The 71,437-nt window shown below is 44.5% G+C and overlaps 4 protein-coding genes and 1 long non-coding RNA gene across 6 annotated transcripts; 2 read left to right on the top strand and 3 right to left on the bottom strand.

Annotated features, from left to right (window-relative positions):
• Positions 1–25,763: 25,763 nt before the first annotated feature.
• LOC311487695 (putative nuclease HARBI1) lies at positions 25,764–29,690 on the bottom strand. Its single transcript, XM_084544050.1, has 2 exons — positions 28,603–29,690; positions 25,764–28,480 (listed from the first exon to the last, which is right to left on the bottom strand). Exons 1-2 carry the CDS (start codon positions 29,462–29,464, stop codon positions 28,023–28,025), a joined length of 1,320 nt encoding a protein of 439 aa, XP_084400176.1. The 5' UTR covers positions 29,465–29,690; the 3' UTR covers positions 25,764–28,022.
• A 1,876-nt stretch (positions 29,691–31,566) lies between these two features.
• Positions 31,567–33,961, bottom strand: LOC311487718. Its single transcript, XR_014699048.1, has 2 exons — positions 33,841–33,961; positions 31,567–32,010 (listed from the first exon to the last, which is right to left on the bottom strand). It is a non-coding gene; the product is annotated as an uncharacterized lncRNA (long non-coding RNA).
• A 160-nt stretch (positions 33,962–34,121) lies between these two features.
• LOC311491943 (uncharacterized protein) lies at positions 34,122–35,859 on the top strand (the record flags this gene model as incomplete). The annotated part of the gene is made up of 2 exons (XM_084550025.1): positions 34,122–34,829; positions 34,999–35,859. The coding sequence occupies 2 exons, from the start codon at positions 34,122–34,124 to the stop codon at positions 35,119–35,121; spliced, it is 831 nt and encodes a 276-aa protein (XP_084406151.1). The 3' UTR covers positions 35,122–35,859.
• A 1,247-nt stretch (positions 35,860–37,106) lies between these two features.
• LOC311487686 (tripartite motif-containing protein 16-like) lies at positions 37,107–39,406 on the bottom strand. The gene has a single exon (XM_084544039.1). It carries the CDS (start codon positions 39,224–39,226, stop codon positions 37,556–37,558), a length of 1,671 nt encoding a protein of 556 aa, XP_084400165.1. The 5' UTR covers positions 39,227–39,406; the 3' UTR covers positions 37,107–37,555.
• Positions 39,407–50,761: 11,355 nt separating this feature from the next.
• LOC311489306 (uncharacterized protein) lies at positions 50,762–56,024 on the top strand. Of its 2 annotated transcripts, none has more exons than XM_084546330.1 (4): positions 50,762–50,827; positions 52,599–52,654; positions 52,780–53,142; positions 53,241–56,024. In XM_084546330.1, exons 2-4 carry the CDS (start codon positions 52,606–52,608, stop codon positions 53,393–53,395), a joined length of 567 nt encoding a protein of 188 aa, XP_084402456.1. In that variant the 5' UTR covers positions 50,762–50,827; positions 52,599–52,605; the 3' UTR covers positions 53,396–56,024. The 2 variants fall into 2 exon arrangements, with proteins under 2 accessions (XP_084402456.1, XP_084402455.1); XM_084546329.1 differs by having other exon boundaries at positions 53,238–56,024.
• Positions 56,025–71,437: the final 15,413 nt, after the last annotated feature.

Raw genomic sequence — 71,437 nt, 5'->3', positions numbered from 1 at the left:
AGTGAATCCTTTACTACAATTTGTACCAGTCATTCTCTGCCGTAAAACAACATCACAAACAACTTCTTAAGTGTGAATAAATATTTATTTAATAAAGTGACAACTATGAATAAATGAGGGACTAATAGAATATAGGAGTGTAATCAAATGAACGAATATAATAAGGTATGAAATAGTTAATTTCTGGAGCGATGGTAAGAGATGGAGGTGTTTAAGTCCTAAACTAAGGGGAATAGATTTGATACCTAATCTAATCAATCTTCTCTAAAAGATGTTAGTAGGGAGTTTCAAAGTAGTGACACCAACTCTTTGTCTTAAGCGGTAGGAACGATTCAGCCTACTTTTCCGTAGAGTCTTCTCGGCGTCGGTGATGGCGGAGCGTCGGTGTGACGAGGTGGTCAGTGACGAAACGGCACAGCTGATGCAGGTCTCTCTGGGACCGGTAGATAGGACTTGTTGCTTGGTCTGCAACTCCAACACCCAGCTTTGCTTGAGAGCGTTGTAGGTGTTCAGTCAAAGGCAGATGACACTTGGCAATGTCTTTGTGTTTGAAGAAAGAAGTCGGATCGTCACGTCTTCTTGATGTCGTTGCTATGGCAACAGCTTCTTGGTTTCTTGATCCGTCGAAGAGATTGGGTCTTTCTCTGATATCCCAGCTGACTACGCTGGCTAACTTATAAACGATGTTGGTTAGTACTTCGGTTCGTAGAGTATAAAATGAATAAAGCTAGAAAAATATTTAAGTCACTATAAAAATCGTACGTCGGGAAAAACATCCGACGAGAAACAAACAGAGCTTGAAAAGGACCGTATTGTCAATATTCAAGTTGTTCTTAAAGTTACTAAGTATAAACGTGTACGTAAAGTGGAAAGTGCAAAAGTCTGGAGAAAGAGCGGCGGAAAGAGCGAAAGTATAAAAGTCCTAAAGTGCAGAGAAATGGGAGCGTCTCTCTGGTTTTATGAGTTAATTATTCAGGGCGTGTTTTGGATCGGGTTTCCAGAATCTTCGCGCGGAAAGAGAAGAGAACGCCTTCTCCTTTGTCTTGAGGTGTCTTATTGCCTGATCTTCTTAACCTATTTTATATTACTAAATTGAATCATTCCATCACTCATCATGACTCGTTAGCAATGTTTTCCGTATGCGACAACACTCAACATTACAACATGACAAGATGAGGTATCAGAATGACTACATCAAAGTAACTCAAAAACATCAATAAATTAATAAACTCAAGTTCTCTTTACATTGACATTTTGCTAATAAAAAAAGGTCGGGGTTTCTAAAATAACAATTCCAACAGTTATGATTTCAACTAATAGCTACTATTAGTATAAGAACATATCTAAGGTTCAACATTATTTAACTTCAACAATTGATTAAAAGAGAGAAAATACTTTTAAAGATAGCCACTTGATGGCAATGTTGATCCATCCTTACTGTGACAAATTATGTGAATTTGGGCTAGCATTATCGTACAATGATCAAAATCGTCTCATTGTGATCGTAAGCACTTCCTGAACAATAATATATAACTTACCAGGTTATTACATTTTCAATAGTCATATTATAAAACTTAGGTGCTTTTCAGAGGAAAATGCATATCAGAGTCTGGTTCTGGGGAAAGAAAGTTATTTACGACCGGCTTATCAGTGTTTCGCTCTCTTGGTCATTCCAAGAGAGGGGGGCAAAACCTGTTAAAATGGTATGTTTGCATTCGTCTCTGAAAAAGAAAATTAGTACATCACAAGTTTAAAACATAATTGAACATCACATTAAGGCTTCTAGACTTTGTCCTTCGAATCCAAAAAGGTGAGTCTTTCATTAAGATCCCCCTTTAATTCCTGGGATCGTATTGATGTCTCCTCAAGTGAAAAGAGGAAGATTAGAAGAAGAAAGAGGGTGTGAAATTCCAGAGAACTGTAAATCTGTCCCCTTGTGGCTCAGATGACGTCCAGAGCATCAGGGAGGTCCGATAGCGCGGGCCTGTACCACGTTCGGACATGGCACCTTTATGGCTGAGGTGAAAAAGGTTGATCTGTTAGGAGAGTTCTTCTGCAAAACAACTCCGTAAATTTAAATTCCAGAGAGGGGAAGAATTGAGAGGACCACAGGTTCCTACAAGTGCAGACTCTACAAGGCGCGTCCAGCTTAAGGTTTGACGAAATAAGTTAATCATCTGCTCATCTGGACACAGAGAAGACTGATAATCAGCGAGAAGATACCTTATGTAACTCTCTCTTCCCTCTCTAGCCTTCACTCCTCCCTCTCTATCTCTCCTCCAACTCTAACTTCCTCTCCTCCCTCTCCCACATTCTCTCCGCTGCTGCACCCTTGGAGAGCGGAGAGTTTCCCTCTGTGGGGCAGTTTAAAACCTTGACATGTTTTAAACCCAAAGGCTAAAATGTCCAGACCCACATTAAAACAGTCCATTGGTAAAAGGAGCATAAAAGAGTCCATTATGGTAGCCAGACCAGGTACGAGGCAGCTCAGAGGGGGTGACAGAGGCCTGCTGCCGCGCCATGTGCTGCAGGTGCCGTTTGCAGTGGGCATCCCCGGGAGAAAATAAAAACACAAAGTCAGTACGGGTGTCCACACAACAGCGTGTTACCCTGCCGCCGCACAACCACACACCGACACAACAAACTAGACTCAGACACAATGAAGATGTCAATAATTTAATATGACACAGTGGATATTACACAGCTCCATGTGAGAGATGAATGAGTGGAACCATGTCCAGTGTCCAGTTAGATTTCAGCCAGTCAATGAAGTACAGATGATCAACGAAGGAGCTTCCACGTGAGCACCACTCGGATGATCCAGACAGTCTGTCACCATCAGTCCTGGTGTCACTGGAGCAGCAGTTCTTCTGAAACACAGACTCTCTGTTCTTCTCCAACTGTACACACCAACAAGTTTGGTCTGTAGCTGGATAGAGGCACAGAAGGTAAACACGTTCATTCTCTGTGACTGAGGCCTCTGGGCCACCAGCAATGGAGGAGTTCAAGTTCACCGGTGCAAACATGAAGAAGAGGAGGATGAAGACCGTTGTCTTTCGTCCCATTATCAGTCTTTTCCGTTTCCAGAGGAGCGGTTGATTAGTTTCTTCTGCAGAGCGGATGTTGACGGACTGAACATTGTGGAATCTGCACTCCTCATTTATAGACAGGACAGTGCGGAGTCTACAGATAACGCGGTATGATAGCGGTCGATTACAGGTGACAGGTGGGACTTTCTGCGCATGAGTGAGAACTGGGCGGAGGTCTGTCTTTAAGTCTTTAAGAAAGAACTAGAAATATAAAGACATTCTGTATATACAGTGTGGTGGTGGAATAAACTTTACATATAAATAGTTGCTTTTCTTTGAGAGTCCCACTGATCGACCTCGGTGCTCAGACTCCTCCCTTCTCCCTTCTCCCTTCTCCACTCCACGGACAGAGCGAGCTGAGGACGAGCTCCGGGACGTTGCTGTTAAACCAGCACAGGGAAGCGGAGCTTTTGGGAGGAGCGCTGGAGAGAGAGAGCGGAGCGTTTCTGTGCTGGAGTGTTGGGAATACGCTACTGTAGTTGTTCCTGTAGTCTCTGAGCTCTGACTGCATGTGAAGACTCATCCTGTCTTTACGCTCATTCTCTCAAACACTGTGAGGACCTGCGCTGGAAATGTGTCCCAGAGTTTTCTCACTGTGATTATTCCAGTAACTGGTTGTGAAATAAAGTGAATAAATAGCAAGTATATAAATAAAACTCAACAGTAAAAACTAAAAATCGATTCATGATCTGAACCACATTTGTTCAGCTTATGTGTTTGATTCCAGTTCTACGCAGATATGTATAATACAACAGTATAATTCATAAAATAAAGTGTGGTCGCTACTTCGCGGATTCTGTTTTCGGGGGAGAAGTCTGGAACTTAACTCCCGAGACAGACGAGGGAACACTGTATGAAGTAACCGTGGTGCTGCCTCTAGTCTCTGGGATGTGACTACATGGGAGGATTCAGTCCGTACGGCTGGAGCACGTAATTCGGACGTAGGTCCGACTCAGCGCTCTCTGCTAGACTCACACACAGTAAAGAAACCTGCGATGTAGTAACTGAAGGACGCAAATATTTGGCTGCAGAGGAGAGCAGAGGAGCTCGCTCAACGCGGAAATGGGCACCAGAGCACCTTTAGACGCTGGAGCAAATCCGTACGGAGTCGAGGTGCTGCCTGTCATCTCTGAGCTCTGACTGCATGGAAATGTTTTTACTGTGATTATTTTAGTCATTGGATGTGATCTGTTGTCATTTATCTGAAGCACGAATCTGAACCAAAGACGCCAAAGAAATAAGCTTGAAATTGTGCATGTTGGGGTGAAAGACCCTGGGGGATAGAGTCCTCCGAACTCACATTTTGGGGTGAAAGGCCCCGGGAGGTAAGAGTCCTCCGAAATCATATTTTGGGGTGATAGGTCCCGGTGGATAGAGTCTTACGAACTCAGATTTTCGGTTGAAAGGCCCCGGGGGGGGGGGGGGGGGGGGGGGGGGGTTTAGAGTCCCTCCAAACTCACATTTTAGGGTGATAGGCTCCGGGAGATAAGAATCCCTTCAAACTCACATTTTGGGGTGACAAGGCCTGGGAGATTAGAATCCCTTCAAACTCACATTTTGGGGTGTAAGATCTTGGGGGTTCAAGTCCCCCAAACTCACATTTTGGGGTGAGAGGCCCCTGGAGATAAGAATCTTTCCAAACTGACATTTTGGGGTGACAGGCCCCTGGAGATAAGAATCTCTCCAAACTCACATTTTGGGGTGCAAGGCCCCGGGGGGTTAGAGTCCCTGTCTTCATACAGAGGTAAACACCACCTCGAAACATACAAGCACATCAGAGCATGAAAGCAGTGTTTCAGAGTCCCACTGAACGGCCTCGGTGTTCAGACAGCTCCCTCCTCCCTCCGCACAGCGCGGACAGAGGGAGCCGAGGACGAGCTCCGCAACGTTGCTGTTCCGCCTGCGCAGGGAAGGGGAGGTTTTCGGAGGAGCGAAGGAGAGAGAGCCGAATGTTGTTTTCCGCGAGTGAAAACTGGGAGGAGCTCTGGTTTCAATATAAGGAGGGCGGACTCTACAAGGTTCACTCCAGCCTCTCAGCATCAGGTTAACTCTGACTACAGAAACTGATCAACCCCTCATCTGGACACAGAGAAGACTGATAATGGGATGGAAGATACTGGTCCTCACCATCCTCTTCTTCTTCTTGGTTGCACCGGTGAATTTGAACTCCTCCATTTCTGGTGACCCAGAGGAGCCATCAGTCACAGAGCATGAAACTATCTTCTATCCAGCTACAGACCAAACTTGTTGGTGTGCACAGTTGGAGAAGAACAGAGAGTCTGTGTTTCTGAAGAACTGCTGCTCCAGTGACACCAGGACTGATGGTGACAGACTGTCTGGATCATCGTGCTCACGTAGAAACTTCTCTCTGACTGTGGAGGAAGCTCAGCTGGAGGATGGAGGTGACTGCTTCTGCTACGTCTATTTCAAGAAGCTAACAAGTAGAAGTAGAAACAAGTCACAGTTGAACTAATGTGCTTTTTTATCTCGTGTCCTCAGCAGCTGACACCAAAATGTGAAGAGGAAATGCAGGAAACTGTTCTTAGAGTGTGCAGAAAATAAGCTCCGTCGTTGATCATCTGTACTTCAGTTGGCTGGCTGAAATCTAACTGGACACTGGACATGGTTCCACTCAATCATCTCTCACATGGACCTCTGTAATATTCACTGCGTGTCATATTAAATTACTGATATCTTCATTGTGTCTGAGTCTAGTTTTGTTTCTTTTCATCGTTGTGTCGTTAAACGTGTGGCTACTGGTTCCTACTGTACTGATGTTTCACTAACAAGACCACACCTCTTGATGTTCAAAGAAGTTTATTTGACAAGATTAAAGAGAAGGGAAAGATAGGAGATCGAACGGAAGGGTCGAGGGTTCGATGGTTCTTGGGATCGAGGGGTCGACGGTTCGAGGGATCGAGGGGTCGACGGTTCGAGGGGAAGGAAGAGAATTGAGTTGCGGCTGATGATGATCCTTGGACGACTGGACGTAGGATCCCAGGGAGAGAGATTCAGGGTGGGGGCATATCTCTGGAGGCGTCGGCTCCTTGACCCCCAAAAGAGTTTGCTGGGGCGAGTCGGAAATGGACTTTTCTGACATCGTTCAATTCAATTTTATTTATATAGCGTCAATAAGGATGCAAATCATCTCAGGACACTTTACAAAACCCGGCCTGAAACCCCCAGAGCAAGCCTGAAGGCGACAGTGGCAAGGAAAAACTCCCTTTAACAGGAAGAAACCTTGAGCAGAACCCGGCTCATATGGAGGGACCCATCTGCCTAAGGCCAGCCGGGTACAGACAGAAGAAAGTGGCTGTTACAGATGTAGCTCGATCGGCCATACCTTGGCAAGAAGCTGTGGATGCGGCTCGGATACGGAATGAGTGTCCGGAGTAGCGATCGTGTGGAATCCCTGATCTGGCCAAAACCTGCTGAAACAGGAATTATGTAGCTACTTACCTAATTCGGTGGTGAAAAATGGATCAAGAGGGCACGCATAGAGGGCTAGTCGGGCATTCACATATTTGCATGGGTCGAACGATCGTGCGAGGATGAGGAAGTTGTAATTTCAGAACATCGCAGGACGCCAAGGAAGCGAGGAGAAACATGGCTTCAAGAGTAGAATCAATAGGATGGCACAAGTAACCTGTTCTGCCTTGCGTAAGCCTTTGATTAACATGCTGGCGTGAGAATAGAAATGGTAGGGCAAGGAACTGGGGTGATCGGTTCGATGAAGAAACTGATGCCGATGATGTAGACTTGGATGGTAGTTTTGATTTCTTGAATAGAACGGGTGTACGTTAAAAGCTAGCAAATGAGGCAACGTCTAATGCTGGGAAAGGCGGATGAAGGGATGCATGAAAGCTTTAAAGCAGTTCTAACCGGTGTAGTATGAAGGAGGCGTAGCGGGTGAGAGGTTGTTTAAGATGGATTCTTGCAACGCTGACACGGGGTAGCGGAGCTGAGGTTTTAATCGAAGGTGGTGGCTGAAGACAGTGGGACTGAAGTTGGATAAAGACTCGAGTCTGGAGCTAAGGATCTGAATTTCTGGAAAGAAAACGAGACAGAATCGGCTATCATGTTCACGTGACCTGGAACATGGCTCGCACGTGTGATAAATTGGTGTTGGGCTCGAATTAGAGTCTGCGCATGGATTGTATTGTTTCGAGGGATTTGGAACGGCCTTCAATGGTGATGTTGGTGATGACTATGTTGTCAGAGTGGATGGGAATAACCTTTAACCACTCAAGCCCCCCAAAGAAGGGACGAGATGACGATGGGGTATAACTTGTACGGGGCAGAGGAATGGGACGGTGAGGACGTTTCTGGCGGCTACTGAGAAGCGGACCATAGACTCCTGTAGTATCCTCCAAATCTGACGGAGGGCACTGCATCTGTGTAAAGCTGGATGTCTACGGGCTGGGAGATGAAGTTGTAATCAAATAATCGAACCGTGGCGGCGTGAGCTGTAATTGAACGGTGGCGGCGTGAGCTGTAATCGAACGGTGGCGGCGTGAGCTGTAATCGAACGGTGGCGGCGTGAGCTGTAATCGAACGGTGGCGGCGTGAGCTGTAATTGAATCGAATCGTGAGGTGTCTTGGATAACAGGTTAAGGAGCGGCTGAGGACGGTGGCAGGAGGTGTGAAAAGGAATTTTGACACTGGGGAATGATGCGGATGTCGCGATCGAGATGGCTGAAAAGGGGGAGAAGCTGCCGATTAGAAAGGCTGGGATCTAGAGGAACGGAAAAGTTTTTCCGGCGGCAAAAATGCTTGGAATGAAATAGGGTTCGGAGTGATGGCAAAGAACTCTATAGAAATCCTGAACAGGGAAAAGATGCATTGATAATCGTGATGGTCGCAATGATCGTTGAGTAATGGAATCTTAGCACTGTGAGTTGGAATCGAATAGAATTGTGAGGTGCTGTAGATGGTACGCCTCCGAAGTGGGTGTGGTGAGACCGATGGGGGTGATTGCGGGTTGGGTCGAGGGTTAAGGAATCGAGGAGGGAAGGAGCGGCAGAGGCTGGTGGCGGGAGGTGCGAAAAGAAAGGTCGACATTGGGGAACGATGCGTTAATGGAAATTAACGAGGTAAAGATACTTGGAATGAAACAGGGTTCAGAGTAGGGATGTGCGATATTTCATCGTTTACAATATCGCGTCAAAAACATTCCCATGGCAAGAATGTGTCATCCTGCAATAAAACGATAAATTCCCATTAATGACATATATATGTTCACGACACACTCGCCCAATGCATGTGGATAATTGACGATGGCGGAAGGTGGGCAGCGAGGAGCTCGTTCCTAAACTAAGCTCCGCCTTCATTATCTGGAACTGGTTTGGTTTCAAAAGGTCTGATGCGGAGCAGCAATTTACGATATGCAAGTATATCCAAAGTTCAATAAGGCACTGGGCTTCAGTTCTAGGGGACTGGTGGGAATTCTGAGGTTTAAATAGGAACTCCTCCTGAAACTTGCTTGTATGTAAACAACCAGAAACTGGTGTGGCTACGTTACATTAACATTTGGGTACTTACCTGTAGTTTTGCTGCAAGGTTTTGCTAACAAATAGTGCCTACGAAGGACAGTAACATCACTAATTTGTTCCACCACCTCGAACACGAGCACAAACCAGAATGTGAAGAAAGCCGGAAAATGTGCAAGGATGCAGAAGCAGCGTTGACTTCATCCAAAGCCTCACACTCAGATGAAACTTGCCGATTCATTATAGTCAAAAGATTTGGCTGAATTGGTGTTTATCGTCGTTTTTTTTTTTTTTTTTTTTTTTTAATCGTTACTGTGATAAATACCAGAAATTATCGGGATACATTTTTAGTCCATATCGCCCATCTTTAGTTCAGAGTGGTGCCAAAGGACTCCATGAAAATCCTGAATGGGGAAAAGATGCATTGAAAATCGTGGTGATCGCGATAATTGTGATGATCACAATAATCGTTGGATAATCGAATCGTAACGCCGTGAATTTAATCAAATTGAATCGTGATGAGCCTTAGATGGCCAGTTGGGTCAAGGGTGAAGGAATCGAGGAAGGAAGGGCCGGCGGAGGTTGGTGAGAATCGCGAAAATCATAATGGTCGTTATATAATGGTAGTTATACAATTATAATAATAATTGAATCGTAGCACCGCGTGTCGTAATTGAACTGAATCGTGAGGCCGTGAGGCCGTGAAGGCGAGACTTCAAAGGCGTATTGGAAGAGAGGAAGGTGCTGCTGCTGAAGGAATGAGAGTACAAAGAAATGCAGGGTTGTTGGGGGAGGGAGGTCGGGTTTGGGATGGAAAAGGAGGATAAGAGGGATATGTTGGTAGGAAGGGTTTCGAGTGAAGAGAAGGGTCCCCGTGTCTTGCAGTTACCGAGGTGGAAGTATTTGAAAAGGACGAGAATGAGGGAGCTATTGAAACTGAAGGCGCCGTGTTGGAAACGGCTGGAGGAAGGGAAGAGGAAAGAATGGTGAGATGGTGGGGTGTATGGGTAAGTGATGAGATGAAGGAAGAGAACACGTTCGACAAGTGGGTGAATGTGGAACTGATACGACCTGTCTCTGGCTGGATATGGCTGGAGGAACTAGGACCCAACCTGGTGCTGCGGCCTGCGTGATGACGTCAGCGTGCACGGACGTGATGACGTGTCGGGGTCGAGCCGGAAGACCTGAGTCGAAGCGCGTTGTTCGTCTGGTGGGGGAGATGAAGTTTTGGAGCGGATCGAAGTTTTACCTTGTTATCGCTGCGGTGGAATGGAATGCCCTTCTTCTCGAGGCGTGCTGGAGGCGAGCGACTGTCCGGTCTGCGATTGTAGTCGGGCGTGGAGGAGTGCCGGCAGGAGGTGAACCGATGGAGGGCGGCCGATGCGGCGTGCCGTTGCCGGCTGGCTGCTGCGGTGTCTGGGTGGACTTAGCTCAGGTGAGCGGCGCCGAGTACCGTGGCCTCTGTCTGGACGAGGTAGAGGAGGTGTAGAATGGAGGTCGTAGTCGCTGGATGGAGGATAATGTACGAGGTTTTGAGGATCTTGGATGAAGGAGTGTAGTCGGGAGAGGTGGCTAGCTGGAGGCGAACGGATTGAAGTAGATGGAAGGAGAATCGAGGATGATCGACGGGATGTCGAACATTCGCTTTCGGATGAGGATCAACTCGCGGTTCATGGTGAAGGTAATCTGATTTTCTTAATTGTGTCTGTGCTCTCGAACGCTCGTTTGAGAACTGAGTCAAACGGGCGAGGCGAGGTTAGGTGCGCTTATATAGGCAGGTGCGGTTAATTGGGTGTTTGAGGCGTGGTCCTGTTCCTGAACCTCAGTTATTTAACTTCATTAATCGTTTAATGTAATGTGGTGTCATTTCTCTGGACCATGAGTGTGGAATAAAGACTGACCGAATCAATGACAAGAATATTAATAAACACAACTGTGAAAAAGTTCAGATCCATCCATAATGTGATGGAGCTTTTCTTCCTTGGATTAATGCTGCTCATAGTCTCTGAGCTCTGACTGACTGGGAAGATTCAGTCCGAACGGATCGTGGACGTGAATCGAGCTCACAGCCATCTCAGCGCTCTCTGCTCAGACAGCTCTGAGCTCTGATTCGGACGCTGCCTGTAATCTCTGAGCTCTGACTGCATGGAAATGTGAGAGAGTTTTCTCACTGTGATTATTTTAGTAACTGGTTGTGAAATGTTGTCATTTTTCAAGTTTAAGTGAGCAAATATATGAATAAAACCCAACAGTAAAAACTGAAAATCGATTCATAATCTGAACCACATTTGATCAATTTATGTGTTTGATTCCAAGTCTACGTAGATATGTATAATACGAAAGTATAATTCATAAAATAAAGTGTGGTCGCTACTTCGCGGATTCTGTTTTCGGGGGAGAAGTCTGGAACGTAACTCCCGCGACAGACGAGGGAACACTGTATGAAGTAACCGTGGTGCTGCCTCTAGTCTCTGGGATGTGACTACATGGGAGGATTCAGTCCGTACGGCTCGAGCACGTAATTCGGACGTACGTCCGACTCAGCGCTCTCTGCTCAGACAGTTCCCTCCTCACTCCTCAATCCTCCCTCCGCGGACAGAGGGCGTTCCGAGGATGAGCTCGGGGCTGTTGCTGTTTCGCCAGCACCAGGGACTCGGAGCTTTTGGGAGGAGCGCTGGCCACTGATCGGCCTCGGTGCTCAGACTCCTCCATACCCCTTCTCCCTTCTCCACTCCACGGACAGAGCGAGCTGAGGACGAGCTCCGGGACGTTGCTGTTAAACCAGCACAGGGAAGCGGAGCTTTTGGGAGGAGCGCTGGAGAGAGAGAGCGGAGCGTTTCTGTGCTGGAGTGTTGGGAATACGCTACTGTAGTTGTTCCTGTAGTCTCTGAGCTCTGACTGCATGTGAGAACTCATCCGGTCTTTACGCTCATTCTCTCAAACACGGTGAGGACCTGTGCTGGAAATGTGTCCCGGAGTTTTCTCACTGTGATTATTTTAGTAACTGGTTGTGAAATGTTGTCGTTTTTCAAGTAAGTGAGCAAATATATGAATAAAACTCAACAGTAAAAACTGAAAATCGATTCATGATCTGAACTACATTTGATCAGCTTATGTGTTTGATTCCAGTTCTACGCAGATATGCATAATACAACAGTATAATTCATAAAATAAAGTGTGGTCGCTACTTCGCGGATTCTATTTTCGGGGGAGAAGTCTGGAACGTAACTCCCGCGACAGACGAGGGAACACTGTATGAAGTCCATACGGCTGGAGCACGTAATTCGGACGCCGGCACATCTCAGCGCTCTCTGCTAGACTCACACACAGTAAAGAAACCCGCGATGTTGAAACTGGAGGACGCAAATATTTGGCTGCCGATCACCAGAGCAGAGGAGCTCGCTCAACGAGGAAATGGGCACCAGAGCACCTTTAGACGCTGGAGCAAATCCGTACGGAGTCGAGGTGCTGCCTGTAATCTCTGAGCTCTGACTGCATGGAAATGTGAGAGAGTTTCTACTGTGATTATTTTAGTCTTTGGATGTGATCTGTTGTCATTTATCTGAAGCACGAGTCTGAACCAAAGACGCCAAACAAATAAGCTTAAAATTGTGCATGTTGGGGTGAAAGGCCCCGGGGGGTTAGAGTCCCTCAGAACTCACATTTTGAGGTGAAAGACCCCGGTGGTTAGTCTCTTACGAACTCACATTTTCAGTTGAAAAAAGGCCCCGAGGGTGGGGTTAGAGTCCCTCCGAACTCACATTTTGAGGTGAAAGTTCTTGGGGGTTAGAGTCCCTCCAAACTCACATTTTGGGGTGAACGGCCTTGGGGGGTTCGAGTCCCCCAAACTCACATTTTGGGGTGAAAGGCCTCGGGGGGTTAGAGTCCCTCCAAACTCACATTTTGGGGTGAAAGATCCCTTTGGTTAGAATCTTCCGAACTCACATTTTGGAGTGAAAGGTCCCGGTGGTTAGAGTCTTTCGAACTCAGATTTTCGGTTGAAAGGCCCCAGGGGGTTTAGAGTCCCTCCAAACTCACATTTTGGGGTGACAGGCCCCGGGAGATAAGAATCCCTCCAAACTCACATTTTGGGGTGACAGGCCCCGGGAGATAAGAATCCCTCCAAACTCACATTTTGGGGTGCAAGGCCCCGGGGGTTAGAGTCCCTGTCTTCATACAGAGGTAAACACCACTTCGAAGCAGACAAGCACATCAGAGCATGAAAGCAGTGTTTCAGAGTCCCACTGAACGGCCTCTGTGTTCAGACAGCTCCCTCCTACCTCCGCACTGCGCAGACAGAGAGAGCCGAGGACAAGCTCCGCGACGTTGCTGTTCCACGAGCACAGGGAAGGGGAGCTTTTGAGAGGAGCGCCAGAGAGAGAGCCGCATATTTTTTCCGCGAGTGAAAACTGGGAGGAGCTCTGGTTTCAATATAAGGAGGGCGGACTCTACAAGGTGCACTCCAGCCTCTCAGCATCAGGTTAACTCTGACTACAGAAACTGATCAACCCCTCATCTGGACACAGAGAAGATTGACAATGGGACGAAAGATACTGGTCCTCACCATCCTCTTCTTCTTGGTTGCACCGGTGAATTTGAACTCCTCCATTTCTGGTGACCCAGAGGAGCCATCAGTCACAGAGCATGAAACTATCTTCTATCCAGCTACAGACCAAACTTGTTGGTGTGCACAGTTGGAGAAGAACAGAGAGTCTGTGTTTCTGAAGAACTGCTGCTCCAGTGACACCAGGACTGATGGTGACAGACTGTCTGGATCATCGTGCTCACGTAGAAACTTCTCTCTGACTGTGGAGGAAGCTCAGCTGGAGGATGGAGGTGACTGCTTCTGCTACGTCTATTTCAAGAAGCTAACAAGTAGAAGTAGAAACAAGTCACAGTTGAACTAATGTGCTTTTTTATCTCGTGTCCTCAGCAGCTGACACCAAAATGTGAAGAGGAAATGCAGGAAACTGTTCTTAGAGTGTGCAGAAAATAAGCTCCGTCGTTGATCATCTGTACTTCAGTTGGCTGGCTGAAATCTAACTGGACACTGGACATGGTTCCACTCAATCATCTCTCACATGGACCTCTGTAATATTCACTGCGTGTCATATTAAATTACTGATATCTTCATTGTGTCTGAGTCTAGTTTTGTTTCTTTTCATCGTTGTGTCGTTAAACGTGTGGCTACTGGTTCCTACTGTGCTGATGTTAATCGTTTGAATGATATAATGTGGTGTCATTTCTCTGGACCATGAGTGTGGAATAAAGACTGACCAAATCAATGACAAGAATATTAATAAACATAACTGTGAATAAGTTCAGATACATCCATAATGTGATGGAGCTTTTCTTCCTTGGATTAACTCTGCTCATAGTCTCTGAGCTCTGACTGACTGGGAAGATTCAGTCCGAACGGATCGTGCACGTAAATCGGACGCACGCCCATCTCAGCGCTCTCTAAGTCTAAAGGTGCTCTGGTGCCCATTTCCGCGTTGAGCGAGCTCCTCTATACTCCTGTGATCAGCAGCCAAATATCAGCGTCCTCCAGTTTCAACACCGCGAGTCTCCTGACTGAGTGTGAGTCTAGCAGAGAGCACTGAGATATGCGGGCGTCCGAATTACGTGCTCGAGCCGTACGGACTGTATCATCTCATGTAGTCACATCCCAGAGATGAGAGGCAGCTCCACGTTTAAGTTAGGAAAGTAGTAGGAAGTCAACACCATTAAGATACAAATCCGGCCGAATCCGTATTGTATAATTCTTGTCATGCAGTCAGAGCAGAACAACTACAGTAGCGTAGACGCTCCTCTCTCCGCCTAATTCTCACTCATGCGCAGAAACTCTCACCTGTCACCTGTTATTGTCATCCGCTATAGTACCGCGTTACCGTAGACTCCGCCCTCTGCCTATAAATGAGGAGTGCGGACTCTACAATGTTCAGTCCGTCAACATCAGCTCTCGCGAAAGAAACTAATCAACCGCTCATCTGGAAACGGAGAAGACTGATAATGGGGCGAAAGACACTGGTCCTACTCCTCCTCTTCTTCTTCTTGGTTGTGCCGGTGAATTTGAACTCCTCCATTCCTGGTGAGCCAGAGGAGCCATCAGCCACAGAGAATGAAACTGTCAACCTTCTGTGCCTCTATCGAGCTACAGACCAGACTTGTTGGTGTGTACATTTGGAGAAGAACAGAGAGTCTGCGTTTCAGATGAACTGCTGCTCCAGTGACACCAGGACTGATGGTGACAGACGGTCTGGATCATCTGAGTGGTGCTCACGTGGAAACTTTTCTGCAGAAGCTCAGTCGCTGATCATCTGTACTTCAGTTTACTGGCTGAAATCTAACTGGACACTGGACATGATTCCACTCATTCATCTCTCACATGGACCTCTGTAATATTCACTGTGTCATATTAAATTACTGATATCTTCATTGTGTCTGAGTCTAGTTTTGTTTCTTTTCATCGTTGTGTCGTTAAACATGTGGCTACTGGTTTCTACTGTACTGATGTTAATCGTTTAATGTAATGTGGCGTCATTTCTTTGGACCATGAGTGTGGAATAAAGACTGACCGAATCAATGACAAGAATATTAATAAACACAACTGTTAAAAAGTTCAGATCTATCCATAATGTGATGGAGCTTTTCTTCCTTGGATTAATGCTGCTCATAGTCTCTGAGCTCTGACTGACTGGGAAGATTCAGTCCGAACGGATCGTGGACGTGAATCGAACTCACAGCCATCTCAGCGCTCTCTGCTCAGACAGCTCTGAGCTCTGATTCGGACGCTGCCTGTAATCTCTGAGCTCTGACTGCATGGAAATGTGAGAGAGTTTTCTCACTGTGATTATTTTAGTAACTGGTTGTGAAATGTTGTCATTTTTCAAGATTAAGTGAGCAAATATATGAATAAAACTCAACAGTAAAAACTGAAAATCGATTCATAATCTGAACCACATTTGATCAACTTATGTGTTTGATTCCAATTCTACGTAGATATGTATAATACAAAAGTATAATTCATAAAATAAAGTGTGGTCGCTACTTCGCGGATTCTGTTTTCGGGGGAGAAGTCTGCTCCCGCGACAGACGAGGGAACACTGTACGAAGTAACCGTGGTGCTGCCTCTAGTGTCTGGGATGTGACTACATGGGAGGATTCAGTCCGTACGGCTCGAGCACGTAATTCGGACGTACGTCCGACTCAGCGCTCTCTGCTCAGACAGTTCCCTCCTCACTCCTCAATCCTCCCTCCGCGGACAGAGGGCGTTCCGAGGATGAGCTCGGGGCTGTTGCTGTTTCGCCAGCACCAGGGACTCGGAGCATTTGGGAGGAGCGCTGGCCACTGATCGGCCTCGGTGCTCAGACTCCTCCCTTCTCCCTTCTCCCTTCTCCACTCCAAAGACAGAGCGAGCTGAGGACGAGCTCCGGGACGTTGCTGTTAAACCAGCACAGGGAAGCGGAGCTTTTTGGGAGGAGCGCTGGAGAGAGAGAGCGGAGCGTTTCTGTGCTGGAGTGTTGGGAATACGCTACTGCAGTTGTTCCTGTAGTCTACTTCGCGGATTCTGTTTTCGGGGGAGAAGTCTGGAACGTAACTCCCGCGACAGACGAGGGGAAAACTGTATGAAGTCCATACGGCTGGAGCACGTAATTCGGATGTAGGCTACGTCCGACTCAGCGCTCTCTGCTCAGACAGTTCCTCACTCCTCAATCCTCCCTCCGCGGACAGAGGGCGTTCCGAGGATGAGCTCGGGGCTGTTGCAGTTTCGCCAGCACCAGGGACTCGGAGCTTTTTGGGAGGAGCGCTGGAGAGAGAGAGCGGAACGTTTCTGCGCTGGAGTGTTGGGAATACGCTACTGTAGTTGTTCCTGTAGTCTCTGAGCTCTGACTATGACAGGATTCATACAATACGGATTCGGACGAGTTTGTAGCTTAATGGTGTTGAGTTCCTACTTCTTTACTTCTACTTCAAACTATGGCGACTGAGACCGTGGGTATCATGTTGGAGCTGGATCGACAAAAAGGGGGAAGACTCAGTTTTAACGAGGGAAGAAAGGACACGGAACACGTCCGAGGAAACGGCGCGTGAAAGTGAACCTGCTGAGGATGAATCAGTGCAAAGAAAGAAGAAAGGGAGAGGAGAGGTCTGAGAAGACGACGTGGACATCACTGAATAGACTGAGACACAGCGAACGTACAGTCTCGGTGCTTTTCCAGCCACGGACAGACATGAACGAGGGAGTGAACTTCACACCAGCCAATAGCTACGCACCGCACCACCTTGGTGCAGCTAGAAATCCGTACGGGTCAGAACTGGTCACTCGCTGAGGACTGTGTCGCTGGGGCTCGTACTTTTGTGGAAGTTGAATGTCAGGCTACAGTTTAGGACGGAAATCCGTCCGTACGGCTCGAGCACGTAATTCGGACGCCCGCATGACAGTCAGTCAGAGCTCAGAGTCTATGAGCAGCTCCACAGTTACCTTCCACTGTACCGTACGGATCTGCACCTGTACGTAAAGGAGGTGTGGTGCGTAGTTTCTACTCCACCGTAGTCTGACATGCACCTCTCTAGACATGTTACTAACTACGTAGAATTCAGACCCCAACAAGTGGTCGAAAAAGTTTGAGAACGAAATAAAATAAAATGTTGAATGGAATCAAACAGAGAAGTTAATAAAATGTTGTTCGGATCGAAAAGAGACTTTCTATTTGAATGATTTTATTTTTTTTATTGTCATTTATTTACTTAAAGTTGATCACATTATGGACGGATTTGTACTTTTCTGTTTCATTCATATTCGTGTGTCCTCCGTTAGGATAGACGTAGCAGAAGCAGTCACCTCCATCCTCCAGCTGAGCTTCCTCCACGGTCAGAGAGAAGTTTCCACGTGAGCACCACTCAGATGATCCAGACAGTCTGTCACCATCAGTCCTGGTGTCACTGGAGCAGCAGTTCTTCTGAAACACAGACTCTCTGTTCTTCTCCAACTGTACACACCAACAAGTTTGGTCTGTTGATGGATAGAGGCACAGAAGGTTGACAGTTTCATTCTCTGTGGCTGATGGCTCCTCCGGGCCACCAGGAATTGAGGAGTTCAAATTCACTGGTGCAACCAAGCAGAAGAGGAGGATGTTGAGGACCAGTGTCTTCCGTCCCATTATCGATCTTCTCCGTGTCCAGATGAGCGTTGAATACTTTGTTTCGTTCCTTCTTCACAGCTGATGCCGACGGACTGGATTGCACCTTGCAGTGTAGGCCCTCTTTATACTGAAACCAGAGCTCCTCCTCCGGATGCTCGAGTCTGTCCCGGGACAATAAAGGCCTACAAAGTTAAAGGCCTGACGAAAGAAGTTAATCATCTGCTCATCTGTACATGGAGAAGACTGATAATGGGCCAGCAAGCTAACCAGCTACCAACCATTTGTAACTCTCTCCTCCCTCTCTAGTTTTCTCTCCTCCCTCTGTAACTTTCTCTCCTCCCTCTCCAACTTTCTCTCCGCTCCTGCGCACTTGGAGAGCGGAGAGTTTCCCTCTGCGGTGCAGTGTACCCTGGAGTGAAGCCACTAGTTTCTATGCTCTGACTGCAGCAGAGGCTTCATCACGTATGGCTTGTAGTAATTCTAGGGCACGTACCATTAGCACATGTAGGCCGACACATGCATCCGTAAAGACAACATGAATCCTCTAATGCAGTCACAGGCACCACAGTTACCTTATATTCCATACAGGTCCACAGCTGGCGCAAAGGTGGATAGCTGCGTATTTCCGCGTTGAGCAAGCTCCTCTACACTGGTGATCAGTAGCCAGAGTAGTGTACAGCGTCCTCCAGTGTCACTGTGTCAGTGTTATTAGAGATCAAACCCGTACAGAGCCGTACGGACTGAAGGTTGACATGCAGTCAGAGCTCAGAGACTATGAGCAGCTCCACAGTTACCTTCCACTGTACCATACGGATCTGCACCTGTACGTAAAGGAGGTCTGGTGCGTAGTTTCTACTCCACCGTAGTCTGACATGCTCCTCTCCAGACATGTTACTACATATCTACGTAGAATTCAGATCCCAACAAGTAATCAAAAAAGTTTAAAAACAAAATAAAATAAAAAGTTGAATGGAATCAAACAGAGAAGTCAATAAAATGTTGTTCGGATCAAAAATGGATTTTCCATTTGAATGGTTTTCTTATTTTTATTGTCATTTATTCTCTTAAAGTTGATCACATTATGGATGGATTTGAACTTTTTTGTTTTATAATATTTGTGTATCCTACGTTAGGATAGAGTAGCAGAAACAGTCACCTCTTCTTTCGTCAGAGCAGATGTTGACTGACAGAACATTGTACAATCTGCACTCCTCATTTTAAAGACAGACCTCCACCTAATTCTCACTCATGTGCAGAAACTCTCACCTGTCACCTGTTATCGTCCCCTATCGTACCGCGGAGGATGAGCTCATGGACGTTGCTAAAATGGTTTTGATTGCATTAGTAGTTTTTATGCAGTGCCAGATACTCCCTCTGGACACCTTTGTGGCCAAAAATGCCCCATAGACTTCCATTCAAACCACATGCTATAATCAGACTGTCATTGCAGTATAAAACCATGCATTCTGTAATGTTAGCATTTCATTTAGAAGGAATGTAGTGATAGTTGACATTTTTACTGTATTTGATCGGATTCAACCATTTCCTATCGTAGGCAGATGCATGAAATTCTTGTAAATTTCCCATTTATATTATGGAGCTGTGACAACCAGGAGACCTCAATGGTTGAGAAAAGAGCATTTTCTTTTGAGGGATGTTTTTCATGTGTCTTTGAAGAGGTGCAACAGGAAGGGACTCTCAACAAGTCGAAACTTAACCTTTGATTACAAGATGTCAATATATAACAAAAAAAATATTATTTTCCATATAACAAATGTTGCGGTGCTGTGAGATTTATTTATTTATTATTTAAAACAGTCTTCGATGTGTCAGAGATTTTCTAAAATATTGACTTCAATGTATTAGCTTGTATAGCATCAGATTTAAAATTGACTACCCTCTTGAGTCATTAGCTGACAGAAATGTCCCATTGACTCCCATTATTATTTTTTAATCTCACAACCATTACAAAATCTAATCATGAAATCGTCAATATTAGGGTTTCATTTCAAAACAAAAGCAACGGTATTGTCACAGACTGTTTGCAGCTTGACTGTCTGGTCATTTAACTCACACACAAACAAAATGTGATTATAATGGGAGTCAATGGATCATTCTTGTCTGCTAATTAGTAAATTTTAAATCTGATGCTATAATGGATCAAAGTCAGCATTTTAAATAATTATGGTCATATCTAAGACTTGATTTGAAAAAAAAAACTAAATAAAAAAAATGTGTGGGGGGAGGGCATTGTAAATAACAACAGCGACTTTAAGTAATGAAACTGACATATAAAGGGTTAAAATCCTCAAGACTATTGAATGTTTCATAGTTTTGCAAAGTGTTGAATCGGCTGAACCACTCTAGTAGACTTTGCTGTGCTGCTGTGTACGTCTAAGGGCAGCATTCTCTCCAAGGTAGAATGAAAGGCAGAGCCTTCCCGTTTTAGGATCCTCAGACAATCCTTCCTATTTTTTCCGACCTTACCATCCAGCAGTCTGTAGGTATCCAGTTCGGGGGTGCCAACAAAGAGTTTTTATTTAAATAAAACGCATGCAGCATGAAACCCAACAGAAGAAAATAAAGACTTAACATCCGGACAGAATTAATCAGTGAAAAATATACTCAGAATTATTACACATGTCAGCTTTGTTCCAGTCTCCACTGCACCACCAAACTCCCTCCTCCTGACTGCAATGGTTTAATCTGGGAAGTGTAAAACAGGTGAGTGGGCGTGGCCAACTCTCAAACCACTGTGCAAAGGTGACAGTGAGAAGAGGTGAGAGCCTCTAGTCTCTGAGGTCTGACTGACTGGAAGGATCCATCCTGTCTTTACGCTCATTCTCTGAGACACTATGTGAAAACACAGTGTGTTGGAAAATGTCTAACAGAGTTCTTTCTTAGTGTGACCATGTTTATAATTTAATGTGACGTGTTGTCATATATCTGGACCAGGAGTCTGTGATCAAGTTGACGTGAATAAATGACAATAAAAATAATAAAACCATTCAAATGGAAAATCCCTTTTTGATCTGAACAACATTTTATTAACTTCTCTGTTTGATTCCGTTCAACATTTTATTTTATTTTGTTCTTAAACTTTTGCGACCACTTGTTGGGGTCTGAATTCTACGTAGTTAGTAGCCTAACATGTCTAGAGAGGTGCATGTCAGACTACGGTGGAGTAGAAACTACGCACGACACCTCCTTTACGTACAGGTGCAGATCCGTACGGTACAGTGGAAGGTAACTGTGGAGCTGCTCATAGACTCTGAGCTCTGACTGACTGTCAACCTTCAGTCCGTACGGCTCTGTATGTAACTCGGACGCTCAGCGCTCTCTGCTCTAACGGCTCCGTCCTCCCTCCGCGGACAGAGGAAGCTCTGAGGACGAGCTCCGGGACGTTGCTGTTCCGCCTACACCAGGGACTCGGAGCTTTTGGGAGGAGCGGAGAGAGAGAGCGGAGCGTTTCTGTGCTGGAGTGTTGGGAATAGTTACTGTAGTTGTTCCTGTAGTCTCTGAGCTCTGACTGCATGTGAGGACTCATCCTGTCTTTACGCTCATTCTCTCAAACACTGTGAGGACCTGTGCTGGAAATGTGTCCCAAAGTTTTCTCACTGTGATTATTTTAGTAACTGGTTGTGAAATGTTGTTATTTTTCAAGTTTAAGTGAATAAATATATGAATAAAACTCAACAGTAAAAACTGAAAATCGATTCATAATCTGAACAACGTTTGATCAACTTATGTGTTTGATTCCAATTCTACGTAGATATGTATAATACAAAAGTATAATTCATAAAATAAAGTGTGGTCGCTACTTCGCGGATTCTGTTTTCGGGGGAGAAGTCTGGAACGTAACTCCCGCGACAGACGAGGGAACACTGTATGAAGTCCATACGGCTGGAGCACGTAATTCGGACGCCGGCACATCTCAGCGCTCTCTGCTAGACTCACACACAGTAAAGAAACCCGCGATGTTGAAACTGGAGGACGCAAATATTTGGCTGTCGATCACCAGAGCAGAGGAGCTCGCTCAACGAGGAAATGGGCACCAGAGCACCTTTAGACGCTGGAGCAAATCCGTACGGAGTCGAGGTGCTGCCTGTAATCTCTGAGCTCTGACTGCATGGAAATGTGAGAGAGTTTCTACTGTGATTATTTTAGTCTTTGGATGTGATCTGTTGTCATTTATCTGAAGCACGAGTCTGAACCAAAGACGTCAAAGAAATAAGCTTAAAATTGTGCATGTTGGGGTGAAAGGCCCCGGGGGGTTAGAGTCCCTCAGAACTCACATTTTGGGGTGAAAGTTCTTGGGGGGTTCGAGTCCCCCAAACTCACATTTTGGGGTGAAAGGGCCTGGGAGATTAGAATCTCTCAGAACTCACATTTTTGTGTTCTTCATTGTGTCTGAGTCTAGTTTTGTTTCTTTTCATCGTTGTGTCGTTAAACGTGTGGCTACTGGTTCCTACTGTGCTGATGTTAATCGTTTGATATAATGTGGTGTCATTTCTCTGGACCATGAGTGTGGAATAAAGACTGACCAAATCAATGACAAGAATAATAATAAACATAACTGTGAAAAAGTTCAGATCCATCCATAATGTGATGGAGCTTTTCTTCCTTGGATTAACTCTGCTCATACTCTCTGAGCTCTGACTGACTGGGAAGATTCAGTCCGAACGGATCGTGGACGTGAATCGGACGCACGCCCATCTCAGCGCTCTCTAAGTCGAAAGGTGCTCTGGTGCCCATTTCCGCGTTGAGCGAGCTCCTCCATACTCTGGTGATCAGCAGCCAAATATCAGCGTCCTCCAGTTTCAACACCGCGATTCTCCTGACTGAGTGTGAGTCTAGCAGAGAGCACTGAGATATGCGGGCGTCCGAATTACGTGCTCGAGCCGTACGGACTGTATCATCTCATGTAGTCACATCCCAGAGATGAGAGGCAGCTCCACGTTTAAGTTAGGAAAGTAGTAGGAAGTCAACACCATTAAGATACAAATCCGGCCGAATCCGTATTGTATAATTCTTGTCATGCAGTCAGAGCAGAACAACTACAGTAGCGTAGACGCTCCGCTCTCCGCCTAATTCTCACTCATGCGCAGAAACTCTCACCTGTCACCTGTTCCTGTCATCCGCTATCGTACCGCGTTACCCGTAGACTCCGCCCTCTGTCTATAAATGAGGAGTGCAGACTCTACAATGTTCAGTCCGTCAACATCAGCTCTCGCGAAAGAAACTAATCAACCGCTCATCTGGAAACGGAGAAGACTGATAATGGGGCGAAAGACACTGGTCCTACTCCTCCTCTTCTTCTTCTTGGTTGTGCCGGTGAATTTGAACTCCTCCATTCCTGGTGAGCCAGAGGAGCCATCAGCCACAGAGAATGAAACTGTCAACCTTCTGTGCCTCTATCGAGCTACAGACCAGACTTGTTGGTGTGTACATTTGGAGAAGAACAGAGAGTCTGCGTTTCAGATGAACTGCTGCTCCAGTGACACCAGGACTGATGGTGACAGACGGTCTGGATCATCTGAGTGGTGCTCACGTGGAAACTTTTCTACAGAAGCTCAGTCGCTGATCATCTGTACTTCAGTTTACTGGCTGAAATCTAACTGGACACTGGACATGATTCCACTCATTCATCTCTCACATGGACCTCTGTAATATTCACTGTGTCATATTAAATTACTTATATCTTCATTGTGTCTGAGTCTAGTTTTGTTTCTTTTCATCGTTGTGTCGTTAAACATGTGGCTACTGGTTTCTACTGTACTGATGTTAATCGTTTAATGTAATGTGGCGTCATTTCTTTGGACCATGAGTGTGGAATAAAGACTGGCCGAATCAATGACAAGAATATTAATAAACACAACTGTTAAAAAGTTCAGATCTATCCATAATGTGATGGAGCTTTTCTTCCTTGGATTAATGCTGCTCATAGTCTCTGAGCTCTGACTGACTGGGAAGATTCAGTCCGAACGGATCGTGGACGTGAATCGAGCTCACAGCCATCTCAGTGCTCTCTGCTCAGACAGCTCTGAGCTCTGATTCGGACGCTGCCTGTAATCTCTGAGCTCTGACTGCATGGAAATGTGAGAGAGTTTTCTCACTGTGATTATTTTAGTAACTGGTTGTGAAATGTTGTCATTTTTCAAGATTAAGTGAGCAAATATATGAATAAAACTCAACAGTAAAAACTGAAAATCGATTCATAATCTGAACCACATTTGATCAACTTATGTGTTGTATGGGGAGAAGTCTGGAACGTAACTCCCGCGACGGACGAGGGAACACTACGAAGTAACCGTGGTGTTGCCTCTAGTCTCTGGGATGTGACTACATGGGAGGATTCAGTCCGTACGGCTCGAGCACGTAATTCGGATGTACGTCCGACTCAGCGCTCTCTGCTCAGAGAGTTCCCTCCGCACTCCTCACTCCTCCCTCCGCAGACAGAGGGCGTTCCGAGGAAGAGCTCGGGGCTGTTGCTGTTTTCGGGGGAGAAGTCTGAAGAGAGAGAGCGGAGCGTTTCTGCGCTGGAGTGTTGGGAATACGCTACTGTACTTGTTCCTGTAGTCTCTGAGCTCTGACTATGACAGGATTCATACAATACGGATTCGGAAAGTAGTAGGAACTCAACACCATTAAGATACAAATCCGGCCGAATCCGTATTGTATAATTCTTGTCATGCAGTCAGAGCAGAACAACTACAGTAGCGTATTCCCTACGCTCCGCTCTCCGCCTAATTCTCACTCATGCGCAGAAACTCTCACCTGTCACCTGTTCCTATCATCCGCTATATTACCGCGTTACCCGTAGACTCCGCCCTATGTCTTTAAATGAGGACTGCGGACTCTACAATGTTCAGTCCGTCAACATCAGCTCTGGCGAAATAAACTAATCAACCGCTCACCTGAAAACGAAGAAGACTGATAATGGGGCGAAAGACACTGGTCCTCCTCCTCCTCCCCTTTTGTTCTTGGTTGCACCAGTGAATTTGAACTCCTCCATTCCTGATGAGCCAGAGGAGCCATCAGCCACAGAGAATGAAACTGTCAACCTTCTGTGCCTCTATCCAGCTACAGACCAAACTTGTTGGTGTGTACAGTTGGAGGAGAACAGAGAGTCTGTGTTTCAGATGAACTGCTGCTCCAGTGACACAGGACTGATGGTGACAGACTGTCTGGATCATCTGAGTGGTGCTCACGTGGAAACTTCTCTCTGACTGTGGAGGAAGCTCAGATGGAGGATGGAGGTGACTGCTTCTGCTACGTCCATCTCCTTCAAGAAGCTTTATTACACTTGGAGTAGAAACAAGTCACAGTTGAACTAATGTGCTTTTTTGTCTCGTGTCCTCAGCAGTTGACACCAAAATGTGAAGAGGAAATGCTGGAAACTGTTCTTAGAGTGTGCAGAAAATAAGCTCCGTCGTTGATCATCTGTACTTCAGTTGGCTGGCTGAAATCTAACTGGACACTGGACATGATTCCACTCGTTCATCTCTCACATGGACCTCTGTAATATTCACTGTGTGTCATATTAAATTACTGATATCTTCATTGTGTCTGAGTCTAGTTTTGTTTCTTTTCATCGTTGTGTCGTTAAACATGTGGCTACTGGTTCCTACTGTGCTGATGTTAATCGTTTGATATAATGTGGTGTCATTTCTCTGGACCATGAGTGTGGAATAAAGTCTGACCGAATCAATGACAAGAATAGTAATAAAACACAACTGGAGCTTTTCTTCCTTGGATTAACTCTGCTCATAGTCTCTGAGCTCTGACTGACTGGGAAGATTCAGTCCGAACGGATCGTGGACGTGAATCGAATTCACAGCCATCTCAGCGCTCTCTGCTCAGACAGCTCCCTCCTCCCTCCGCTAACAGAAGGAGCTCTGATTATGCGCTCCAGGACATTGCTGTTCCGCCAGCACCAGGGACGCAGAGTTTTTGGGAGGAGCGCTGGAGAGAGAGAGAGCGGAGCGTTTCTGCGCTGGAGTGTTGGGAATACGCTACTGTAGTTGTTCCTGTAGTCTCTGAGCTCTGACTATGACAGGATTCATACGATACGGATTCGGACGGATTTGTATCTTAATGGTGATGAGTTCCTTCTACTTTGCTAACTAACCGCTGGTGCTGCCTCTAGTCTCTGGGATGTGGCTACATGGGATGATACAGTCCGTACGGCTCGAGCACGTAATTTGGACGCCCGCATATCTCAGCGCTCTCTGCTAGACTCACACTCAGTTAGGAGACTCGCGATGTTGAAACTGGAGGACGATGATATTTGGCTGCTGATCACCAGAGCAGAGGAGCTCGCTCAACGCGGAAATGGGCACCAGAGCACCTTTAGACTTAAGCTTGATTTATGCTCGTGCGAAAAATCGTCTGCGTCGGTACGCAGAGAGTCTGCGTCGCCGCGAACCCCCTTCGCAGAGAGTCTGCGTCACTTGACGCGCACCTCCAAAAAATCCTGACTACGCGTCGAAACGACGCCGACAGCAGGGACATGCGACGCAGACCTCAAGGGCTGTGATTGGTCCGCTTTACGTCATTTCCGGTTCTCAGCTTTTCCGGTTCGTTCTGTATACAAGGGCGCCATTTTTAAAATTCTTGGAGCTGCACTTCGAGTTCAAGATGGACCAAGCTGAAGAAAGACTGATCGAAGAAGTGAGGAAGTATGAGCATCTGTACAACTCATCTTCTTCGAACTACAAGGACAGCCAGATGTCAAGTAATTCTTGGAGGGAGATTGCGCAGAACCTCGGTTCGGACTCTGCGGACTGCATGAAGAGGTGGAAGAACTTGCGGGACAAGTTCGTCCGCCACCGCAAGAAGATGGCTTCCAGGAGCGGGGACCCAGGTGGCAAGAAGGTCCCAGCCTTCTACCTTTTCATGTCCTGGCTGGAACCGCACGTAAAACATCGTGAGACAGAGTCTAATTTTGGATCTGAGGTAAATATCTCTTCGTGCTTTTTCATGAGCCTTGTGCAGGTGAGCTAGCTAGCTCGCTAGCAAGCTAACCGATTGTAAACACTCGTGGCACAGTGCTTGCAGTTTGCATGTTCCTTTGTTTAAAATAAAATAAAATACGATGTAAAATGACTGGATGGAAGCTGTACTAGCTTTGGTGAAGGGCTGCTACTACACGGTTGGTTAGCTTTATCTGCAGCCTTTGTTCTAGCTAACGTTAGCAGTGACTGTAAACACTCGTGCCACCCAGTGCTTGCAGGTTGTGCAAACAAAATAATAGGTTCGTTATTGCTATATATGACACCAATACTTGTTTTTTTTGGCGTTTTAGTTAGAAATACAGTGTACATGATTAGATAAGAATCTCTGTATAACCTATACCAGTGTAGTTTCTTAACAATGTCTGCCTTTTCTTAACCACAGGAAAATACCACATTCCTCAATTCAGAGACCGATTCAACATTGCAGTCTCTGTCAGAGTCATCAGAGTCACCTTTGCCAGAGACACCCACTCCAGAAGAATTTGCCTCCCCCCAGCCTCAGACTTCATCCATGTCGGACAGCTTTCTGTCTCCCACCTCACCTTCTCCTTCTGCCAGACTGAAAAGAAGAAGGTGCATGGACCAGGGAGACACGATAAACAAGCACTTGGCACGTCTTGATGAACGTCGGCTGGAACTTCAACAGAGGCTGGTGCAGGACAGTGATGAGTGCTCTCGGTTTGCGCAGACGGTGGCAGACATGCTACGTAGGGTGCCAGAGAGCAAGAGGGCTGATCTCATGTATGACATTTATACAAAACTGTATGAAAACAGGGAATAGCGGTGAACACTAAACTGACTCCCTTCCATTGCACATTAACATTTTGCCGATTTGCTGGTTTGCTGTTGTACTTGTTGTAAATAGTTCCATTTTTTTACTTGTCTATTCTAGTTTAAATTGTATATTACAGTTAATATTTATTTAACATTGTTGCTGCGCTTAAGATTGTTAACCAGTTACTGCACCTTATTTTTTGAATAATAAAAACTCAGTTTGTCTGGAAACAGTTGAATTTTCATTTCTCTTACCCCTTTAATGCACAACATGCGTCACAAGTGACCTGCATGATTTTAAATCTTCAATATCTTTGCAATTAATTGATATATCCATTCAGGACTCCATAAATCCCTCAATTAACTTGGTTTGAATTATGAGCTTCATAAAGAAATGGCATGGCATGACATGAAAGATGTACATGCAGTAATCAGAAACAAGATATGTAATGAATGAGAAGTTTATTGGCAAAATAAGTCACTTGTGCATTACAAGTTTACATCGCATCACTGTTCAAGTGTGCCACGAGAAACAATGTCATTCTGCCATGGCACAGAACCATGTGCTGACTGAAAGAAAGACTTGAGGTCATTTCTAACAGCCATGGCAGCTCTGGTGGATCGGGCTCTGCTCATCTGAGATGGAGGGATAGGGTCCAAAAGGTTGTCCCCGGTCACTTCTCTTCGCCACTCACCAGGCCTGAAAGACCCAGCACTTTCCGTGTCTGCAAAACTGGGTGGTATGTAGCGGCACTGTGGGCTGGCCACCTCATCTGTGTAGGCAAGGTAGTTGTGCAGCACCACACAAGCCTTCACCACATCCACAACTTTGTCAGGCCGAAACTCAATTGGTCTTCCAAGAATCCGCCAGCGTGCTGCTAGGATGCCAAAGGAGTTCTCAATGACCCGCCTGGCCCTGGAGTGGCGGTAATTGTAGATCTGCTTGTCTCTTGTCAGATTCACTCCTACATAGAAAACAATATTAAAAATTGTTACTCTTCAATCACGGTTTAACTAAATATCTAGTACAAATTAAATACGACTATTTAATTTTTAATTAAATACTACAACTGTATCTGCACAATACCTGGGAAGGGGCGCATCAGGTTGCAGTGTAGAGGGAAGGCAGCGTCGCCAACAACGACGTGTGGAATCGTGACCGTGGTCCCAGGAAGGCCAGCTGGTGGGGGCAGATTCAGCTTGTGGTCAAGCAGCATCGACCCAAATCTGCTTTCCTTAAAAACGCCACCATCGCTTTCACGTCCATAGGCTCCCACGTCCACCATTGTGAAGCGGTACCTGGCATCGCACAGTGCCATCAAAACAATGGAGTGAGCACCCTTGTAATTGAAGTAGTCGCTGCCTGCCCGTGGCGGTGCCTTGATGTTTACATGTTTTCCATCTACACACCCAACACAGTTCGGGAAGTTCCAGAGTCTCCAGAAATCACCTGCTATGTTTTCCCACTGGTTTGTTGAAGGGCAGGGCAGAAATTCTGGCTGCAGAACTGTCCACAACGCTTTGCACACCTCCGACACAATGGACGACACAGTGCTGGAAGCTAGCTTGTAGCTTGCGGCTACAGCCTGTTGGCTTGAACCTGAAGCTAAAACTCGAAGCGTCACTGAAAGTCTTTGTGCTACATCAACAGGCATACTGTGTGTCGTCTGATGGTGGATGAGAGGTTGCAGACGACGAACAAGATCATCAAATCGACTTGTAGACATCCTGAAATACCTGAAGTGCATCTCATCGTCCAGGTCCTTCAGTGGTCGAACAAGTGTGGCAAATTCTCCTGTCCTTTGCCTTGACTCGTTCAAAGGGCGTACAGACCACCTCCTCACACGTCTTCTCTTTCGTTTAGTTTTAAGCATTTCCACGAGAAGCATTTGTTCTTCAATATCGATCAGCTCCAGCTCCAAAAGTGTCCTCTCTCGCTCAGTCGCCATTGTTCACTGTGCTGTTCACTCTGCCGCAACCATAGAAAAAAGCCGGAACCGGAAATGAAACACTCCACGCACGAATTCAGGAGATTTCGCGACTCAGCGCCCCCTAGCGTTGTGGCTGTAAATTACCACGCACTGCAAAGAAACCGACGCACAAGCATAAATGCCAAGTGACGGCGATCATGTTCGCCGAAGCTTCGCAGACAAATCGGCGCAGAACCCTAAATCAAGCTTTAGAGAGCGCTGAGATGGGCGTGCGTCCGATTTACGTCCACGATCCGTTCGGACTGAAGACGCTGGAGCAAATCCGTACGGAGTCGAGGTGCTGCCTGTAATCTCTGAGCTCTGACTGCATGGAAATGTGAGAGAGTTTTGACCGTGATTATTTTAGTCATTGGATGTGATCTGTTGCCGTTTATCTCAACCACGAGTCTGTGAGAAAGGTTCACTGAATAAATGACAAGAATAGAAAAACACAAGAGAACCAGGAAAACTGATCCGTTTAGACTCTGAACAATGTTCCGTTTAATCCCGTTCACTTTAAATTTCATTGTTTTTGTAAAGTTACTCATCAGCCACACTGCCATGTCTTCATACAGAGGTACACACCACCTCGAAGCAGACGAGCACATCTGAGCATGAAAGCAGTGTTTCAGAGTCCCACTGATCGGCCTCGGTGCTCAGACTCCTCCCTTCTCCCTTCTCCACTCCACGGACAGAGCGAGCTGAGGACGAGCTCCGGGACGTTGCTGTTAAACCAGCACAGGGAAACGGAGCTTTTGGGAAGGAGCGCTGGAGAGAGAGAGCGGAGCGTTTCTGCGCTCGAGTGTTGGGAATACGTTTGTAGTTGTTCCTGCAGTCTCTGAGCTCTGACTGCATGTGAGGACTCATCCTGTCTTTACGCTCATTCTCTCAAATACTGTGAGGACCTGTGCTGGAAATGTGTCCCGGAGTTTTCTCACTGTGATTATTTTAGTAACTGGTTGTGAAATGTTGTAATTTTCAAGTTTAAGTGAATAAATAACAAATATATGAATAAAACTCAACAGTGAAAACTGAAAATCGATTCATAATCTGAACATCTGATCAACTCATGTGTCTGATTCCAATTCTACGTAGATATGTAGTAACATGTCTGGAGAGGAGCATGTCAGACTATGGTGGAGTAGAAACTACGCACCACACCTCCTTTACGTACAGGTGCAGATCCGTATGGTACAGTGGAAGGTAACTGTGGAGCTGCTCATAGTCTCTCAGCTCTGACTGCATGTCAGCCTTCAAACTCCCTCCTCCCTCCGCGGACAGAGGAGGAAACCCTCCGCTCTTCAACTGCACAAGAGAGAACAGAAAGCGAGAGAGGGAGGAGAGAAACCACAAGCCGTACGTGATGAAGCCTTTCCTGCAGTCACAGCATAGAAACTAGGGCCTTCACTTCAAGTACACTACGCCGCAGGGATTTGCTCCACGTCCAGGTCAGATCAGACTACTGCACGGAAAATACGCACCACTCCTCCTAGACTCTAGATGATCAGTCTGCGTGGGAGGCTTCATCACGGGATGCTGTTACATTTGGATTAGTTTACTTCCTGTACTTGAGAAAATGGTGACTGGGAGCGTGAGGATCATGTTCAAGCTGCATTCAAACACTGTGAGCCAATATGTTGCTGTCATTTCTCTTTACGCATTTAGAAAACTAGAAACAATAGCAGAGTAAAGACAAAGTAGAAACTACTGCAGAATAAAGAGAAACTAGAAACTATAGCAGAGTAAAGATAAATTATAAACTATAGTAGAATAAAGATAAACTAGAAACTATAGTAGAATAAAGATAAACTAGAAACTATAGTAGAATAAATCTAAAGTAGAAACTATAGTAGAATAAAGAGAAACTGCAGTGAGTAACAAGGCTGATTTTATCCAGAGGTGGTGAAGATGTGATATGCTCTGAGTCTGGAGATGTTCTAACCTTTAACACTGTCTTTGATGAAATGATCAACGTTGACATTTATTCTGCTAAAACCAATCTCTGTGAATAATTATTCTAATAAAGGCTTTTTAAAAATCAAACCCAGTCTATCTCTGAAATAAAACAGAACCAAAGAGCGTTTTAAAATGTTTTTTTCTTTTTAATTGGGTCAACAATACTCCACTACACAGCTCAAACTCAGTCACATAAAACAATAACACCTTCCACAACGTTGTCAGAAATAAACACTTCTTCTTGTTGTTGTTGTAATATATTGCTGTTTTTAATGTAAAGTGATTTGGATTAATCCTGCAGTAGTTGTCATCATTGTTGTTGGTGCATAGAAAACAGACGACAACAAAAAGGCCTCCATGTGTTCATGTCGTCAGTTCACGTCAATAAGCCTCAGATCTGACGCTGCACTCTCACCACCTGTGACAAACACCACCATCCCAGCCTAACCTCAGGAAGACAGGATGCCTTGTTGATGTAGCGTCTGCGATGATGGGTCCTATACAAGGGACGGGACGCCCCGTCGCTGCTCCCCAGGATAAGGTGGAGTGAGGAATGAATCTCCGTCACACTGGAACAAAGAGGAAACAACGGTTAAGTCCCTCAACAGCTGACATGAGAGCACATCTGGATTGTTCTTCAAACATCCTGCAGCAGGAGAACAAGCCAGAGGGTTAACTGTTGAGTTCCACATGTCCACCTCTGTGCTAAACCAGTTCAACATGTAACCATGGTTACTGAAGGGTTGAAACTAAAGCGGCCTCTGAGGATGTCACGATCCAGGCGTTTTTAAAACGACTTGTGAAATGATTTATTTCTTTTAGACGAGCCATGAACCAAAACCACGTCCCTGTAGCGTCAAAACTTCTTCTGTTTCAAAGGCGGCCGGCTAGCGTCGAAGCTGCAGATGCTAATGTGCTACATGGTTGTGCTAAAGTGTAAATAAATGCTGGTAGTTAAAGAATCCGTTGAGCTGGAGACTGAAATGGAGGGAGCTGCACTAAGACAAATACAGTAGCTACGCTAGATAGCTGCTACGTGAGTAACACGGCAATATCTGAAGCGACAGGACCTCAGAGTTCATTTAGGTCAAAGGGGAAAAACTTTTCTGACATCTACAGCAGCTACAGCCTGTTAAAGTGGAGCTACTGTTTTTTTTACAGAAAAAAGTTCCCCTGTAACTCAACTACATATGCCAAAAAAAGAAAGCTCATTATGACTTGTGACAGGAAAGAGACAACACCACAGAAATAAGATGAACAGGGGAAGTTACAGCCCAGGAATTGCTTTGCTGCCTTTTAAACAATATGTAAAATGGTAATGATGAGAACAGAAGAGAAGTGTTGTGTCATCCAGCAGATATGAAACTAGCCCAGGTTAAACAGCAGCTTATCTTCAGGGACTTTTAGTTTCTGGAAACTCTTCTTCTTCTTCTTCTGAACCTGCAGCACTACCTTTGCAGCCTTCTAAATCTTCTCTGAAAGTGTTTTACTGCATCGTATAGTCAGACTCTCTGCATTAAATACAGGGTGAGCTGTCTGCTCCTGCTAGAGTTCAACTATCAAGTATCTGACGGGATAATGTCCAGACGGCTGGAGCTCAGCAGAGGTCCTAAACTCAGCGGTGCGCCGACACTTGGCTCAAAGCATATTCACTACTCTCTAGTCATTCAGGATTACCGTGAAGATGTGAAAATATGCGTTTACTTTAATGTTCAGATGAGATACACATTGACAAAGTTACAGAAGCTAAAGAGGACGAGGAGGAGGAAGAGGAGGAGGAGGAGGAGGACATATTGTGAAGTTGTTCCAGGTCAACTTTTAAAAGTCTGTCTCTGTCTGTTTAGATGGACAGATACAGGTGTTGTTCCTGAACGTCTAAATGTTCCAGGTCTTACTTCTCAGAGTGGGTTAAGGAGTTCCTTCAAACATCCATGAGTCCTGATATTAGTGTGAAATCTCTCCAGGACTACTTGTAAACGCCTGCCGCTGACCCAAAGTACCTCTCATGATTTAGTTTCCTCACACACAGAATCTCACGTCCCGAGTGGGAAGAACAAACATTAGAGGAAACACTAAACTCTCAAGTCCGAGTCCAAACAGTCATTTTATTAAACGAACAAACAGCGTGACACTGGAGGACACAGAGAGTATAAAACCGCAACGTCAAGCAGCTGGAAGCTACATGCTAACAGCTGTGTAGCATGTTAGCAAGACACCAAGTGAGTCAGCGGTGTTTAAATCGTCCACAGCTTCCTCCTCAGTAGCGACGATGACCACGATGATGTGTCAGCAGCTTCGTAGATTCACATTTAGTTAACGAGCGTGTACAGGTTAGCTAGCCCCCCATAATGAGCTAATGAGCTAGCTAGCTGTTAGCTAACGCTGTGTGACGTTCATACCTGGAGTCTGGAGGGAGTCCTCTTCGGTCCACGGTGTGAAACTGGTTTAACTGAAACCGGTGCTTGGTGGATTTCGGGAGTTGTCAGGAGGAACCAGAGGGTCGGAGACTCTGACTCAGAGTTGACGTTATGAGAAATGACCGGAGGTAACCTGAGGTGATGTGTAAAACAAGCCACGCCTCTGAACTGATTTTTTTTTTTTTTTATGCCAACAACCCTCTATAAAGCAGCTGTGGACAGGATACTCTTTAGTTGCGTCCTCTCTCTGAAAGCCAGCAGTCATGTGTGCTCCATCAATCTTTATTCTTCTTTCTGTCATCGCTCCAGTTTATGGACTTTACATCAACGCAACTTTAGGGGACTCCGTTGAGTTTCCACTCGCTGAAAAGTGCAAGAATGCAGACTTCGCCAGGCTGATGCAGCTGCGTAAGGATAACAGCCGGCGACTCGTTGCTTCCCTGGACGGCGACTGGAGACCTGGACCAGACCACCAGGACAGGATCCAGCAAAGCTCTCCCCTCACACTGAACAACGTGAATGTCAACGACAATGGGTTTTACGAGTACACATGCGACGACAGCTTCGTGGTCCAGCTGGAGGTTTTCATCCCCTCTGAAGTTTACGTGCCAGAGGGTGAGGCTGTCACACTTCCATGCCACTCGGAGATCCTCACCCTCCGAGGGCAGTCAGTGATGTCTGTGCTGTGGGAGAAGGAAAAGGAGCCGGTGCTGCAGCATTATCTCTCCAATAATGTCTCATACGGGGCAGGCTGGGAGGGAAGCCGGGTGTCGGTGCCTGAGGACTGGCTCAGACGGGGAGACCTGTCTCTCACCATCAACCAGGCTCTGCAGACACATGAGGGACTGTATTACTGCTACACGTACCGGGGGGAGGACAGGGTGCACGGCACTCCTGCAGCTGTGAGACTGAGAGTCGGAGCAGCAGAGCACCAAACCCAGCGCACACTTCCTCCTGCTGCTACTCCCCAGGTGAGACACTGAATATACTTTACTATGAAGAATCTGCTGACAGTTTATACACAATGTGGTTACAACAACAAAGCTGCATCCTCCAGATGGGAATGTCTTTATAAACTGTTTGTTTTGCTGCAGTTGTTGAACAGATGATAATGAGACATTTCTTGTTTCCCCTCTGTAGCCGTCTCACTGCCCACAGTGGACAGAGACCACCTGGATCCTGACTGCAGTACTGATTGTCCTTTCAGCCATTTGGTTGGTCTGCAAGCTGAGGAGCAAGCTGAAGGAACGGATTGTCTTCTGACGTTGGAGCAGGGTTTGAAGAGGACAGCACAGTCCCCCACACCAGTGAAGTCAAGTGTTTCCACTGAGATGGTTGATGAAACAGACTGTTGCTCTGGAGCAACTTGACTAAAAGAAACCATGTGATCTTAAACTCTGCCTTATTTAATTCCATCAACTGTACTGCCTTACTTAGCTATATCAATGATATTTTATCAGTGTAGTAACCGTAGGTGTGTTGTGGTCGTTAGTTTAGTTCCACCTTCACTGTTTTCTAGTTAACTGCCCCTGTGGCTTCCCACCAGCTTCCCTCGTGGAGCAATAACCATCTGTTTGTTCACTCAGCAGAGTGTACACTTAGAGGGCTAGGGCCTTACTCAGGACGCCTCAGGGAGATGTGAACCCGTGACCTTGTGGCCCTGAAGCTGCTTCTCTAACCACTGTAGTCTCATCTCCCCCAAATCAGGGATCAAGCTCGGGCTGCACCGAATCCTAACCGTAGACCACCTGGTACTAAAACCCCTGCAGGCACAGGGAGAACATGTCTGGTTCCTGAAGCGTCAGTGCTCTCAACTTCACTAGCAGGGTGCTTGCTACCATGTGTTCACAGATAGAATGAGTTCAAATGCAGGAAACAGATTCCATGTACATGTGTAGACTGTATATAAAGCCAAGTTACACCTTTTTCTTTCTTTTTCTTTATCATCCGGATGCTGGATGTGTTTCCAACTCAATATCAATAAAGTTGATTTGATCAGAATCAGTCTCTTGTCTCTATTAACATTTCCACATTAAATTAGTATTTACTTTAATACAGGACATTAAGGGAACATGAAGATACAATAAAAGTAATGACCGTTCATCCACTGGCATTGTGTCTATTTACAAGTTGATTTTAATGGCAACATAAAAAGCAAATTAAAGCGATTCTTCCTGTTTTACTCGCTGGACTTTCAAACATCAGAGCAGAGCCCAAACATCAGCCAAAGCACCTGGACTGCCTTGTGAGAGGTGAAATGTTTGTGGTCATAACTACGGCGTAGATGGTTGCCCTGCACTGAAGCCGACACCACGGCCTCATGTGCTTCTCTACAGAGTGTAAAATATCACGGTGACATAGACCAGAAGAAGGTGACGACGTCTGCATCTGCGACATAGTCAGTGTGTAGATCTAGTTCTGTATTACTTGGTCCAGATCAGGAAGGTCTTTCAGAGTCATGCCTGTAGTGTTGCTGCACACTTTCAGCGAATCCTGAAAAAAAGTCAAACTGTGAGACTGTGGAGCTTTAAAATAATAAGCTTATAGCTCCACCACCTGGCCAAGATTTGGAATTTCAGTTGTGACTATTGACTGAATTCTGCTAATAAATAATTGTAATAAAGACTATTGTCAGGATTTATGTCTAATTTCTTGCTTTCTTTATTTTTTCTGCAAATGAAAATGTTGTGATGGTGTCCTGACCGAGATCAAGAACTAAATCTAGTTTGTAAAAATCACCACTTGACAGAAAGTCTTCTCATTTCTCTGTGACTGAGCTGTTTCAGTGAAGAGAGTTGACTGACTGACAAATGTTCTTCTGCTCTAAGCATCAACTCTGTACTCGGTGGTGTTTCAGGAGGAAAACTGCCTCAGTTATACTCTCATATTAGCTCCACATTTTCTCAATGGGCTTTGTTTGAGATCCTTGAATAAAGACAAGAGACGGTCATTTCTTCATGTGTGACAAACAGCAGCTTTATTCATCATGTGAAGCTTCAGTTTGTTCTCCCATTAAATCAGTAAAGTCTGATAAATGACTCTTGTTCAGTGATTTCATGATTCACAGATTCACTTCATCCACACAATCAGTTAGTTGGACTCAGAATATCAGCTATGTACAATCAAATGATGACTGATGTCCTGACTGATGATGATCATGATCACTACAGTTGACATGAGCTCGTCTGTTCCTCAGTTTGAACAACAACAACAACATGTGGTTTCCAAACCAATCAATGGAGATATAATTGTAGATTTATTTCTTTCCAAAGTCAGAACTAAATCTCTGTGATAAAGGAAGGTCTGCTGATTTCTCTGTTGAGGCCCATGCAGCAGAAGAGAAACAACAACATACAAACACATCAACACAAATATTCATGAGACATTTAGAGCACAGACAAGTTTAGATTTTCATGTGGACAAATGTCAGTTTAGCTGAATCAAAGTCATGGTGAGCAGTGAGAGCCTCCGTGGCTAAACAGACACAGGAAGGAGCTCCACTCAAACAAAGTCCAACATCAAGCAAACAACAAACCAGGAGACGTCAAAGTACCGCCCAGAAAGTGTGATTGACAGCTGATCTCTGTGCAGTGAAGACATGACGCAACAATGAGCTCTCAGCTACAACGATGGAGACCAAATCACCTGGAGACTAAAAGACACATTTTAACCAACTGTCCCCTGAAGTGACTTCTGTCTATTTGACTTTAATCAACTCAGCAGAGGATCCAACAAAAAGACCAAGACCAGCATAGAGAGGCTGAGTGAATGTGGTCTGGACTCTGTGGAGGAGAGTCATGGTTTCAGAGACGCTGTAGAAAGACAGAATACCTGCTCTGTGATCCAGGTACACTCCTACTCTGGAGGAAACAGGACCTGAGACGTCAGTTGAGACTTTGTTGTAGTAAAATCTATAACTGTTTGTTTCACAACGTAATGACCAAGATTTGTCATTGGATCCAAACCAACATTCATCTGAGCACCCTGCTCTGCTGATATTCTTGTATGCGACTGCTGCACAAACTTTTCTTCCTTTCCACTCCACCTCCCAGTAACAACGTCCAGTCAGACTCTCTCTACTCAGGACCTGCCAACAACCAGTGAATCTGTCTGGATGATAAGAATAAGACTGTTGTTGTTTCATTACTGTTACTTTTCTGTTCCCGTCAGTTAATAACAGCTCTATGTGTCCTGTGTTTGGATCCAGTGTGATTTCACATGAATATTTCAAGAATTCATCTCTGGTCTTTGGCTCTGGTTGTGGCAGTAAAACATCCACTTCAGTCACTGTCAGTGAGATGTTTGTCCATGTCTCTCTCAGAATGTCCTGTAGTTTCTCTCTGGTCTCTGTCACAGCTGCTTTCACGTCATCAAAGTTCCTCAGAGACCGAATCTTGATGCTGGATGAGTGTGTAGACTCACTGGGTGGTGGCAGTGAGGGGTAGTTGTGTAGAAACTGGTTGTGATCCTCTGTGTTTAAGAGCTGCTTCAGCTCGGAGCCTTTCCTCTCCAGCTCAGTCATCTCCTGCTCCAGCTTCTCCTGAAGATCTTTGACTCGACTCTTTTCAGTTTCCTGCTGGGATCTGAGCAGCTGCGTCACATCAGAGCTTGTTTTCTGGAGGAGACGGATCATCTCATTGAAGATCTCCTGACTGTCCTCCACTGTTTTATCAGCAGAGCCATTGATGGCCTTCAGCTCCTGTCCAAGCAGCTCCACATCTTCCTTTCTCTCCTGGATTCCCTGCAGGATTTTTTGTAGCATCACCTCCACCTCCTTCTGCTTCTCTTTCCTTTCTGCTGCAGCTGAGACAGCTTCATGTCCTTTATGTTCATCCATTAAACAGAGATAACAGATAGTCTGCTGATCAGTACGACAGAAAATCTTCATCACCTCCTCATGATGAGAGCAGATGTTCTCCTGGAGCTTCTTGGAGGGCTCCACCAGCTTGTGTTTCTTTAATGGAGCTGCATCATAGTGAGGTTGGAGGTGTTTCTCACAGTAAGAGGCCGGACAGACCAGACAGGACTTGAAGGCTTTCAGCTTCCTCCCAGTGCAGACATCACAGGCCACATCTTCAGGTCCAGCATAGCAGTGATCAGCTGGAGCAGCTTGGAATCCAGTCTTCTTCAGCTGCTCCACTAACTCTGCTATGATGGTGTTTTTCTCCAGGACAGGCCTCGGTGTGAAAGTCTTCCTGCACTGAGGGCAGCTGTAGATTCTCTTCTGGTCTTCTCCATCCCAGTGGCTTTTAATACAGTTCATGCAGTAGTTGTGTCCACAGTGTATAGACACAGGATCCTTCAGTAGATCCAGACAGATGGAACAAGAGATGGTTTCTCTGTCCAGCTGAACTCCTTTCTGCTCCATTTCACCTCTCAGTGTCGACGACTGTGTGAGTTTCTGTTTGCTAGAAGTGAAACTAGTCTGAGCTCTGATCTGAACAACATGTGATTCTACAGTGAATGGAGCTTATCAGCTATGACACTTCACCACATGCTGGTCACACCCATCTTCAATGTAGAGATCTAAAGGGGAGGGAACAAGAAAACATGAGGAAATATTATTGGAGCTGCTCCAGGAAGAGGGAGGAGTTTTCAGACATTGACTTATTCCAGTAAGAGGAGCTATTTCAAGCAGATGCAGCTGTTCCAACGAGAGCATAAACTACATTAACAGTAACAGACTGAACTGGATATTTCTAATAAATTAATAGTTGATTGTCTAAAATAGTGAGGATCCATGATTAGTAGAATATTGGTTCAAATGACCCTTTAAATCAGAGGTCCTCATTTAGCAGGTCATGGACCAGTACCAGACAACAAACCATTTACATCATTGTAGGTTATCTGTGCTGCAGACGCACTGAACTTGTCGTGTCCTCTCACCACCAGGGGGAGCTCTCTGACAGAGTTTTCAGCTGTTTTGTATCACCACTGCCATCATTCGTATTCCATAATTCAAATAAAGCAAATGCTTGAAATCTAATGAAAAGTGTAACACTAAACTGTAAAAGCTCACATACATTTAGAGCGTACATTTTACAGTATTTCTGCAACACATTTCAAATGTGTCTCTGATCTCCTGATGCATGTGATGGTTCTGGTTTTGTTTCACCTGCGTTCACGTTTTGAGCTTCGTTCATGTTTCATGTTTTCCTGTTTCCCGTTTTATTTTGTTAAGTTTCATCAAGATCATCGATTTCACCTTGTGTTGTTTCTTGATTTGTGTCACCTGTGTCTCATCACCCCTCTGTTCCTCGTGTGTGCATATATAGCCCTGCCTTCCCCTTTGTTCCTTGTCACGTCATTCTACTCTTTTTTACTCCTCTGTGTGTCACCAGTGCCCTCAGTGATTTTCATTTGTAGTCTCTTGTTACCTTTTTTGTCTTTTGTTTGCTGGAGTTCCTGCTTTTTCTGCAGTGCTTTTTGTTTCCTTTTGTTTAATTAAACTCAGTTCTTTGCTCACTCCTGCCTCCTCACGCTTCCTCCTGCATTGGGTCCTACCCCCCCCCATAAAACGTAACACATTCGTCTGTTTTCAGGTGTCATGACCTGACTCAAATGGTCACGACAACCGAGACACACACCAGTATTTAATCCAAACAATACTTCATTAACTCAACTTAATGTGCCAAATTAAGAACATGTGAGTACGTGGGCATGAGTGAAGGATATGTGTGCAAATGTTGTAAAGTGTAAAAGGCAAACAAACAACCAAAAGGAACGGAACCAAAGACTCATGTGATGTGCCTGGGAAGAAGAGCAAAGAGAGACTGATTAGACAGGTACGGCTTTTTGTAACCTGGGCACACTCGGCACAACAGGTTCTTCCATATTACACAATCAGCTGCCTGCAGGAGAGACAAACAGTGGTTATTCTCAAAGATGACAGCAGGGGTCATCACACAGGTGTGAAACATATAAAAGTTGTCTTGCTGCTGCACACTGAGTATGTTTGGGAAAATGTTCTGAAGCCTTTGGAAGGATCTTGGATGTAAGAAGTGTTTGAACTTTGGGGCCACCTGAAACAGATGTTGTCTGATCAGAGAGACCACTTTATGTCATGTCGCAATTTCAAATAAACAATAAATAATTACTGGATAAAAGACACTGTAACTAAGGAAAGAATTGTCTTTGATGGTAAAAACTTTGAAGTCCACGTGAACTCTTCCCAGTGATGGGATGAGGCTGTTTAAGGTTTCTGGTTCAGTTAAATTCTATTCGAATATAAATCTAATTCAATATACACAATCCAGAGCCTGAACCCCCAGAGCAAGAACCAAGACGACGGTGGCAAGGAAGAAAAACTCCCTTATTTCAGGAAGAAACCCTGAGCAGAACTCAGCTCATATCGGGCGACCCATGTGCTTGAGGCCGACCGGGTAGAGACAGAAAAAAGAGAGGAGAGGAGGAAGAAGGAGATAATCCATACGTCTGCCATCTACATGTGAATAAATCATAGATTCAGCATCTAAACATGATACAAGCTACGAAGTCTGATTTGTCCTTCTCTGAGGACGTCTTTGTCTCCCTGGACTTGTCCTGAAAACTGTTCATCCTGAGACTCTGACACCTCAACACCTTCATGTACATCATACAGAACAATCTGATTTGTTAACAAGCTACAGAAGTTATTTGGAGGAAGAGGTCAAAGGTCACTCACTGCAGTTACAGCAAGGACAATCTACTGCACTGTTCTGTCACAAGGTGGCACCACTCTGCCTCTTTGTAAAGATGGTGTATTTATCAGATTCACATACCAATAAACATACCACATACCACTTCAAAACGTGTTTAATTAGATTTTGAACACTGACATTAAACATATGCAAATATTTTTCTTTTTTCAATTTCAAATGGAACCAATGAGCAGCATGATCAAACTGTTCAGGTGGAAACCATTCAAGATCTTAGCAGCTGGAAAACAAAAGAAAGAAAAACACACAGAGACACTTTGTTACTGCTCAGCATTTAACAACAGGTTAACACAGGACACAGATCTGGAAGAAGAAGTTAGACTCAGAATCAATGAAGAGAAGAGAAACACATACCATCATCCTCTGTCCTGAAGCTGATAGTAATGGTTTATACTCTCACCAGGGATCCACACAATTTTCACTCTCCCACCCGTTTTGATGTTGTCAAGAAATCAATGACCGACACCAATTTGTCAAGTAACTGATAGAATAACTGTATCCTAAGTGTAGACACTAAAATGATTGTTGTGGTCATTGTTGTTATTTGTGTCTGTGGACAAACACAATTCCAGTGAAATTGGGAGGTTGTGTAAAACATAAAAAAAAAAAAGAATACGATGATTTGCAAATCTTTTCTCACCTATATTCAATTGAATACACCACAAAGACAAATTGATAAACGTTTTTGTCTCATTTTGAATCTGATGTCTCCAACATGTTCCCAAGAAGCTGGGACAGGGGTCAACAAAAGACTGGGAAAGTTAAGGAACGCTTAAAAACCACCTGTTGGATCAGTCCACAGGTGAACAGGTTGATTGGAAACAGGTGAGAGTCATGATTGGGTATAAAAGAAGCCTCCCTGAAAGGCTCAGTCATTCACAAGAAGGGATGAGGTGAGGTTCACCACTTTGTGAACAACAGTTTGAGAATAATGTTTCTCAAAGTTCAGTTGCAGGAGATCTAGAGATTTGATCATCTACAGTCCATAATATCATCAAAACATTCAGAGAATCTGGAGAAATCTCTGCACTTAAGCAGCAAGACTGAAAACCAACATTGAACCAGACATCATTGTGTAGAGGATGTTACCAGGTGGCTCAGGAACACTAAGGAAAACCATCGTCAGTTAACACAGCTCACCACTACATCTACAAGAACAAGTTAAAACTTGTTATAGATAGATAGATAGATAGATAGACGACTTTATTGATCCCTTTGGGAGGTTCCCGCAGGGAAATTGACATCTCCATCGCAACCAGCACTTTCAGACATACATGTAGGAGACAGTATAAAAAGCCCAGAATACCAATACACCCAGTGAAGAATAATAAAAATAGTAATACAAAAATAAATATTGACTGTACATGCATGGTTGTTGCATAAATAGAGAAATAAATATTGTGACTGTACATGACTGTACATACACTGTTATTGCACTTTACTTTACTATTGCAGATTAGTTAAAAAAGTCATTCAGGCCCTTTCCTTTTTGTCCTCCTCCCCCCAAGTGAGTGGTGGTTGTACAGTCTGATGGCACGGGGGACAAAAGAGTTCCTCAGTCTATTTGTCCTGCACCTTGGGAGGAGCAGCCTCTCACTGAAGGTGCTTCTCTGGCTACTGATGGTCGTGTGCAGAGGGTGACTGGCATTGTCCAGGATACTTGTTAGTTTTTTAAGTGTCCTGCTCTCTGCTACAGTAGCCAGAGGGTCCAGCCTCGTGCCAACCACAGAGCCAGCCCGCCTGATTAGTTTCTCCAACCTGGAGAGGTCTGCCTTGGAGGTGCTCCCACCCCAGCACACCACAGCGTAGGACAGGACGCTGGCGACCACAGACTGGTAGAAGATCCCCAGGAGCTTCTTGCAGATGTTGAAGGATCTTAACCTCCTCAAGAAGTACATCCTGCTCTGGGTCTTCTTGTACAGCTGCCCCGTGTTGCTCGTCCAGTCCAGTTTGTTGTCCAGCCACAGCCCAAGATATTTGTAGGTCTGCACGACCTCCACCTCCTCTGCTCCTATCAGAACTGGTCTGGGGTTGGGTCTGTCCCTCCCAAAGTCAATGACCAGTTCCTTAGTCTTTGAGGTGTTGAGCTGTAGATTGTTTGTGTGGCTCCAGACAACAAAATCCCTCACCAGGCTCCTGTACTCCTCCTCTTCGTCGCCACTGATACACCCCACAATGGCCGTGTCATCTGCAAACTTCTGGACGTGACACGTGTCTGAGATGTAGCAGAAGTCCGCGGTGTACAGGGTGAAGAGGATAGGGGAAAGTACAGTCCCCTGTGGAGCTCCAGTGCTGCTGACCACAGTGTCAGACGTGATGTCCTTCAGCCTGACGTACTGTGGTCTATCGGTGAGGTAGCTGGAAATCCAAGCAACCAGGCAGGGGTCCACTCGCATGTTACCGTGCAAAGAGAAAAACATAAATTAACAACACCCAGAAACACCGCCGGCTTCTCTGGACTCAAACTCATCTGAGATAGACGGACACAAAGTGGAACAGTGTGCTGTGGTCTGATGTGTCCACATTTCAATTATGAATTATGAATGCTGTGTCTTCTGTGCTAAAGAGGAAAAGGATCGCCCAGATTGTTACCAGCATAAAGTTTAGAGCCAGAAACTGCACTGGTTTGAGGGCATGTTAGTGCCGATGTCATCTGTGAAGACACCACTAATGCTCAAAGGTACATCCAGGTTTTGGAGCAACATATGCTGCCATCCAATCAACGTCTTTAGTTTATTTCAGGGAGACGATGTCCAGACACATCCTGAACGTGTTCCAACTGTGTGGCTTTGTAGTAAAAGAGTAGGTAGGTACTAGACTGGCCTGCCAGCAGTCCAGACCTGTCCAACTGAAGTCGTACATCGAGCAAGAATGGGAAAGAATTCCACCTGCAAAGATTCAACTATTAGTGTTGAGTGTTGTCTCAAGTAAAGGTGATGGAACACAGTGGTGAACATGACCCTGTCCCAGCTTCTTTGAAACATGTTGCAGGCATCAAACTCAAAATGAGACGATAAAGTTCATCAGTTTGTACATTAAATATCTTGCCTTTGTGGTGTCTTCAAGAGGAAGAAAAAGAATTCTTAATAAATATTCACTTCTTAATAATTTCTTCTGATGCTGCGTTCTCATTTAACTTCATATCAAATAAAGTCCAGCAGGTGAACAGACTGCAGCTGATCTTTGTGTCATCATGGTGTGTTTCGTCGACTTGTACAAGGTTTGTAACTGCATCGGTCTTAGAATGATGAGAATAAATATGATACTGAGAGGTTGAATTAAAATAAGATGACACTTTTTCTTTATTTTACAGACTTGCCTCTAAACCTTTAAACCCTCTGCTCCTTAGTTGGACAATGAAGTTGTGTTATTTACAAAAAGGAATAAAAATGTCTGACAGTTCAGACAGGGCTCCTCTTTGAACAAGGTATCAACAAAGTGTCATTTCCATTGTCGTCCTTTCAAAGGAGCGACATGATTCCTTCGTTCCTTCAGTCGTGTTTCTCAGCATTGTTTCAATCCAGTGATCAGTGCAGATTTCAGACCTGCTGTCCTAAACTCTGACAAGACGTCCTTTAAACGTGAAGGACTAGAAGACTCTTGACTAACAGTGTGTTCTTGTTTAGAACCAAGCTAGAAAACAAAGACTTTAAAGATCCTGCAGCATCTAAAGAGAACACATGACAACAAGAACCAATGCTGCTGTTTCTTTGCACTGTTGGACTTTTAAACAATAGATAATGAGACAACCTAGATAATGATATCTGATCTCTGGAGGCCTAACTATTATTTGATACCAGCTGCAGCTCTCTAGTCAGAGTTTCTCCAACATCTTCTCAGATGTTTCTAATGTGTCTCTGATCTCCAGTTGAAACTTTATGAGTCAGTTTTTCTACTGCATTGCTGTTCTTTATCTTCCTGAGCTGATGTCACACATTCTGAACGACATCAAATACACAACAACACAAACAACTGTTAATATTAGTTATGAACTAGCTTTTTGTTTCTAGACATTTTCCTATTATCTGTTCTTGAATATGAGGGTCTTAGAAGAAGAGATGAACAGTTTTCAGGACGAGTCCAGGGAGACAAAGACGTCCTCAGAGAAGGACGAATCAGACTTCATGTGTCCAGACTCAGGACTGATGACTCTGGTCTGTACCAGTGTGAAGTGAAGACAGATTATGGCTCCAGCTCTGGCAGATGTGAACTCCTGTCATTGGTAAGTTGATAAAGTAGAAGTTACTAGAAGTCCTTTATAAAGATACTGACTGATTTTTGAGACATGAAAAAGTGTCAACTAATATTTTGATGTTCTTTCCAGCAGCTGCTGATCAGCCTCAAACTCAGAGACCAACGTTGAGTCCGGGACTAGAGACTGGAGGAAGAAGGACACAACATGATGGACTGATAGTAGCAGCAGTAGTAGCAGCAGCAACTCTACTGGTTGTTTGTATTCTTTGGAAAAAGAAAGAAGTGTAGCAGGATGAGACGCTCCATCCTGGCTTTCATGATGGTGAACCAAATCAGCTCATGGAGCCATCCTACATAGAGAGGTGTTGTCCATGTCCTCTGTCTCACCGTTACCTGTTCAGGTACTGTGGCAGCAGCTGATTTGCTTTGTCTGTGTGCAGACGTGACTGACTCGTGGAGAATCCCAGATCCAATGTGCATGGCCTGTGCAGCTAGCAGAGCACAGAGCATGAAGCTCTCAGCTATTTTTTTATATATATTAATTTAGTGCAGTTTTTTATATTTTTGTACCAGAGACTGACTGGTGAGCGTTGTGACGCTGCTTGAGAAGAACCACTGCTGCTTTGATAAGGGTGCTCCTCTTCTTCTTGGGATCCTTCACCTCCTCTTACCTCAGTCTTTCCACTCCACTGGTAAGCTCCAGCCCTGTTAGTGCACTCCCTTCGATTAGGTCCCAGGACAAACTGCAAGGGCAAAAGGCATCAAACCTGGTAATTTGTTAGAAGTCTTAGCATGTCACTTTGCTGAGGTGTCGATACACATGCCTGCAGCTAGGTGGCGCTATAATAAGCCAATTTACATTTTGCCACATAAGTAAAAGCACAAAATAAACTATCTGATCTAAGCAGTGAAAGATGAAATATCTGCTGCATGTCCTGACAGATTACTGTCTCTGGACACGTGCCAGAGTCTCTGTGGTTTGGTAAATTGTGGCTGTGTTGTTTCCAGTGTTGTCAATTTGTTTTTACAAAAGGTGAACAGTGATGAATCCTCTCTATGTTGGTAACTGAGCACTGTTCCACTTTATTCTTAATAACTTCTACCATGGAGGTTATGAGCTCTGATTGTTCTACTTGACTAATAATTAAATCTTCTAACAGTTAACAATGATCAGCAGCAATAATGAAACAAAGGCTTTATTCATGTTCTCATAGTTGAAATAAACAGAAACACTTTATCTGAAGATACAACATTTCACATGCTCTCTGTTTGAAATGTTATTTTTAAATGCAGTAAATAAATGTTCTTTTAAACTTTTACTGTTGATCCATGGTGAACAGAACCTGATCTGGAACTTGAAGATTTCTCTTTAGTGCATCAGTGACAGAAACACATTTGTTCATCAGAGAAAACTTCAACAAACAGCAGGTTTTTCTAGTGACTGCTTCCACTGCAGCGGTTGGAGTTGATGGAGTTTAGTCAGAAAGCTCTTTGGTCGGTGGTTTGGAACAAACAGGATGAAGAACAGGATCAGATGTTGGAACCACTGAATGAAGTCAGACTGTAGATTGTCCTTGTTGTATCTGCAGAGAGTGACCTTTGACCTCATGTGTTCATGACTCTTCACCTCTGTCTCCTCTCACAGGGAGAAGATGATCTGCAGGATCCTGCTGCTCATCATCCTCAACTCATGTGTCTGTGGTCAGTTTAGAAATTGTCTTGATGAAGTCCAAAGGAGAATCCCAGGGACGCCACACGTGAAGCAAATAAACAAAAGTGAACACAATATTAAGGGGTCACCACCACCGGGACACCAATCCACCACCGTAGGCTCAGGACCTGAATGGGGAACACCAGAGAGCAACAGGTTAGGAATGAAACATGAAACAGAATTAATCACGAAAGAAATCAAAGAATTAAATTTACGATCTAATAATGAAACACAATACAAACTGAACAACAATCTACATAATCATAAACACTACATAAACACAAAGCTAACAGGATAATCCTATTTATGGGTTGCAACAAACTAAATACTGCAAAAGAAAATAAAAAATGTACCATAAGGGACAAACAAACGCAAAAATGACCAAAACTAGGTCTCACACGTGCACACACACTGATAAGACGTGGCTGGCTACAACAACAAAAAAAAAAAACCTTCAGCAAGCATGAGGGAGACAGGTGCTCTCTGCTTGCCTTATATGGCATTCTCACCCAGTGATTGGGTGGGACAACCACACGGCTGAAAGTCACCAGCACCCATGTTCTTCCACAGCAAGGTCTCAGCAACAATTGATTTGACTTTTCAAAGACGAGTGAATTCCTGTTTTTTCACGCTGTCTCAGTTAATCAGGAGTCAAGAAGGCGTGTGTGCCTCACCAAAAAACAATCTTGGTTTATGTACACTATGAGTCATACTAACTGGTAGATCAAGTGTTATGTGAAACAGAAGTGGAGCCTGTCTGAGAGCCATGGCATATTCCACTACACCGCATTTCCTCCCCCCTCTCCTTCTGCAAATACTCTCCTGCGAATGCATTTAAGAGGGTGGGGTGGTTAAGTCATTTTTGTCTGAGTATGAACCCTGCATGGGTCCAGGACATATCGAGTGAGAAGCAGGAATTAGAGACAGAAAAGATGACATTTCTAAGTAGCTTACTTTAAAAATATGGAGGTTTCAAAGAAGAAAACACACCGTTTCCTCTCGGTAGCAAATAAGAATATGTTTGTTCCTTCTCTGTGTGGCTACCACAAACAAGTGCACAAGCAAGATGAAGCATGTCCTTGTAGATGGTTATCTGCATGCGGGTAAGTAATGTGTTGATGTTGGGCACAGAAACACACACTGACATCCTTTCTCTTTGTCTTTGTGTAGAGTCAGTGTGAATGCCTGCCGTCTGGATGAACTGTGTTTTAGAGACCAGTCAAATATTCTCTGACGCTGCTGTTACGACCTGGCTTGAGAGGTGCAACATAAAGTAGAGACACATATTAAGTGAAGAGCTTAATACTCTGGAACTACAAATTCATGCACTTGAGAAAACACACCAAAAATGCCCCAACTAAGGACAAATACAGAGAATTGATGAATCTGAAAATAAAATACAACACTATAAATACATATCAAGCAGAGAGGGCAATAACTAGGTCAAAACAATAATTCTATCAACTTGGGGGAAAAGCACACAAAGAGCTGGCATGGCAACTTAAAAATGAGTTGATGCAAGGACACTTGGTCGAGTTTTCTCCCAGGTAAACCCCACAACCTGCCTTTTAGACCCAATTCCCACACCATTTTTTAAAACATTTTACGGGCTCCTTGAGGAACAGCTTTTAAACATTGTGAACTGCTCTCTTCAGACGGGTGTCTTCCCCACCTCCTTTAAAACGGCGGTGGTGAAGCCCCTTCTGAAGAAGAGCAATCTAGACCACACCCTTCTTAAGAATTACAGGCCTGTATCCAACTTACCATTTTTAAGTAAAATTTTAGAAAAATTGGTTTTTGTCTTTGCATTTAAGAGGGTGGGGTGGGTCTCTGTGTATCTCTGTGTTTTTACGGGGGTGGGAGGGTTGGGTTTTGTCCTTAGTGTTTTTAGCCTGTGTTTTTGTCTTTGCTGATTTTAGCCTCTGTGAGGCACTTTGTATTGCTTTTAGTATGAAAAGTGCCATACGAATAAAATTTGATTTTGATTTGATTTGATGAGTCTTTCTTATTCTCCGTTGACTTGCCATGTTTATCAGAGGAAGACAGGGAGACTTCCTGTACATAATGGCTTTCCATGTGAATTTTATAAGGAATTTCAAGACCTTCTTATACCACTGTTGATGGAGGTGCTCGAGCAAAGCAGGAGGGAGGGGTGTTTTCCAGACTCTTTCTCTCAAGCTGTTATTACAATTATCCATAAAAAAAGGAGAAGATCCTCAAAAATGTTCCTCCTATAGACCAATCTCACTCCTCAACACAGATTATAAATTAGTTACTAAAGTGACAGTTAAAAGATTAGAGATGTGCCTCCCCCTGCTTGTCAGTCTGGATCAAACAGGGTTTATTATAAATAGACTGTCCACTAATAATTCAAGGCGTTTGTTTGACATAATACATCTTGCTAACAAAAGTAAGATACCAAGTACGGCTGTCTCACTTGATGCTGAAAGGGCTTTTGACATGGTTGAATGGTCATATCTGTTTTGTGTCCTGAAGAAATTTGGTTTTCGGTGCTGGGTTTATTGATTTGATAAAATTTCTTTATAGATCCCTCCAGGCTAGGGTTATTTCAAACAGGATCACCTTATTCCGACTTTTTAGAGGCAACAGACAGGCAGATCCAGCTAGCCCCGCCCTCTTTGCGCTTGCCATTTGTAAGGGAGATAAGGGCCTAAGGGTTGAGGTGATAACAGCATCCAAGATGGTGTGTCGGTCATGACACAAGAAGGACAGAAGACTAGAGTCTCTTCAAAGCAGGGGGCACTACTGAACCCCTGTCAGAGGCCATTAGAAGCAGTCCTAGTATATGTGGCTTCAAGATTGGCACTGATACGCACAGGATTTCACTTTTTGCTGATGACATTATTTTATTTTTGACCAACCCTGAACCCTCTCTTTCTTACCTCCAGGAACTACCGGGTACATACAGTTTATTTTCTGGGTACATGGTTAATCTTGACAAAAGTGAGATTTTGACGCTGTCTATTTGATTTCAGTAGAGTTAAGCACAAGTTCCCTTTTGAATGGTCTCCTATGGGTTTTAAAAACAATCAGACAGTTTATTTAGCATGGTAAGATGCCTGGACTCAGCATGGAAAAATGAACTCTGAATTATGAGAGTGGAGGTCTGAAACTCCCTGATTTTCAGTTGTACTATTATGCTGCCCAATCATAAATTATGTCTGCAGATAATGATCTGATCTTTGACACACCCTAACATGTCCATACAAATACCGTACTCTCGTACTGTCAGGGATAAAAGAGAAATGGAATGTGAGGCTGTAACATGCAGGAGACAGAACTGAACAGCAGTTTGCCCTTAACTGTTTTTGTCTTTAATTGTGGGATGCGTGTCTTTCCTCTTTTGGTAAGTCTGTTTTAATTTTTAATTGAGAAAACTGGATGTTTTGTGTTCACTGTGGGTTTAGACGAGGTGTTGTGATAGTTTTCATCGTCAATCCAAAGCGGAAAGAATGTAGACTGAAAGAAGAAACAACCAGGCGAGTGAAGTCGAGCCGAACACGCTGTCAAGGTGCACGTGAAAGTTAGTTTCTAACCAGGAAAACCAGAAGTGTCTCAGTTACAAAGCTACATTTCTTTTGCTGGAACAAGTCAAAGTCCTTGTTCCACTCTGTGGAAGACATGAACTGAAACAACAATGTAGAGAAGGTTGTTGGACAGATGAGTTTTTCTTTGTTGCAGTAAGAAGGACTTGAAATCCTCTTTCAGATCAGAACTCACAAGTTCCTATTGTTACATTCATTTAGCTTTATGTCCAGGAAGGTGTTTTAATGCACCAACAGACTAAAGGAGCTTCCTGCTTGGATGCATTCAGGAGCTGCTTTCTACTGTAGTTCACCAGCCTTTTAGAAACACTAGGTTCTGGACCCAGACACCGTCCTAAACCAACCTGGACCTTTAACTGAGAAAATAAAGAGACTGATTCACCTTTTGATGGAGGATGTTATTATTATTTATTTAAATTAATGAAATCTAAGAGAGGGGGCGGCACAGTGGCGAGGTGGTTAGCACTGATGCCTCATAGCGAGAAGGTCACCGGCTTGAATCCACCGGCCGGCTGGGCCTCTCTGTGTGGAGTTTGCATGTTCTCCCTGTGTCTGCGTGGGTTCTCTCGGGGTACTCCGGCTTCCTCCCACCGTCCAAAGACATGCTGGTTAGGTTAATTGGTCGTAGGTGTGAGTGTGAGTGTGAATGGTTGTCTGTGTCTCTGTGTTAGCCCGGCAATGGACTGGAGACCTGTCCAGGGTGTACCCCGCCTCTCGCCTGATGACAGCTGGGATAGGCTCCAGCAGACCCTCGTGACCCTTAACAGGACTAAACGGGTATACAAGATGAATGAATGAAATCTAAGAGATTATTATCATGTCACTATTCAAAACCTCATTGGTGGAGCAGTCTGTAATTCATACCTTTACCTGGTAAATACCACATGTGATTGTTCTGGACTTGAGGAAACAGTAACTGATGGTTAATGTCAAACTAAATGTCCTCACCATTAAAGGAGGAGGAACCAGCAGTGAAAAAAAAGGAGCTTCCTGGTTGGATGCATTCAGGAGCTGCTTTTTACCAGTATGGGACGGGAGGGATTGTGTTTCAGAGACCAGTCAAATATTCTCAGCAGTTTGATTTAACTCATGAACTCTGGATGTTTGAATCTGATAGAAAGAAGCTGTGTTCTCATTTAACTTAAAATAGATTCAAAGAGATTTATTGATATATGCTTTCTATTATTTATTTAAATGAAGGAAATCCAAGAGATTATTATCATGTTGCTATTCAAAACCACATTGGTGGAGCAGTCTGTAATTCATACCTTTACCTGGTAAAGGTTTGAATTATTATTATTTTTTTTAAATGCAGAAAATAAATAAATAGATAAAAGACACTAGAACAACAGCAGGTTTTTCTAGTGACTGCTTCCACTGCAGCGGTTGGAGTTGATGGAGTTTAGTCAGAAAGTTCTTTGGTCGGTGGTTTGGAACAAACAGGATGAAGAACAGGATCAGATGTTGGAATGACTGAATGAAGTCAGACTGTAGATTGTCCTTGTTGTATCTGCAGAGAGTGACCTTTGACCTCATGTGTTCATGACTCTTCACCTCTGTCTCCTCTCACAGGGAGAAGATGATCTGCAGGATCCTGCTGCTCATCATCCTCAACTCATGTGTCTGTGGTCAGTTTAGAAATTGACTTGATGAAGTCCAAATCAATTGTCAGTCTTCAATGATGGAGTTGAAAGACTCCCATGTTCCAGTTCTCAGTGTGTCTGCTCCTCTCTTTCTCTCTCTGTCTCCTCAGCAGCAACATTTGAAGTGAATGTGACACAGAGCTCCTATCAGGCAGAGGAGAACCACAACATCACCCTGGAGTGGACCTTCACCACCAAACCTGACTCTTCTTACAAACATCTCTTTATCATCTGTAGCTTGTTAATCAATCAGAAGGAGTTGGTTCTGTATCATGTGCATGAAGGTGTTGAGGTGTCAGAGTCTCAGGATGAACAGTTTTCAGGACGAGTCCAGGGAGACAAGGACGTCCTCAGAGAAGGACGAATCAGACTTCATGTGTCCAGACTCAGGACTGATGACTCTGGTTTGTACCAGTGTGAAGTGGAGACAGATTATGGCTCCAGCTCTGGCAGATGTGAACTCAACGTCACGGGTAAGTTGACAAAGTAGAAATTACTAGAAGTCCTTGGCTTCTAGTAACGATGGCCATGGAAAAAGTGTCAACTAATATTTTGATGTTCTTTCCAGCAGCTGCTGATCAGCCTCAAACTCAGAGACCAACGTTGAGTCTAGAACCAGAGACTGGAGGAAGAGGGAGACGACGTGATGGACTGATAGCAGCAGCAGTAGTAGCAGCAGCAACTCTACTGGTTGTTTGTATTCTCTGGAAAAAGAAAGAAGTGTAGCAGGATGAGATGCTCCATCCTGGCTCTCATCATGGTGAACCAATCAGCTCATGGAGCCATCCTACATAGAGAGGTGTTGTCCATGTCCTCTGTCTCACCGTTACCTGTGCAGATACTGTGGCAGCAGCTGATTTGCTTTGTCTGTGTGCAGACGTGACTGACTCGTGGAGAATCCCAGATCCAATGTGCATTGCCTGTGGTTTGCTGCAGCTAGCAGAGCACAGAGCATGAAGCTCTCAGCTATTTTTTTAATATATATTAATCTAGTGCATTTTTTATATTTTTGTACCAGAGACTGACTGGTGAGCAGTGTGACGCTCCTTGAGAAGAACCACTGTTGCTTTGATAAGGGTGCTGCTCTTCTTGGGGTTCTTCACCTCCTCTTATCTTAGTCTCCCCTCTCCACTGGTAAGCTCCAGCCCTGTTAGTGCACTCCCTTCGATTAGGTCCCAGGACAAACTGCAAGGGCAAAAGGCATCAAACCTGGTAATTTGGTAGAAGTCCTAGCATGTCACTTTGCTGAGGTGTCGATACACATGCCAGCAGCTAGGTGGTGCTATAATAAGCCAATTTACATTTTGCCTCATATCTCAAGAACCGTGTGACCTAGAAACAAAGGCCACAGTTACAGAAGGCGAAGGAACAAATGAACCTCTTAACTCATGAAGGTCACTTTCAAATTTATTTAACTGAAAGACAGATGAATGTTGTAAGAACTTAATCTTCTGTAACTGCTTGTCCTGTGAAGGGTCACAGGGTCTGCTGAAGCCTATCCCAGCAGTCATTGAGCGAGAGGCGGGGTCCACCCTGGACACACTCTAAGAAGTGAAACATGGATGTTGTTTGCATTACATCATTTTTGTAAGGTGAAACTATTGAATAATTCCACTTTTGAAAAATAAATCAAGAGAGTTTCATTGCATGAATGTAATACAAAAAGGTTTTGGGATTACAAAAATGTGCTGAATTGAATCTATGTAATCAAGTTATTTAAAACGCACTGTAGGCGTTAAAATGAATGAAGACCGTCCCAACGCGGTTTCCGTACTTTCTTGCACATGCGCAGTGTGGCTGAGGACGCCTTCGAAGACACGCCCATAGACATATACGTAGTGATGGCCAGCCAGTCGAGGCTTTGTTGAAGTCTCGACACGTGATTCAAAAAAAGGTTCATTACTCGAAGCTTCAATGACACAGTGCTCTATTAGGACATAGTGGAGAATAAAATGCAGTTCAATCGAGACGTGTCTTCTTGCTTGTATGGGAGTTGATTTGCCATGCACATTCCTGTTCTACTACACCACATGGATATGTGGTTTAAAGCTGATAATAAATAAATTATATACTTATTACAATAAAATACATAAAAAGCAATCAGTGGGAATCGAACCCTTGCTTCACTAACGAAAGACCGTTGTTTTTTTCAATGTACCATTGGCCCCTTTCGTTTCGCGTGCTTGACGTTGGACCTTTTGATGTACGTCACTAATAAACTCTGCCTTCGTTCGTTTACACTATGTTTATGTTACAGCAGAGCCGTTTCTTGCTATAGGCGAACTAGGCAAATGCTTATAGGGCCCAAAGCTGCATGTTCATCCTCATCTGAGAATTAAAATGTTCTGTCTTTATCTATAGCTATCTCGTGTGTTTGTTACATCCCTTATATGCTTAAAAATGAACGTCGTAGGATATAAATAAAATAAACTGCAATAATAAGCAGTGACTGGTGTTTTTGTGGCAATACTGCGTCATATTCGTTGGACCGCAGTGTCGCAATATGAGTGACGTAGCGGGCCGCCGACAGGTGTGATGGGCATGATTGACAGCTACTCATCCTTCCCGTTAGCGAGAATATTAAACAAAACAAACACAATAATGGCGTCAAAAAGAAGTTTACTCAGTTATGCGGAAAACGGAAGAAAAAGAAAACGGTCAAAAGATAAAGGTAAGGCATTTGTTGGTGGCGTGGACTGGATAGGTGGAGGTGAAATGCCGTTTAGCAAGTTTGTTTATTTGTCCTGCTAGCCAGCTAGCTAGCCCTGGATAAATGTTAGCTAGCTAGCCCTGGATAAATGTTAGCTAGCTAGCCCTGGATAAATGTTAGCTCGCTGGCTATGATGTGTTCGTCACAAACTCACAAATGTAAAAGGAATATGTCGCATGTGAATGGACAGTCTGTCCTGTCATGGTCATTTTCAAGTTTGTGTGTATTATATAGGCCTTTAATTAGAAGTGTGCTACAGTTTTATAATTTAAAGAAATATTTGAAAGGTTTGTCTTTTAAGTGATTTATACATATGATGCATTGTGTTCATTTTGTACGATTGTGGTAGTGGATCATTTATCTTATTTATTTATTTCACTAGTCCTATGTGTAAATGAATGCAGAAAACTCTTAAAAGTGACAACTTTGTTATTGGGCACACTGTACGTCACAGTGTTTAATATAAAAACAGATTCATTTTAATTTTCTGTATTACAGCAACATCACTGCAATTATAAAATAGGAATATGCACTAATGATCTATTTTACGTGATAACCTAAGGAGCCTTTTCTTTGCAGGAGCAATTCTAGAATGTTTTGGAGCTCCAGACGTTGAGCCAGAGGATCTTCTGAACTTCCTGACCAGGGGGGTATTCCATCAACGTAGCTAAGAATTGCCAGACTTAGGTGTAAGCTTGAAGCTTGACTAAGCTCCACTTCCCAATCTAGCTCCAAGTCGTTCCATCAAGTGAAATCAGCTGGCTCCACCTGACGCTTAGTCAAGCCTCACCTGTTAAGTCTCAACTTGTGCACGCCCACAGGGCAAATAAAAAGCCCATTATAGTCGAGCGCCGAACACTGTCAAAAATGCCGAAAAGCAAGGGAAAGCGCGCAGAAATGTTCTCTGCAGCGGAGCAAACCCTCCTCATGGAGCTATATGAGGATTACAGCCATGTAATCCAAAAGAAGGGCAATACCGCGGCCAACAATAAAGCGAGGGATGTGGCGTGGCAGAATATTGCCGACAGGCTGAATGCGTAAGTGACAAAGAAAATTAAGTATTTCAGCATCATCATATAAATCCCCCATCAAAGGGACAAAATATATGTAGACAATAATCTACCAATTGATTTCTTGATGGTTTTTGTTTTAAACTAATCAATTATGTGGACCTATTAATGCAACCAAATCCCTAAATTAAAAAGGAAAATCCCCAAAGAACAAAAAGACAGCCCTAATAAGTAACATTCATATGAACATAATTAAAATAGCATTATTGTTTCACTGCAATTTATGTGAAATTCTCCATATTTTATCATTTGGCAGCCCTAGTACTAGTAATGTTAGAAAGTGATATTCATCACATTCATCATACAATTGATGGTAGATTATTACATTAAGAAATGCAATGTTGGTTATCATTCTATAGGAAATAATCATATGATAGATCTATTGATTGTAAAAAAAAAAAAATTAAAAAAAGTTATTTATCTAGAATCATTTAGCAAATCAAGCAAATCAGTGGAGATGACGACCCCTATTACAGTAAGTGAATGCAGGTGACAGCAAATAAATCATCTATCTCCTATCAATTGGAGGGCCGAACCCTTGTTACATCAAAAGAATGATAATCTCTTTAAATTGCCTCTATGTATGAAATGTGCTATAGGGCAGACATGGTGTGTGTCCCTCACGGTTATGTCTCAACAGAAGCAATCTCAGTAGCCAGAGGAGGACCGGCCACCAGGTCAAAATCAAATACAAGAACATTCTTTGCAATGGTAAGTGCTCCATAATGTAATGTGAAATGTATCAGTCAAAATAGATGCGCAGCTATGAATATATGTATCTTGCAGCCACCAGAAAGCAGACTGCATCCATGGCTACTGGTGGGGGACCGCCGCCGGAGGAGCTCACACCAGCTGAGATTCTGGCCCTTGGGATCAATAAGGGGCCCAAGATAGTTGGGATCGAGGGGGGGAGCTCCTCCAACCCTGTGGCCCCAGAGATCCGAGCCCCATATGTTGAAGGTATTGTCAATCACTGCCCCTATTCTAGTGACAGCCCCTCATTAGGGATAACTAACTATGCACCTGTGTGTCTGATAGTGACAGGGGATCAAATTATTCTCCTTGACCCCCCACAAGTACACACTGAGGATGCAGCCGGGACCCAAGTTGACCCAGTAGGTCCTAACCTGTTGAAACATTGCACTACATGCAGTCAGCCCCTTCCCTCTCCCCCATTAACTGCTGTTTCTCTATTTGCAGGGAGAAGGCCCAAGCCAACAGCCACATCATGATGATGATGATGATGATGATGATGATTATGCCGATGAAGAAACACTCACCGGTCGAGACAGTGAGCTCCAAGATGTAAGCCTAATCATTAATGTACTGGTTGTGTTTGAAATGTTAAAATCATACCTTAATAATGTACCACACACCCTCCTGCAGGTACCTAGGTCTTGCCCAGCTGGCAAGAGGACTACATCTGCTGGACGAAGTGAAGTGAGTAGCCGTTCCCTTTTACCCACCATTAACTGCATAGTTGGTTGCACTGACACATTAAGTCATCATAGGACATCCGTGCAATTTACAAGCGGTATCTCCTCCATGCAACGGATTATAAGAGGCTACAGATAAAGAAGATAAAACTTGAGATCAGGAAGATGGAAAAGGATGTAAGTATGAATCCAAATGCACAGCAAAAGGTCATTGTTCTTAGTGTATTTAATGTTCCATTTGGTCTCCACAGCCTGACCTGCGTGACCCACCAACATAACATTAAAATGTTTCAACATGTCTGCTATGTCCTGTCTAAATTGTGTGGAAAAATATAAAGTTCATTTAGTGACATTAACACTTGTATGACTCTCTCGCACCCAAAGCACTTCAGTTCAAGCCTAAATAGCAAATGACCACCCACCACCAACCAAATGCTGGTGTTGGGTGGAAGAGGCCGGTTACTTTCAGACACAGACGAACATCTACCTATTTTGTTATGTCATATTTCCTTGGTCAGAGACACTGAACTTTGGTTTTGATTGATATCACCTGCAGTAAATTTTAGAATTAAAAAAAATTATAAAAATGAATTTAAGAATGGAGCTCTTCTAATTAGGCAAAATGTGCGTCCCTATAGAGGTCCCTCACGGCCCTCCCATCCATGTCCTCTGGCATGGGATTGGGGTCCTCCCATCTCTCCTCCAGTGTGACGTCCAAGAGCCTCTCCCTGCGGATGGTTGCGATATTGTGGAGGATGGCACAGGCCACCGTGATATCGCAGGCACGTTCTGGAGCAACCCCCAGGTATTTCAGACACTGGAACCTGTAGGTATTGGAGCAAAAAGACATTTGAAAACTGTAGGGTTGTCTGGGCAGTATTGTAGTTTGAAGGCTATTATCTGAATATGAGGCTGAACCTGGACTTTAGTTGGCCAAAAACCATCTCAATTCGTGCCCTGGTGGAATTGAGGGCGCCGTTAAAGGCCTCCTCTGCCTCAGTCCCTGGATCGCTGTATGGCGTTAAAAGGTAAGGAAGACAGGGATAACCCCTGTCTCCAAGGAGGATACCTTCAAATTCCCCTGCAGGGTGAGAAAGGAATGGATGTCATGTACAGTACGTGACACGACACATTGAAACATAATGAATGTTAATTTTGAGATATTCTCTTACTTTGAGCAAGCCTCTGTGCCACTGAGCTTGCCCTGAAGATTCTGGCATCATGTACCGCCCCAGGCCATTTTGCCTCGATGTTTGTGATTAAATAATTGGCATCACAGATCATCTGTCAGCATGAAGGGTAACTATCAGTTATGCTTGAGACTACTGTTGGGACAATCGTGGCTTCAGTAGTAGGCTACATACCTGTACATTCAGACTGTGGTGATTTCTCCGGTCCACATAATCTCGTTCCACTGGTCCGGATGGGGCCACAATTCTGACATGGCTGCAATCAATGCAGCCAAGGACATTGGGGAAGCCTATGTGGGAAAAATGAAGGTACAACATCATCATCCTGTGGGCCACTTTCCACTTTCCATCAAATGCATTTGAATGTCACAAACCTGCAATTGCATAGAAAGTCTCCTTGATCCGCTGTGGGTCATGATGGCCAGGGAAGGTGATGTAAATATTAATGAACTGCTTCAGGGCCAGGTAGACTGCTCTTACCTGTAATGTGTTTGCTCTGTGTCATGTTTAATGTATAAATATGAAAGATAACTATGGAAATTACTTTATTCAAATAAATATATTACTTCATTGCCATCTGTCTCTGCTTCCAATTAGTCATAGCCTATGACAATATGACATCATGGACACCCCCATGTGATCATCTCAACTCCTTTGCATAATATGTGGCAATGCTGGAAATAATCACAAATGAATAGAGGACATATAATTGTTACCTCTCTGCAAACAGTTGCCTTGCTTAACTTCTCAGCATCACCAACACTGTACAGAAATGTACCGCTGGCAAAGAACCGCAGTGCAATACAGACTGACTGCACAGTGGTCAGAGACTGGCTGCGGCGAGTGACCCTCATAATGTGTGGTTCAAGCAAACTGCATAAATACACAATGCTTTGCCTGCTGAACCGGTACCTCTCCCACAGGTACGCATCTGTGTGGGTCAACGGGTTGGTCCTGTCCTGGAAGACCCTTGGTGCTGGTGGTGGTCGGAAGGCCCGTTGAATTATCCGGGCCTCTTCATTCACTGGGTTGTCAATGAATGGGCATGCCATGTTGGAATGTCTCACTCTAGCTCTCTTTCTCTTTGTCTCTCTGTGTCCGTCTCCCTCTCTTGAATGCACTGCTTAAATGCCTTGGCCTTTGTCAATTGACCTCAATTGGCTTTGGCTTTGCCAGCCAATAGGAGGCAAGGAGGGTGTGTGGGGGTGATTGGAGGCCATTTGCATCTAATTGTGGTTTGGTGTACATATTCAATCTTTTATTTTCAATGCCTCAATTTCCTTTTATTATATTTTTTGGCTAATTAGTTTAATTTTATTAATTAATTTATTTGTGTCTTATTTTTTAATATATTTTATTTTCGTGATAATGTTCTTTAATGTACTTATAGATAATATATATATAATTATTAGTATAAATAATTTCTTTAATACATTTTATTATATATTTTATGTTTTACATATTGTTTTATCATTCCATGACAGTTGTGTGTCTCTGTTTCTGTCTATTGGACATTCTTTGATCATAGATGGTGCTAAGCTTCACTTTTAGCCTGCTACAGACCAGGTTTGCCCGGCAGGCTAAGTTACCATGGTTACTTGGCTGGCATTCACATTAGCCACCTTGATGGAACAGGGTTGAGGCTCAGATTGATGGAACGGAAACCTGAGCCACAGTTCTGGCTTAGCCATGGTTGAGGCTTAGCCGGAGTCATAGTTTCCATGGTTACTGAGTTGGGGCTAATCTCAGCCTCTTTGATGGAACCGAACTCTCACTCATATTAGCCAGACTTGGCCATTTAAGCTTGACTTTGCCTTTAGCCTGCTTGATGGAATACCCCCCAGGAAGCTCCAGAACCATCACATAAACTGTTATTATTACTTTGATTAAGTATATCAGGTGTTGCTGATAAGTGACTGTGATGTTAAATAAGCATTATTTTTAGTGTTGTTTTGTTTTCATTGTTGCAGTTTAAAATCAATGTTGGTTTGTTGTATTCTCTTATGTAAACATTTTTATAAACAATCAAAATATGTTTTATTTATTGACATATAGAGGATTGTTGTTTTCCTTGTATTATAGTTTTTTATCAGTTTAACTTGCCTGAGTGCTAAGGGTTAGTAATCTCTTCATCGTAGTTTGACAAACTAGGGGCCCCCAAACAGCATCTTGCTTAGGGCCCCCACGAAGCTAGAAATGGCCCTGAGTACAATCAACAAAACACTACAACATAAATACAACTCATTTGTGTCAAGTAACTTCAACGTAAGCGCGTTGAGTACCTTCAACATAAGCGCGTTGAGTAAATGCAACATAAGCGCGTTGAGTACATTCAACATAAGTGCGTTGAGTATCCAACATAAGCGCGTTGAGTACCTTCAACATAAGCGCGTTGAGTACCTTCAACATAAGCGCGTTGTGTATATTCAACATAAGCGCGTTGAGTACCTTCAACATAAGCGCGTTGAGTATCTTCAACATAAGCGCGTTGTGTATCTTCAACATAAGCGCGTTGAGTACCTCCAACATAAGCGCGTTGAGTACCTCCAACATAAGCGCGTTGTGTATCTTCAACATAAGCGCGTTGAGTACCTCCAACATAAGCGCGTTGAGTACCTCCAACATAAGCGCGTTGTGTATCTTCAACATAAGCGCGTTGAGTACCTCCAACATAAGCGCGTTGAGTAAATTCAACATAACCGCGTTGAGTACCTTCAACATAACATAACCGCGTTGAGTAAATGCAACATAAGCGCGTTGAGTACCTCCAACATAAGCGCGTTGAGTAAATTCAACATAACCGCGTTGAGTACCTTCAACATAACATAACCGCGTTGAGTAAATGCAACATAAGCGCGTTGAGTAAATTCAACATAACCGCGTTGAGTACCTTCAACATAACATAAGCGCGTTGAGTACCTCCAACATAAGCGCGTTGTGTATCTTCAACATAAGCGCGTTGAGTACCTGCAACATAAGCGCGTTGAGTAAATTCAACATAACCGCGTTGAGTACCTTCAACATAACATAACCGCGTTGAGTAAATGCAACATAAGCGCGTTGAGTAAATTCAACATAACCGCGTTGAGTACCTTCAACATAACATAAGCGCGTTGAGTACCTCCAACATAAGCGCGTTGAGTAAATTCAACATAACCGCGTTGAGTACCTTCAACATAACATAACCGCGTTGAGTAAATGCAACATAAGCGCGTTGAGTAAATTCAACATAACCGCGTTGAGTACCTTCAACATAACATAAGCGCGTTGAGTACCTCCAACATAAGCGCGTTGAGTAAATTCAACATAACCGCGTTGAGTACCTTCAACATAACATAACCGCGTTGAGTAAATGCAACATAAGCGCGTTGAGTAAATTCAACATAACCGCGTTGAGTACCTTCAACATAACATAACCGCGTTGAGTAAATGCAACATAAGCGCGTTGAGTAAAGTCAACATAAGCGTGTTGAGTAGTATTTAATTAAGACGGTTTGGTGGGATTTGCTTAAAAGCATGTAGTAATAATTAGTTTTCTAGTATTCTTCCCATTTATTCAGCCTAGTTTCGTGGGACCGGTTGCCATAACTATATTAAGTAAATGTGATGTTTCATTTCTTAGAGTGCAGGTCTCCAGTCTATCACAGGGCTAAGACAGAGAGACAGACAACCATTCACACTCATACCTAGCTGCAAACTGAAAACCAGTCATATTGGTTTTCAGGTGGTTTTCAGTTTTCAAAATGTTTTTAATCCTGGAAACCAAACTAATCCACCTGTAAATCAGAGACACATTAGAAACTCTAAGAACATGTTGGAGAAACTCCAAAGAGATCAGATATCATTATCTAGATTATCTCATTATCTATTGTTTAAAAGTTCAACAGTCCAAAGAAACAGCAGCATTGGTTCTTGTTATCATGTGTTCTCTTTAGATGCTGCAGGATCTTTAAACTCTTTGTTTTCTAGCTTGGTTCTAAACAAGAACACACTGTTAGTCAAGATTCTTCTCGTCCTTCACTTTTAAAGGACGTCTTGTCAGAGTTTAGGACTTGTCAGCAGATCTGAAATCTGCACTGATCACTTGATTGAAACAAAGCTGAGAAACATGACTGAAGGACTGAAGGAATCAAGCAGAGACAGAAGCTGAGCACAAAGCTGTCATCCTGAACTCTGGTCCAGCGTTAGTTTTCTGTTAACACTCTGACTGCAGTCGTCTTTTAAACACAGCGTTCAGTGTTTGTTGTTGTTGTTGTTGTTTGGGTGCAGCCTTTGACTGAGTGGACTCCATGCTGACCACCATTAAAACAGAAGAAGATGAAGATGTTTTGATGCTACAGGGACGTAATTAAAATGTAAAATAACTATTAAATATCTGGCTATGATTAAAAATACCTGGATCGGCCCCAAAACTGATGAAGACATCCATAGTTACAGCTAAAACGCTGGTGGATCACAAGGCTACATATGGAGGTGGTAGAGTTTATAGAGAGTCAATCAGCTCCTTCACTTTACTGAGAAATCAGAGTCAAGAATCCACTCAAGGCTTTCACAGCTTAGATCTTGATGCTGAACATTTCATTCATTTATCTTCTATAACCGTTTGTCCATATGTCTATAATAGTATTATATGTTTTGTTTTTAAAGGATTTCTTGTTTTATGTTCATGTTTTACATGTTTCCATTGTTTTCATGAATGAATGAAGTGAACTGAACTGTATATTTTTTGTAATGTTTGATTTTCCCAAACAAACCAAAGGAAGCAACAAGTTTTTATTAAAATACCATAAAAGTCAAGGCTGTGTGTTTATTGGAGGACTAGGGATTGTTAACTGTCTGTCTACAGCATTGCTACAGTCAACGCTCTGCCAGGGCAGCACAATCATTCTTTTAAAGTCTCTTTATATTTAGTTGAAAGTCATCTATCTGTCACCATGTGGGCAGTGTGTTTGTTGTTTGTGTGTGTGTAGAATGACAGTGTGAAAGTAAGAGTCTACTTCTCAACACATGTGTATCAGCCATGATCCAGATGTTTATTTGAATTTAAGCATTGACTCAGTTTCTATGACAACATGAGCTCTGGATGTTTGAATCCAATCAAAGAAAAGAGACTAGTTTAGTTTAAAAGTTGTGAAATGTGTTGGAGGAACACTGTAAAAAGAGATCTGGGGGGTATTCCAGAAAGCAGGCAACAAACTCTGAGTCTATCCCTGAACTCTGAGTTGACTTACTCTGAGTCGGGAAACTCTGAATATCCGGTTCCAGAACAGCTGATCTGAGTTAGTTCAATCAACTCTGAGTATGTTAACCTCGAGTTACGCGCGTGCACAACCACTATAAAAAGCCATCATCAATGGAGCCCCGATACCACGAGTCACCATGACAACGGAGAAAAAAAAAAGATCAACTTATTTCAGTGAGAAGGAGTTGGAGATCCTTATGCTGGCCTACGGAGAATATGAGCACATATTTCGCCGCAAATGCAACACAGCTGCAGCAGCGAAGGAGAGAGAGACGGCATGGGAGAAAATTGCTGCCCGAGTCAGCGCGTAAGTTTGAATGTACTATTCCATTGACGTAACAATTAACCGTAAGATCGTAGCATAGCCTATAGTTATGAATATCAGTAGGAATGAAATCTGAGTTTTTCATTTAGGTGCAATCCAACAGGAGAAATGAGGACTTGGAAGCAGCTCAAAATGAAACATAAAAACATCATTCAAAAAGGTAAGGCATATTTTGCTAGGCTATGATTGCACCTCACTTTGATTTTTTTATTATTTTTTTTTAATTGACTTAGGCTATTAAACGTAAAGTAAATATTAATTCAGATTGCAAACATTGAGTTCTGCTCAGCCAACAGAAAGAAGGCAGAGGCCCGAAAAACGGGTGGAGGGCCACCTCCACCACCTCTGACAGAGGCTGAGGAGCTGGCTCTCAGCCAAAACAGGGGTCGCCCTGTGGCTGAAGGCATCCCCGGGGGAAGCTCATCTGAGCCTGTCACCCCCAGTATACACTTATGTCTTTTTTAAAAATAAAACTTACATATATATATATATAGCCTACTTTTTAACAAATGTATATCCACCCACCCAACAGTTGTGGATGGTGTCATCTGCCTGGTTCAGCCTCCGACTGAAACAATCGTTAACCCTGCAGCTGTAAGTATTCCATACTCAGATCTTGCCTCAGATGGTAGTTCAAAGTATTCTGAAACAGTATCTTTTCCTGCATCGGAGGAGGAGGAGGAGCTGTCTGCTGCCACAGGGAGAGATCCGGAGGGGCCTACTGAAGTGTGTCTTAATATTCTGTATAGCTACTGGCAGTGCTCTACCCATTCATATTCATTTACATTCTTGAGTGGAATTTGGAGTTTGACATGTACACTGAAGTGATGAGCATAGATAATGGACAAACTAGCACATTCTTGTCCTTCAACAGAACATGGCTGGGCATCACCAAGAGGAGGGTCCATCAACTTCTAGAGCACAGCTTGACACAGTGAGATTTTCGGTCAATACCATGTTAAATCTGTATGTAGAACTGCAGGAATTAAATGTCGTCCATATGTTTCCCAGTTGCCGGTAAAAGAGTTGTACAGGGTGCACCTAATGAAAACCATTAAAAAAACCGAAAAAGAAATGGTGTACCTGGACCGGCAAATCAGAAAAACAGACTTGGAAATTCTATTACTTGAACGCCAGTTGAGGTGGGTGCATTGTCATGGTGAAACAGGTGAATATGTGAAATATGTTAATGGTTGGAACTATATTACAAATCCTGACTGTTGCTTTTGTACTTTTAGGGAATAAAGAAGAACCAAATCACATGTGAATTTGTCTTTTATTTTTAATCAAAAGTGGTTTCGGGCGATGAGGTCCCTTACAGCCCTTCCATCCTGAACATCTGCAGGGATGGGATGGTCATCCTCAGCGTCGTTGATTTGTACGGCAGGGTGTTGCTCTCCTCTAATAATTGCAATATTATGGAGAACAACACATGCCACAATGATGTCACATGCCCTCTCTGGGGTGACCCTGAGCTTACGCAGGCACTGGAACCGGGATTTGAGTATGCCTATGGTCATCTCAACCCGGGTTCTAGTCCTGCAGTGGGCCACATTAAAACGTTGTTGGGGCCCCGGCTCAGGGTAAGCGGTCAACAGAGAGGGCTGGCATGGATAGCCTCGATCCCCCAGCAGGTAGCCATCAAACTCTTCTGTAATTATAGAGGACACATTTGAGTGCATTTAGAAAGGGAGACAAAGAACATTTGTACAAAGCTTTAGCTTCCTTACCACGCGCAAATCTGTTGCTCAGACTACACTCCCGGTAGATCCGGGAATCATGAACTGAGCCAGGCCACTTAGCTTCTAAATTTGTAATAAGAGAAGCTGCATCACATATGATCTTTACAGTGCAGAGAATGACATGAGTTAGTTGTAATGTATACATTTTCATGTACATATTTTTTAAGATGGTAGGTCACATACCTGGACATTGATGCTGTGAAAGGATTTTCGATTCACAAAGTCCCCTTCATTTTGTGTAGGCGCGGTAATAGGGATTTGTGTCCCATCTATGCATCCTATCACATTTGGAAGGCCTGCAAAATGACAGCTAATTAAGCTACTGACCCCACTCTGAGGCCGCAGCAGAATGTAGGCCTATATCATAATTTAAAATAACAGAATATATGATTTCTACATCAGTCACAACCTGCAATCCTGTGGAATTCCTCTTTGATGGTGCGAACAGGTTTGTGTCCGGGGAACACCACCATCACTGGTAACAGGCGTTTCAGTACGAGGGTTACCTTCCTCACAGCTCTACACACTGTTGCCTTTCCGTAATGCTCTGCATCCCCGATGTTATAAAGAAAACTGCCGTTTGCAAAAAAACGTAGCGCTATGCATAAAGTTTGCTCTGATGTGAGTGCTCGTCCGCGGTGTGTGAGGTTGGTGATATATGGCCGGAGAAGGTTATTGAGATAAATGATACTGTTGGATGAAAAGCGGTAGCGTTCAAAAAGAAAATCCTCGGGAAATGATAAAACGTCTAATCTGGGTTGGAAGATTCTCTCACGACGTAATGCATTTCTAATCAATACGGCTTCGATGTCGATTGGATTTCTAATGAATGGGCAATCCATGTCTAACTGCTTTCTTCGTGTGGGAGGAGACAGGTAGAAACTCTGGGTTTCTTATAGTAAACCTGCCAGCGAGCAGGTTATGTTCACAGAGTAAGTTACCACAGTAACAGACCCAGAGTTTAAGTTACCTCTCTTTCTGGAACGGATAACTCAGAGTTTCCCTCATCTCAGGGTTAACAAACTCAGAGTTTTCACATAACCCGCTTTCTGGAATACCCCCCTCATCTCTTTTTACAGTGTTCAGGGCCGGCGCTAGCCATTTGGGTGCCCTAAGCACAAATGCTTGGTGGTGACACGGAACTGGCAGTAAAAAACAGTATGACGCGACAGAGACAAAGAGGAAGGCAGGGCTATATAAAGACATGAGGAACAGGGGTGACGAGACACAGGTGAAGCAAATGAAGAATTAACACAAGCTGAAACCAATGATCTAATCAAAAGAAAACATGGGATAACAAAACAGGAGGTCGAGAACTTAGCAAAATAAAACAGGAAACAGAAAAAACTAAACACTAACCATGACTATGAAAACCAAGAACTTAATACAATAAACAGAAACACAGGAAACTAAACCATGACGAAAGACAAGACAGAACCAAGAACGGAGGACATAACAGAAAACATGACAGAACCCCCTCCTTAAGGGACGGATCCCAGACGTCCCTACAAAACAAAACCATCAAACAAAATCTGAACTCGACTGGGTGGGTGGAGGGGGCATGGCAGGAGGGATCCTGGGCAACTGGGAGGCCGAGCAGACAGGACCGAAAGTTCTGGGGGTCGGCCGGGAGGCCGAGCGGACGTGGCAGAGAGTCCTGGGGGCCGGCCGGGAGGCCGAGCGAACGTGGCAGAGAGTTCTGGGGGCCGGCCGGGAGGCCGAGCGAACGTGGCAGAGAGTTCAGGGGGCCGGCCGGGAGGCCGAGCGAACGTGGCAGAGAGTTCAGGGGGCCGGCCGGGGGGCCGAGCCGACAGGGCCGAGAGTTCAGGGGGCCGGCCGGGGGGCCGGGCAGACACGGCAGAGAGTTCAGGGGGCCGACCGGGAGGCCGGGCCGACACGGCAGAGAGTTCAGGGGGCCGACCGGGAGGCCGGGCCGACACGGCAGAGACCGGACCCACCTCGACAACAGGAGCAGGAACCAGAGCCAGCACAGGAACGGGAACGGGAGCGGAAGCAGGATCCAGCACGGGAACGGGAGCGGAAGCAGGATCCAGCACGGGAACGGGAGCGGAAGCAGGATCCAGCACGGGAACGGGAGCGGAAGCAGGATCAGGATCCAGCACGGGAACGGGAGCGGGAACAGGATCAGGATCCAGCACGGGAACGGGAGCGGGAACAGGATCAGGATCCGGCACAGGAACGGGAACAGAAGCAGGATCCGGCACAGGAACAGGACCAGGAGTCCGAGCCACCTCGGGAACAGGACCAGGAGCCGGGGTCCGAGCCACCTCGGGAACAGGACCAGGAGCCGGGGTCCGAGCCACCTCGGGAACCAGGGAAGAGGCGGCCCTCGGAGCCGGGACGGGAACCAGGGAAGAGGCGGCCCTCGGAGCCGGGACGGGAACCAGGGAAGAGGCGGCCCTCGGAGCCGGGACGGGAACCAGGGAAGAGGCGGCCCTCGGAGCCGGGACGGGAGCCTTAGTTGGGGTGACCCTCGGAGCCGGGACAGGAGCCTTAGTTGAGGCGACCCTCGGAGCCGGAGCTGAAGCGACCCTCGGAGCCGGGACAGGAGCCGGAGCTGAAGCGACCCTCGGAGCCGGGACAGGAGCCGGAGCTGAAGCGACCCTCGGAGCCGGAACAGGAGACGCAGGAGAGTCCCACCTGGGAGCCGGACCAGGAGACGCAGGAGAGTCCGGCCTGGGAGCCGGAGCAGGAGCCGCAGGAGAGTGCGGCCTGGGAGCCGGAGCAGGAGCCACGCGGTAGTGCGGCCTGGGAGCCGGAGCAGGAGCCACGCGGTAGTCCGGCCTGGGAGCCGGAGCAGGAGCCACGCGGTAGTCCGGCCTGGGAGCCGGAGCAGGAGCCACGCGGTAGTCCGGCCTGGGAGCCGGAGCAGGAGCCACGCGGTAGTCCGGCCTGGGAGCCAGTGCGGATCGCTGGAGATTGGCTGGCCGATGGTCAGCAGGCCGGGGAACCACCACCACATGGCTAGCAGACCGTTGCAGCAGAGGCTGCTGGCCTGCAGGCCTGCCTCCGTGGCAACCACGAGGGCCTGACCTCCCTGTTGGGGCCCTCATGGCCAAACGTGTGCCAGAAAATAATGGCAAAAACTCAGGGATGAGCCACGGTTTGTACTCCAGCTTTCTATCCAAATAATAGGTCAGTACTTGCCTCTTATCCTCCTCATCGAAATGAGTATAGTCTGCTGGGTCCATTTGTGGTCGCGTCCTTCTGTCACAAAGGGTAGCGGGGTTGGGATTTTTTGGACCCAGATGCAGGACTCCAAGATGCAGGAGTAGGCAAAAAAAGGATTTAATTAACAAAAGACAAAACTTACAAAACCAAAAGCGCTGCAGAGGAGGCAGGAAATCCAAAACGCAAACCAAAATCCAAAACACTATCAAACTAAGACATGGCAGGAAAACCACTTGGCAAGGAACAAAAGGCATGGAACGTGGACAAACAGAAACATGGAACACGGTGACACGGAACTGGCAGTAAAAAAAACAGTATGACGCGACAGACACAAAGAGGAAGGCAGGGCTATATAAAGACATGAGGAACAGGGGTGACGAGACACAGGTGAAGCAAATGAAGAATTAACACAAGCTGAAACCAATGATCTAATCAAAAGAAAACATGGGATAACAAAACAGGAAGTCGAGAACTTAGCAAAATAAAACAGGAAACAGAACAGAAAAAACTAAACACTAACCATGACTATGAAAACCAAGAACTTAATACAATAAACAGAAACACAGGAAACTAAACCATGACGAAAGACAAGACAGAACCAAGAACGGAGGACATAACAGAAAACATGACATTACCTGACTATATCTCTGATGGCTAAAAGAAATAACAAGCCCAGTTTAAGCATAATCAAACATAGCATTGCTAGCTGACTAACTGATAAGTCTACCGTGCAAAAACGCAACACAGGTTCTTATTTATTTATTTATTTATTTATTTGTGATCGTACAGTAGACAGTACGTTACAGTAGCCCACACAGCAGCACAGGTTCGCGTGGCCGTCCTCAGATTTGGAAGTCGCTGAAAAGGCTCTTTCGAGGTTGTGGCTTCGAGTCGACTTCAGTGAGGCGCCTTCAGTGAGGCGCGGTGGTTTATGGGATGAGTAGTTCCTTCTCTCGGAAATGAAACTATGTGTCTTGTACCTTTGACTTTTTTTGGACTTTCTCTTCGTTTTTTCACTCGAAATGATATGTTATATGCTTATGAGTTCAGCCGTAGCTGGTTATCCAATGACATGCTCTAAAACTCTTTAGATACACACCGTTAGGCACCTCCGCTCTCTTTGGCTGTGGGCGGGACTGTGACGCTCTATTGAGGCATAATCGAACAGACCACTGGGAGGTGGGGAAGGGGGGCACCAGAGGGAGACTGGAGAGAGGGCCGCACAGGAGATTCACCTTTTTGTCGACTAATTTGGTCTAGGCCTATATTACTTTTGTATTGCTTTTGTATATTAACATGCTTTAGACATATTTTATTTGTTATTTATACTAGTAGCCTATTGTGATGATTTTTCACGACCCAGATTTTTTGGTGCCCCCCCAGGCACTTGGTGCCCTACGCGCAGCGCGTGATGTGCGTGTGCGGAGCGCCGGCACTGCACAGATCTGAAGAAGAAGTTAGACTCAGAATCAATGAAGAGAAGAGAAACACGTACCATCATCCTCTGTCCTGAAGCTGATGGTAATGGTTTATACTCCCACGAGGGATCCACACGATTTTCACTCTCCCACCCGTTTTGATATTGTCAAGAGATCAATGACCGACACCAATTTGTCAAGTAACTGATAGAATAACTGTATCCTAAGTGTAAAAATGATTGTTGTGGTCATTGTTGTTATTTGTGTCTGTGGACAAACCCAATTCCAGTGAAATTGGGAGGTTGTGTAAAACATAAAAAAAAAAGAATACAATGATTTGGAAATCTTTTCTCACCTATATTCAATTGAATACACCACAAAGACAAATTGATAAACGTTTTTGTCTCATTTTGAATCTGGGGGGTATTCCAGAAAGCAGGTTT

The sequence above is a fragment of the Chelon labrosus genome (genome assembly GCF_963514085.1).
Source record: "Chelon labrosus genome assembly, chromosome: 1".
Classification (NCBI taxonomy): Eukaryota; Metazoa; Chordata; class Actinopteri; order Mugiliformes; family Mugilidae; genus Chelon; species Chelon labrosus.
This window is presented reverse-complemented; position numbering and strand designations above follow the sequence as displayed.

Bases quoted from the DNA above. Each gene is read 5' to 3' on its own strand.
- LOC311487695 (XM_084544050.1), bottom strand. From the start codon at position 29,464: ATGGCGACTGAGCGAGAGAGGACACTTTTGGAGCTGGAGCTGATCGAT. The intron at 28,481-28,602 runs GTATTGTGCAGA...TTTTCTATGTAG, and splicing joins CCTGATGCGCCCCTTCCCAG to GAGTGAATCTGACAAGAGAC.
- LOC311487686 (XM_084544039.1), bottom strand. From the start codon at position 39,226: ATGGAGCAGAAAGGAGTTCAGCTGGACAGAGAAACCATCTCTTGTTCC.
- LOC311489306 (XM_084546329.1), top strand. From the start codon at position 52,606: ATGATCTGCAGGATCCTGCTGCTCATCATCCTCAACTCATGTGTCTGT. The intron at 52,655-52,779 runs GTCAGTTTAGAA...CTGTCTCCTCAG, and splicing joins CCTCAACTCATGTGTCTGTG to CAGCAACATTTGAAGTGAAT. The intron at 53,143-53,237 runs GTAAGTTGACAA...TGTTCTTTCCAG, and splicing joins ATGTGAACTCAACGTCACGG to CAGCTGCTGATCAGCCTCAA.